This window comes from Coenobita brevimanus, chromosome 45 (assembly GCF_032717465.1).
Source record: "Coenobita brevimanus isolate Jiangsu-jjx chromosome 45, ASM3271746v2, whole genome shotgun sequence".
In the NCBI taxonomy this organism is placed as follows: domain Eukaryota; kingdom Metazoa; phylum Arthropoda; class Malacostraca; order Decapoda; family Coenobitidae; genus Coenobita; species Coenobita brevimanus.
The window spans coordinates 5,304,736-5,376,824 of record NC_136998.1 but is presented as its reverse complement, the minus strand read 5'-3'; positions in this window follow the sequence as shown (position 1 = coordinate 5,376,824).

Here is a 72,089-nt window from a genome sequence, read left to right as displayed (position 1 = left end):
AGAAAATAAACACAAACATGACTGAATATCTGTGCACACTTATACTGCAAGACATTGAGAACTTAAATTTTCCTCCTGGCTTTGAATCATGCAAAGTTATCAATTACTTCTCGTGTTCTGACTCTTTGGAATAGATCGTGTTCAGCACTCAGTATGGCCAGCGATCTCAAGCGATTTTCGTCGATGGGACAGTGTAGAGAGCCCTTGATCCTTTTGAGGATCGAGAATGATCTTTTGTCAGTGCAATTCGTCACAGACACTGACCGGTAACTTCGTAGAGCTATCTCTAACTTGGTGAATGCTGCCTCCAGAGCTCAGGACCTGGTGTGTGTTTTAGAAAACATACTCGTTTCTGTCCATTTTTCAGTCTTGTGTTTGTATCACCTTAAGAAATGCCTGGAAATGTACAATTTCCAAAACCAGTCAAGGTTTCAGGTCATTCGTATAACTGCTGACCAGGTCGGCAGCAGAGACCCGAATCTTGTCTGTTTGTATGGACATTCTCTCAGGTAAGAAAGCAAATCATTGCTGGAATGTTTCATAAGCCCTGAGGTGATCTCCCAGTAATGTTTAGTTGATTAATGACGGGTATGTAGGATGTGGTCCTGAATCCCTCTCTGGGTGGTAGCTGAGTGTCATCTGCATTGTCAACCCCATCGTGATGTTGCTTCCTCTTTTGAGTATGTCGCCGATCATTGTCATACTTGCACTAACCTCATTTTTCAATAGCAATTTGTTCATAGTGGTCAAACTGTTCCCACAGTTCCAGTACGAACTCTTTCAGTGACTCAAGTAGTTTCACTGTTGTGTTTAGATCGAGGCTCGAATTCTGTAACTTCTGACTTGTTGCGTTGAACCTCTTTAGAATATCCTGCCAAGTTAGAAGTGGAATCACTGACTCAAGTCTCTCCAGTTCCTTCAAAATAGCAGATGCCCAACATCTAGACTCAGCATTTAGATGTACGTCCATTGCTAAATAGTAAAATGCCATGACATTCTGCTGGTAGCCATTGGCCAGTGCTTCTGCAGCATCTGCTCAGACCGACCACCATGTATCTGAAAAGCACTTGAAAACTGGCACGTATTTCAGCACATCTCCATGTTTTTGCAAGCAACAGGTTGACTTTACGAGATAAACATACAGCCATTGAATCATACCAAATATAGTCACAGCAGCCATGCAGCACGCAGCAGTACACATCCCAACAAGGTTCAGGGAATGAGTCATGCAAGGAATAAACTTGGCAAATTCACAATGACTTTTTATTTGCACCCAGGTGCCGCAGTATTTTCTAGATATATTGCTGGTGTACAACTGACCACGACATTCAGAGATTCGAATTTTGCTCGTTTGCAGAAAATCCAACACTACATCTGGGATCTCCTTTCTGGAATGATTAAGTAAGGGAATGAATGCCAAGAAAAGCTCTACTGGCCCTTCTGGAAACATGTTACGAAAAATTAGACATACCTGGTTCATAGTTGGCCCTGAGTAGAGTCCGCTGATATAGAGTAATATTTGGCCCTCCGAACTTCTGCTACAATAGCACACATAGCTTTTCCACCCAGCACATGGATTAGTTCGTTACATACTGTCGATGAGAGGTAGTTTATGTGACCACTCCCTTAGTTGGCATGTTTGTAGAGATATGCCACAAGGAAAGACTCCACTTGCTAAAAAGCTCCATCACTTCCTGGTAAGTTCTGTTATGCAAAGAATCTATCAGCTCATCGTCACTTCGGATGGGCAGACCACATTCACATAGAAACATGAGGACACCCACACACTGTCGTAGCACTTCGTACCAGTAGTGCCTTTGTGACTCGTATTGACGAACTACCATAGCATTAATGCACCCTCGCAGTGATTTTCTACTGGCCAAGCTAGATGCTGTTTGTTTGTGCTGATCTTAATTGTTGTGCCCTTCTGTTGACTCCCTAGCATGTTTCCAGTCTTTGAGTTTGGAAGTTAACCGTCTTTTAATGTGTGACATCAGGCGGCATGTAAAACAGAACAGACGGCTGGCCTCTTCAGAAAGGCAAAGCCAACTGCGATCGATTTCTTCTCCACATACGTGTGATTTGTGCTAAACATTTTTTTTTTTTTAAACAATGAGGTTTATTTCCGTTACGGACAGCAAAATTCTTGTAGTCACATTCTACATTACGACATTCATTAATATATATATATATATATATATATATATATATATTAATGATATCACATTATTAGTCTACACATTTTAACATTCCACTCCAGAATGAGGAAATTTAGTATTTAATTCCAACAGACGCCAGACAAAATTATTCAGTCCACAGGAACATGCCGTAGTCATTGCCTAGCCCGTGGGTAAAATACTCAGATACTTTATGCTTATCCCTCCCTTTTTTACTTTCATTCACCTCTCTCATTGCCTGACAGTCGTATCGCAATTTCTGTCACAATAAAAACTGACTAAACTTAGAATGCACTGGATAGCTGGATAATGTGGAGTGGAGGTAAACGACTCTAGGAGCAGAGGCGTATAAGCACAGAGTAATTCAAGATATATACGGATATAAATGTTACATCTGATAACTGTCTCTGTCAGAGCGTTGTCAGCTGACAACTTCTATTTTTTGCTACTTTACTTCTTGACACTCGCATATTGTATAATTTTGAGCGGATGTTTACATTATACAGTGTTTGTGCTTGACTGCTATTGCACGTGACTGTGTTTGTGAATGTGAATGCTAGAGTGCCACGAATGTGCAGTTATGCTGCGTTCACTGGTTTGACAAAATTAACTTTTTTTTTTTTTTATGCGAGGAAGAAGGAACCAAAGGCCATGAGCCCGCAGTAACAGTTCCCTACAAGAGAAAAACAAAATACAATATAGAGCCAAATTCAAGATCCGATCATTTTGAGATGCCTGGACACACTGCGTTTGAAAGACTGGAGATCATAGGCAGCAGGAAATACAGACAGAGGGAGACAGTTCCAGAGCTGACCTGTTGCATAAATGAAAGACTGGGAGTAACGGTTAACTCTTGCATTAGAGTTGGACAGAAAAAGGATGAGAGTTTGCTGCCAGACGGGTGCTTCGCGCCCGTCGTAGAGGTGGAGGAATGCAAGCAGACAGTTCAGAGGAGCAGAGACCATTAAAGTAGCGATAGAAAAGAGATAAAGATGCAACAGTGCGGCGAAGAGACAGAGGTTGAAGGGAGTCAGTAAGAGGAGGAGAGTTAATGAGACGAAAAGCCTTTGACTCCACCCTATTGAGAAGAGCTGTATGTGGGGAGCCTCCCCACATATGAGAGTTGTACTCCACACAGGGGCGGATAAAACCCGTGTATAGAGTCAACAATTGTGCAGGGGTAAAGAAAGAGCGGAGTCGGCTTAGCACACCCAATCTCTTGGAAGCAGATTTTACAAGAGATGTAATATGATCTTTCCAAGATGAGTCCCGAGTAAATGAAACCCCAAGCATGTTCAAGGATGATGCAGGATTAAGCTGAATATTATTAAACATTAGTGGGTCTACCTGTGGAAGATTTTGTCGGGTTGATAGGTGTAAGAACTGAGTCTTAGATGCATTAAAGACAACCATATTATTTTTACCCCAGTCAGAGATACGAGCCAAGTCAGACATTAGGTGTGCCATAGCCTCATCACTTGTTTGTTGAAGTAACTGTTGAGATGGGCGTTGCGGGAACCGAATGGAAAGGTGAAGGGTGGAGTCATCAGCGTATGAGTGGATAGGGTTAGATGTACAGCTTAGAAGATCATTGATGAATAAAAGGAAGAGAGTTGGTGATAGGACAGAGCCCTGAGGAACACCACTGTTGATAGATCTAGGAGAAGAACGATGGCCGTCTACAACAGCGGCTATAGAACGACCAGAAAGGAAGCTAGCGATGAAGGCACAGATAGAAGGATAGAAACCGTAGGAGGGCAGTTTGGAAATTAAAGATTTATGCCAGACTCGATCGAAAGCCTTTGAGATGTCAAGTGCAATGGCAAAGCTTTCGCCAAAGTCCCGAAAGGAGGATGACCAGGAGTCTGAAAGGTAGGTGAGAAGATCGCCAGTGGAGCGTCCCTGACGGAACCCATACTAACGATCGGAAAGAAGGTTGTGATAGGAAAGATGCCTTAAAATTTTCCTATTAAGAATTGACTCGAAAACTTTTGAAATACAGGACGTTAAAGCAATTGGACGATAGTTGGAGGGTTGGGAGTGGTCACCCTTCTTTGTGACTGGCTGAATGAGAGCAAACTTCCAGCAAGAAGGAAAGGTACAAGTTGACAGACAAAGACGAAAGAGTTTGCCTAGGCAGGGTGTAAGCACAGAAGCACAGTTCTTGAGAACAACAGGAGGGACCCCATCAGGCCCATATGCCTTGTTAGTACTGAGGCCAGTGATGGCAGAAAATACATCAACTGAAGAAATTTTAATGTCAGCCATGAGGAAGTCAGAGGGGGGAAGAGATGGAGGAACAGCACTGGAATCGTCTAAGGTAGAATTGGAGGAGAAAGTCTGTGCAAAGAGATCTGCTTTATCAGTAGAAGAAATAGCTACAGAACCATCAGAGTACAAAAGAGGAGGGAAGGATGATGAGGTAAAGTTGATAGAAAGATTTTTGGCAAGATGCTAGAAGGAGCGGAAAGAATTCGAGTTGGAGAGTTGAGAGCATTTAGTATGGATGAAATTATTTTTAGCAGAGCGAAGAACAGACTTAGCACGATTCCGGGCAGAAACGTAAAGATGATGTGCTTCAGGGGTGGGTTGGCTCCGGTACCTTTTGTAGGCCCTCTCCTTGTTGCGGACAGCATTAGAACAAGCGTGATTAAACCAGGGAAGAAACTGACACGAAGGAAGAAACTGACGAGTGAAAGTGGGAGTGTCAGGACAGCCAAAGGGCAGGAAGGAAGGAATTAGTGTAATATTCCTTGCCTGAGGGACGGCATGAGAGATGGGAGTGGGGGATCAGAGATGGTGAGTGAAAAGTTGTCTTGAGTGGGAATGACGTACTGGTATCAGCTGAAAGCCCTATGTTAAGAGTGAATGACCATGATATTACAGATAATTCATATATGAATAGTAAGTAATTTAGTATTGTAATTAAATTTGTAATATGCCGGTGGGTCATGCGTGCGACAGTGACAATGTACAGTAACTGGCAGTTGCCGAACATGGGAAACGTCATTATGTGAGATACGTTGCAGTGTACAGTGAAGCACCACCGATTTCCAACCGAAGCACTTCATCCGATTATTCTAACACTGCAGTATTTCAGGTGTTGTAAGTACTATCAGGGTACAGAAAAATTCCTTTTCGATTATGACAAGTCGAATTTGAGTTGATATGTCTTATTGTGTTCCACGTATTTAATTCCATTTTGAGTCTTAGATGTGATCAGCCGATAAGACAGATTCTTATACTCATCAAATAAACTAATATATGCAAATATATATCAGCACATTTTTGATGCAAAGCGAAGCCTGTCCTCAGAGAGAGAGAGAGAGAGAGAGAGAGAGAGATTGTTTCTCTCTCTCTCTCTGTAAGTGTGTGTGTGTGTGTGTGTGTGTGTGTGTAAAGAGGAGAGCGAAGAGTGAACATAAACAGTGATCTAGACCGTCACGTCCCGAGCACTTTCGCACCTCCGACACCCCCCAGTCCCGAGCATTTTTGGAAAATTTTTTTTTTTGCTCAAACCTCTGCTTTTGGTGAGAAACATCGAAAATTCATAGAGAAATCGCTCACCTGAGGTTTAAAATACTCGATACAGGTAGCAGTACCTCCTTACCTGACTGGGTTTTCTATCAGGCTGGCTGCAAAGAAAACGAGTTCTATGGGAGGGTAACTATTCCACACCACTCATAAACGGTATTTATCTATTTATATGGTACGAATTTATATGTAGTACGAGAGTATATTGGTTTTCAAACAGTAATACAGGCATTATAAGGATTGTTTCACTCACTAACTCATCACCATTCTTGAACTTCTATTGCCACATTACCTGATCATCATTTCTGACTGTTTCTTCCTCTAATGCTATGTAAACTTTGTCCTCCACATTGTCATCGATTGGGGAATCACTCTGGCCCTGAATGTCTTTATTGGCCAGGTCACTCACTGGTAACAGGTGAATTGCCGAAACAATGTGGGGGGGGGAGGTTATGCGGTGTAAGGCATTGTCCCTGCATGGCATCTTGTAGAGGAATAGAGGAAGGTGTCCCGTGTATACGTATGAAAAATCACGCGCGAAAACTGAAAATTGTGCAAATTAGGGACCTTGCAATTTCATGACTTACCAGTCCGTCGATGGGACTGGCAAATGCCAAATGTTGCAACGTACCCATATGTCGACAGGACGTCTCGGGCTAGATCATGGGAAAAGGAGTTGAGATGAAGGCTACGGTGGTGGAGTAAATGGGTGGAGCAGAGATGAAATAGGAAGGAAGTGGAGGTGGAGGGGAAGGAATAGAAATGATGATGGGATGAAGATCACAAAACAGATAGCAGTGTAGAATGGAATCGAAGCAATTGTGGAAATGAAGACGGAAGAAGGAGTGAAGAGTGGGGCAGAAAGTAGGGTGGAATTGTGGGAGTGGATAAAGTGAAGAAGACTGGGAGTGGAGGTGAATAGCGGTGTTGGGTGTCGGGCTGAGGAATCGTGGTGGAGATGATGGAAGAATGAGAAAACAGAGATGGCTTGAATGGAAGTGAAGGTAAGGTTGGGTGGAGAGAGGTGAGATGTTGAAAATGGCTGGGAGTAGAGATGCATGTGGAGGGATAGTGGAGTGAATGCGAAGGTAATGGAGACAATTATTAATGAAATTGGTGGAAGAGAAGTGAAGTAGCAAGCCGGAAGGGTTGCAGTGGGTGGAGAAGATGATAGTGATTGGCAGTCGGTAGGGCTGCACAGGGGGATTCTTGGAGTTGATTTAATTCTGCTTAATCCCTGTGAACTCAGACCAGGTGATTTTCACCGGATATTATGTGTATCATGTGACCCGTGCATGCGTAGTGGGCCGAGCAGCGTGGCAGTCTCAGCAGCTTCACTGTGTGCCTGTGGAGAGAGGTTGTGGTGAGTGGCTCAACTCCTTGTTTTTTTTTGTTTTTTTTTTTCATACGGTGCCATTCGGGTGTTTTCCACCCAGCCTTTGTTGTACTTGGTGTAAGTTTTAGTGGGTGGAGATCTATCTTGTTTTGTTATTGTGTATGTATTTCCGTGTCAAATTTACATGTTTTTATGCAGGATTTGAGATATACAGGTTAAACTGAAGTAAAATTGAAGTTAAATATTATTATCTATGACCTCCAGTCTTTCAAACATTATGTCCAGGCATCTAGAAATGAACATATCTTTATATGGCTCTCTGTGTATAGTACTAGGTAAATTATAATGTTCTCTGAAGTTGTATATACGTATATACAGTAGTCTGTAGGTATATGCATAATTTTCAGTATATTTTGAAGTTGTCTGCATAATTTATTTATAGTTAAAATGTGCCTCTATTTTGTCTCTCTCTCCTACAGTTTGTAGTGATGCCTGGAGGTTGTGGCTCCACCAGCTGTGGCTTCACTGACCTGGGGGTACATAGGCCAACACTCAAGCATGCAGCTGCAACATTAACCCTAGCTTAGATTTTAATGTTCAGTACTAGAGCCAAGTTACTTTTTTTTCTTTTTTTAAAAATTCACCCCTAAAGTACAAGTTTTTAGTTTTCAAGACATATTCTTAGGGGGAAAGTAAAGTAGAGGAGTTATATATTTTTTTTGTATTTTTTGATATTCAATAAATCTTTATTACAACATACATTTTATAATTTTCCAAAACTTGGGTAAATATCACTCAGGCTTTGTTACAACGTACATCAGCCATAGGGTTTGTTCACAAGGGTTAAGAAAGGCCTCTGATAGTTGTGAGATTAATTAAAGCTATATAATTGGTCTCTACAGTATGGTGTGGAGACCTACTGTACTTGATAATTTTTCTTTACTTCTTTCTTTGTTTCTTTCGTACGTTTTTGTATCTGGTTCCATTCCTTTAACACTTAACCATTTCAAAAAAAAAAAAAAAAAAAAGTATAATTATTCCTTGGGCAAACATCCACCAATTTTTTTTCTGATGTATTTTTTAACCAAAATCTGTAAGGCTGAATATCAGCCCACAATAATACACAACTCTGGGAATCCTTTGTTATTGGACTTTCATCAATCATCATGGCAAATTGCACAAGTGTTTGCAGTATACCGCATCTCTCTAAAGACTATTCTGCAGTGCCTTGGGAATGTTTAGTGTTCAATTACAAAAAGTTCCTCCTAACCTAAACACAATTATCTAGAAGTATCTAAAGTAAAATAAAGCTGATGACACCAGACTGAAGGTGTTTACCCCTGACCGCCAGGTGTTGGTCGGAACTGTAAAAAAATCGGTGGCGTGGCGGCACCGGGTGTCGGTAGGAACTGCACTTGTTTCCCCTGCACAGTTTGAAGTGACAGCCACTTTATCTCATCACCAGAAGCCCGGGGGAGGCTCCCACCATTCCGCCCATACATACCTCAATCGTGTCTGTGACTCTGCTAGGTGCAGGACGATCTTTTCTTTACCTTTCTCGTCCAATTTCATTCCTTCCTCACAAGTACGTTTGCCTCATCCACCTCTGCCAAGCCTCTTTCCAAGTATACTAGGAATGGACTCAGTGATTGTGCCATAGGGCGTGTCTTGGACACCACTGTGTCTAGTTTATCAAGTAATGGAGAAGTTATCACGTTGACGACAAGCCATAGTTGGGGTCGTGGGTGGACACATGAACACACCCTGTTTTCACTTCAAAAATTAGTCCTTTTCCTCTCGTCATTACTCAACACAGCAACCTGCAGACCTGCGAATACTTTCATTTGCAAGAAGAAGTATTGATGGGTAACATGATCTTTAATTCATTTCCCTAACTGCTGTGGTTTTTGATATATTAAGGTAAGAACTAAAGCTATTTTTTATTTTTATTTTTTTGTGCTGAGATGAGGCCCGAGCAGATTTTAGCCTAGCGACCATGGGTTAATGAACATAAGGATTATTACCATGACTTAGAACATATACCCATTAGATTTATTTTATCCGTCCCTGCCTCGGAGGGGCTCGGGGACGTGTATTGTTTTCACTAGGTTTGTCTTTCTGTCTGCTTGTTTGTTTGTTTGTCTATCTGTCTGATAACAACTTTACGCAAAAACTACAGGTGCGATTTTGACTAAAATTGCAGGGATGATGGGCTATGGCCTCCTGATCACTTGATTTAATTTTATGTCAAATTGGGCCAAAGCCCAGACTATAGGCCCCCAAAATGTAAAATGTAAAAATCGTTTTTTTTTTGCCATAACTCCATTCAAATTCGTCACATCGACATGAAACCAAAACCTAAGGGTGCATCTTTCAAATCTGCATCCTATAGCATGCATCATTACATCAGAGGGTCACTCCCCAGTTAGCGGTAGGGAGGTCAATGTCAGGTGGGTCGAGCCTAATATTTATAACGGGCGTAAAATTTTCAATTTTCACCCGATTTACTCCAAAATTGATATGTGGCATCTTTGACTAGATATCCTGTTGTGTTTATATGTCAGCACTGAAATGACTGCCGGGAGCGGGTATGCTTTGCCCGACGCCGATTATTGTTTTATATATATTTACACTCGGTACTCTGTGTGAGCGGTTTTTATGATTTGATCGGTGAGAATGTGTGTGTGTGTGTGTGTGTGTGTGTGTGTGTGTGTGTTTTAGTTAAACAAAAATTGGTGGAAATGTTGCTGTTTTTGTCAACAACAGTTCAAACGTCAAGGATTTTGGGCAATGTCACTAGAAAATAGTTTTTATTTGAATAAGACCAAACACCTTGGGAGTGTCTGGCAACACACTGGCATTGTCAATGACACACACACACACACACACACACACACACACACACACACACACATATAGTCCAAGCAATATAAACGAAATGGTTCATATACTTTCGGCCTCTACATGCCACTAAATTCATTGGTTATCATTACATTATTTTTTTTTTTCTTGTTCTCATCTAACGACATTGTTTTCATTAACCCCTTCGCTGCATAATGCTTTTCTGAAAAAAAAAATCATAAGGTAGCAACAGTGTAATATAAAAGACAATCGAAATTAACCGGAAAACCTTTTAAAAAGTAGTATTATAATGATGAATTGATTTTATTTTTTTTTTATGGAGAGACAGATGTGGATGAAATGGCATTTGGAGAGTATTTGTTACAGTGTTTATCTGGTGTACATTATCACATAATAATGGGAACACTGGCTGGCATTATAGTCTGTTGTAAAATATGCTTCATTTATGCTTTTGTTGTGACTGCACGCGCACACACACACACACACACACACACACACACAGGCAACCCCCCCCTCTCTCTCTCTCTCCACATATAATTGTCTTGATAACTGATGTCACATAATTTTCTTGCAATTCCTTCTTGCTCACCCTTTTCACGTTGCCTTTTCAGTTGTGAGGTTAACTCACCATTGGCTCAGCATCCACCAACAAAGGGAGCTGTAAACCCATTAAACACGAGTACATGTATTCAGCTGTTTACTCGCATCTCAATATCTGACAATCATATTCCGTTTAGGAGAGTCTGCTAATTAAGGAAGGTGAAGGAAGGCGATATTTAACTCTCTCACTTCGACACCTCATAGGGTGAGTAAGACCATTGCAATGGAAGTAATATTTTAGTATCATGGCTGTGAAAAGGTCGGCACTGGACCAGATGGTTTGGGAAGCTGTAATAAGAACAATCCTGGGTGTCAGTTCGGTAAAAAAAAAAAAAATAGATAAATAAAAATAAAGAAAGAAAACTTGATAAGTTTCTGCTTCGCACACATACTCCTGCGTACGAGTTATCTCTAGCTCAAAAGAGTTTTCCTTCATCTCATAAGAGCAACTCCTATTTGAGGGCTGAACTCCCTTGGAGGGTGGGGGGGGGTGTTTATTATACATTATTTTCGTTGTCATACCAAAAATATTTCATTTCATAAAGAAAAGTTAAGATATTAAGTCTGAAAACCAATTTCTGCATAAAATTGTATGCTATGGATTTGCCTCCTAAATTAACAGTGCGAAAACACTACCAGGTGAGGGAAAGTTAAGCTTGGAACTCTCAAACGACTAAATACATTTATGTAAAACGTTAAGATGAAAATTTAATGTCTCTCAGCACATATAAGTTTCGACGGTGTTTTATGTGTTTTTTATAAAGAAATTTTTATTTCAGATGTGAATGAAATTCCAGTTGTTCAGTATGGTATTAACACAATTGTTTTGTTCCAAAAAACGCTTTAAATGAGGGAGAAACTAAGAATGTGAAGGATGGCATCCACAACTTTAAACGTGTAAGCCAAATCCGAAAAGACGGTAATTATAAGATGTTATAGGAAATGTATTAAGGTTTCAGACTTTAGTGCAAATACTGGTAGAGAGTTTTAAATGAGAAGAACTTGAAAAACAATGTGTTTTATTAAATTAATTAAAAAAAATAGATTTTACATAAAGAAGAATGTACTTTTTTCTGTTGTAAAAATATATGATACTGCTAGAGAAAAAGCAAGCAAACGCAAAGTTATGTGGGAATTAAATTCGTACTCTAAATAAATATTGGAGGCTGGTGAACAGAGACAGGCCGAGTGAGGTTGTCAGGTATAGAGACAAATTAAGTGTCTTGTGCCTTGTAGCAGAAGCTACAAGGAAATCATGGGAAAAGCTACACCAAATTTACATGTAACCGACCATCATCTCTAAAATGAGGACGCCCAAACTATGACCACAATACCTTTGCATTTGAAAAAAAAAAAAAGTACTAATTATAATACTGATGATTTTGAAGCATGCCAGTTTTCTTTACACGAACTGATAAAGAAGCTTAAACAAAATACACCAGAAAGTTCACCAGTAATCGAAAAAAAAAAAAAAAATGAAACTATATACACTGAGCATATACAGAGATGGACTGATATTTGCACAAATGAAGAAAGATCAACAGTTGCATTGTTTCCACTGAATCTGAAAACTATCTTGTTCTCAAAGTTAGAAAATGACAGATGTGAGTGGTTAAGAGCCGTAAAAACTACAAATGCTATAACTCAGGAAGACATTAGAAAAGCCGCTTATAATTTCACAGAGTACTCAGACTGTATGAGGACTGTAGATGTGGTTCCTGAGACAATGAAAACCTTTTTAGATGAAATTACAAGAAAAAACAAAAGACATAAAGACAAAAAAACACAAAGTACAAAGCCAGTACCGGAATGTACACCTGTCACTGAGTTAGTAATTCCTGCAACCCAAGCACAGTCGTTTCTGTCATCTACCCTGTTGGAATTGTTAGTTTCCTTATTATGGCAAGTTGCCTCTAGAAGAATTGCCAACACAGTATGAAAGTTAGGGTTTTGTTATACTTATAAAAGTGTCACTCTTAATCACTGGCTGCAACTTCATGGAAACCAGATTTGAAGATTTTTTTTTTTTTGTCAGTACGTTTGTCAGTTCGTTATGTGTGCCTAACTTGCACAACAATGGTGACTCCAACAGACCAGATCATTGTATTAGATGATGAAGACACTACTTTCCTGTTATAAAACATCTAAAGCAGAAGATGGCAGATTTAGGCCTAATATGGTCACCTCCCTCCCCCCCAAAAAAACACCAAAAACGATACCTCATGGGCGGTGTGGAAATGAGTCTACATTATGTAATGATCAATAAAAAAACATTTAACCCAACATCAAAGCGTTTTTATCACCTTCCCCAAATGGAGAATGTCTCACTATAATCTCATTATATGCAGTTTTACAATGGAACTAATGGTGTGGGAATCATTGATGGAAAAAAGAGCGATAGACAAAACTATCTTAACCCGCGGCGTCCCGTCGACGTGAATTAACGTCCACACATTTTGTCACTGCCAATCCCGTCGACGTACATAAACGCGAATCAATTGCAAGGTCCCTAATTTGCACAATTTTCAATTTTCACGAGTGATTTTTGGTACGTATACACGGGACACCCTCCTCTACACGATGCCAGGCAGGGACAATGCCTTACCCAGCATGACCTCCTCCCCCCCCCTGCATCCCATTGTCTCAGCAATTCACCTGTTATCAGTGACCTAGCCAGTAAAGCCATGTCATGCCACGGTACAAAATTCAGGGCCAGAGTGATTCCCCAATCAATGACAATGTGGAAGACAAACTTTACATAGCATTAGAGGAAGAAACAGTCAGGAATGATGATCAGGTAATGTGGCAAAAATAGGTCAGGTATGGTGATGAGTTAGTGAGTGAAACAATGCTTATAATGCCTATATTACTGTTTGAAAACCAATATACTCTCGTACTACATATAAATTCGTACCAAGTAAATAAATAAATACCGTTTATGAGTTGTATGAAATAGTTACCCTCCCATAGAACTCTTTTTCTTTGGTGCCAGCCTGTTAGAAAACCCAATCAGGTAAGGAGGTACTGTTACCTGGATCGAGTATTTTAAACCTCAGGTGAGCGATTTCTCTATGAATTTGCGATGTTTCTCACCAAAAGCGGAGGTTTGAGCAAAAAAAAAAATTTTTCCAAAAATGGTCAGGATTGAGGGGGGGGAGTCAGTGGTGGAAAAGTGGTCGGGATGAGGTGGGTTAATACTGTATACAGGCAACCTACCTCCTACTGCAGGTGTTGTTTATGCAATCTGCAAAATATTTTGGAGAATTTTGCATATGAATAATACTGTGCTATTTGTTTTTTTTGCAATATTTTGATCTGTATCTATTTTCTCTGCTTGAATTACGGAAAAAAAAAATGGGCAGTAAGTGAGGGGTTGAGCGAAGGAAGGTGTTCTCATGCCAAATCGTAAAACGCCAGAAAACGTGTTCAAAGTTCAGCGATATTCTCGTAACCTTAACTTTTTAAATTTTGATGGTAGAACGTTAAATTTTACCATAGGAAAGGTTTTTGAGTGTTGACTGTGATTCTAATAATATTTTGGCCATATCTATGAAATTAATATTAATAGTATCTTTAATATTTTTACTTTTTATTTTTTGCTGAACTTTCAACCCGTTTTCTGGCCAAACTTGATTGCTTATGCAAAAAACAGTGATTTGAACGAAGATCAGTACCACTAAACATTATGAATGTGCTATGTTCCTCCCCCCCAAAAAAAAAGGTCATATGTATAGGCCTTATAAAAAAAGGTAGCTACAATCAACCCAATTCCCAACTTTCCACTCCTCTTCTCATATCTGTCTTTGTCAGTCTGTCAGACTCCCTATGCCAGTTTCTTCTTCTCAGTGTATGTACTTCTCTTGTTATCAGTGAAAGCGAATAATTTAATAGCGCAAAAGCAGTAAAAAAAAAAAAAAAAAAAAATTAATCACAGTAATGGTAGGAAAACAATCTTAGTACAGTACTCACCAAACACGAGAGATTAGTATCTTAAGGTCTCAGTAGAGGTCTTTTGCAACATTTTAGCCATCTTTTGCCACTTATATGGAGCAAAAGTTGCAAAAGATGCTCCTTTAAGGGCATTTCTTGGGAAGTGCGAGTATGCAAAATGAGAATTTTTAAGGAATTCAAGTGTGTTTAGTTAATATACAATATTACCAATACCATGCCTTTTAATCAAAATATTGCCTGAAACACAAAAAGCACATTCAGCTGTTTTCTTGCAGCATATCAAAAGTTTTTATTGAAAAGTGAAGTTTGCCAATTAGAACTCACGACCAACCACAGTTGGACTGCTGTGCACAGCTGGGCTCCGGTTTGTTTACAAACTTCAGAAGCAGAGTCCACACAGTATGTTCATGAGTTTTCTTTTCTTAAGTGTATTTTTACAGACTTGACTCCATGTCAATCATACGTGTGATTGAAAGAAAGGTATATGCTTCGAATAATGGTCATAAAAATTTACGACATAATGAATCCTAATAACAAATCTAACTCAGGGATGATCCGGGGGTCCAGAAAGATTGCATTTTTGTGTATATGTATTTAAAGTATCTAGCTTCAAATGTCATGTAACTAAAACATTGATCATCATTAATAATGATTTGATACTGTAATCCAATAACGAAATTAAATAATTATTTACTGCTATTGTTGTGATAGTTCCATCTCGTCAGTCAAACTATCTCAAAACCCTCGGGTAGCATAATTATGGCAAAAGAGGTGGACATAATGATTTACTATTATGAGAATAAGACTTTGCTATATACTTAGATATGCACTGGACATTACACTGTAACTTCGACAATCTTACTTCTAAGATGGAAGACATCCTATCATTTTCTCTTTTCTCTGAAATCTCCATTCAAGGAAATATCAATGTTCACCACCACCTTAGACTCTCATCTCATTTCACTGATTCACCTGGTGAGCAAACCTACGTCTTTTCTATCGTTAATGACCTAGAGCAGCTTGTACAGCATCCTACACATATCCCTGACTGCCTTTGAGAGAGTTCTAACGTATTTGACCTCTTCCTTACAAATAATCTTTCTGCTTATGCTGTTAATCTTTCCTCTCCATTGGGCTCCTCTGATCACAACCTTATCACCTTAACCCCTCCTATCGCTCCTGTATGGCCTGTGGATTCTCCCAAGAAGTGTCGATTGTGGCATTTTGGAGCTGTTGAGTTAGTGGCCCTCAGGCAGTACTCCTTTGATTTTTCCCCGGAGTGATTTTTGCTTCCATGGCAAAAAGCCATCTGAGTGTGCCTTGCAAATTACGGAGGTTATTGTCTCGGGCATGGAAGCATACATTCCTTTCTAATATCCTTTGACTAATGCAAAAGAATCCATGGTTTAATCATGCTTGTTTTAATACTGTCCACAACAAAGAGAAGGCCTACACAAGGCACCTCAGCCAACCCACTCCTAAATCTCATCTCTTTTATGTTTCCGCCCGAAATCGTGTCTGTTCTTCACTCTGCTTAAAATAATTTCATCCGTACTAAATGCTCTGAACTCTCCAACTAGAATTCTTCCCACTCCGTCTGGCACCTTACCAAAACCTTTCTAACTACTTTACATCATCATCCTTCCCTCATCTTCTCCACTCTGTTGGCTCTGTAGCTATTTTTATTCTACTGGTAAAGCAGTACTCTTTGCTCAGACATTCTCCTCCAGTTCTACCTTAGACAATTCTGGTTTTGTTTCTCCATCACTTACCCCCTCTGACTTCCTCATGACTGACATTAAAATTTCATCAATAATATTGATGAATTTTCCGCCATCGCTGGCCTCAGACAACGCATATGGGCCTGGTGGAGTCCCTCCTGTTGTCCTCAAGAACTGTGCTTCTATGCTTATACCCTGCCTAGGTAAACTCTCGCTTTTGTCTGTCAACTTGTACCTTTCCTTCTTGCTGGATGTTTGCTCTCATTCAGCTTTTTTTTTTTTTTATGCGAGGAAGAAGGAACCAAAGGCCATGAGCCAGCAGTAACAGTTCCCTCCAAGAGAAAAACAAAATACAATATAGAGCCAAATTCAAGATCCGAACATTTTGAGATGCCTGGACACACTGCGTTTGAAAGACTGGAGATCATAGGCAGCAGGAAATACAGACAGAGGGAGACAGTTCCAGAGCTGACCTGTTGCATAAATGAAAGACTGGGAGTAACGGTTAACTCTTGCATTAGAGAGTTGGACAGAAAAAGGATGAGAGTTTGCTGCCAGACGGGTGCTACGCGCCCGTCGTAGAGGTGGAGGAATGCAAGCAGACAGTTCAGAGGAGCAGTGACCATTAAAGTACCGATAGAAAAGAGATAAAGATGCAACAGTGCGGCGAAGAGACAGAGATTGAAGGGAGTCAGTAAGAGGAGGAGAGTTAATGAGACGAAAAGCCTTTGACTCCACCCTATTGAGAAGAGCTGTATGTGGGGAGCCAAAGAAAGGTGACCATTCCCAATCCTCTAACTATCGCCTAATTGCGTTAACATCCTGTGTTTTTTAAACATTTTGAGTCCATTCTTCAAAAAAAAAAAAAAAAAAAAATATATTTTCTATCACAACTTTCATTCTGACCATCAGTATGGTCAGAATGGCCAGTGGACCACCAGGAATGCTCCACTGGCGATCTTCTCACCTACTTTTCAGACTGCTAGTCACCCTCCTTTCGGAACTTTGGTGAAAGCTTCGCCATTGCACTTGACATCTCAAGGGAGTATATATATATATATATATATATATATATATATATATATATATATATATATATGTATAGATAGATATGATAGATAGATATATAGATACACACACACACACACACACATATATATATATATATATATATATATATATATATATATATATATATATACAGATAGATAGATAGATACACACACACACACACACACATATATATATATATATATATATATATATATATATATATATATATATATATATATATATATATATATATATATATATATATATATACAGATAGATAGATACACACACACACACACACACACACACACACACACACATATATATATATATATATATATATATATATATATATATATGATAGATAGATAGATAGATAAGATATTGCCATTTTGATTGTGATAAATTATTAAGAGTAATTGTAAAACCATTTCCTCAAGACATTCTTTGTATAATCCTAGTATGGTTATGCGACAAGTTCAGCCGAGGTGAGGTTAGATGCTGCTGCTTATGATATGGATTGTGGCCTGAGGACAAGAAGAAGGATGAAGATAACTGAGTAATCAATTAAGATTAGAAATGTGCATACAGCCTTATCTACCATCCTTATCTTAGTTAAGAGGCCTCAACGCGAAATCCACCATTTGTTCTGAGTGCCACTTCCTGCTGCAGGTACTTATTTTTATAAGACCTTCACCTTTATGTCTCTTTGTCACTCTTACTGAATAGGTAAACTAGTAAAGTACCTACTGGCTCTATTTTCACTTCTCCCGTAATATATATATATATATATATATATATATATATATATATATATATATATATATATATATATATATATATATATATATATATATATATATATATATATATATATATACACGTCTGTGTGTGTGTTATATGCTCCTGGCCAGGAATCAAACCCGAAATTTCAAGATAAAAGTCAGGCACCGTTACCACTACACAATGGTGTGATAAAGCTGAGCCATCTGAATTCTATGACGAATCAGGTACATCGGTTATAGGAGGATATATTAAAGTTTCAACACATCAGGATTTTTGTTTAGCCCCACGCAACTCGAGAAGTGACAGTGCAGTTTTAACCTATACCAGCCAGAACACAAGCGTCTTGATATGTTGGAGAGACACACATTACACGCGTCTGTACAAACTTTTTTTACACTCCTGGTTGGGAATCGAACCAGAGACTTCCACACCGCGTAGGGCTAAGCAAAAATCCTGATGTGTTGAGATTGAAATACAACCTCTCATAGCGGATTTACCTGGTTCGTCATAGAATTCAGGGGGTTTAACTTCATCACGCCATGGTATAGCGGTAACAGTGCCTGACTTTTAACTAGAAGGCTTGGGTTCGATTCCCGGCCAGGAGCCTGAAAAACTTTTGTACACACGCGTGTAATGTGTGTTTCTCCAATATATATATATATATATATATACTGTATATATATATATATATTTGTGGATGTAGAGTAAGGAAGGTATAGAGTCCACATAACAAACCTAACCTCTTGGAAGCAGAATTTATAAGAGAGATATTACCATCTTTTCAAGATAAATCCCGGGAGAATGAGACCTCAACTATGATCAAAGATTATGCAGGGTTTAGTTGGCTCATGTTAAAACATACAGTAGAGGATACTCTTTCGGTAGATTCTTGCGGGTCGAAAAATGTAAGAACTGAGCTTTTGATGTGTTACAAACAACACGATGACACTCACCCCAATCAGAGATATGAGCCAGGTCAGACATTTAATGCGCTGTTGTCTTATCCTATCTTTGTTGAAGTAACTGTTGAGATGGACGTTGCGAGAAGCAAATGGCAATGTGAAGGGTGGTGTCATCAATGTATTAGTGGATAGGGTTAGATGTACAGCTTAGATGGCCATTAATTAATTGAAGGAAGAGAGCTGGTGATAGGACAGAGCCCTGAGGAACACCACTGTTGACAGTTACGAGAAGAACGGTTGCCATCTACAACGGACACTAAAACGACCAAAAGAAAGCTTGAGATGAAGGTACTGATAGAAACCGTAAGTGGTCAGTTTAGAGATTAAAGATTTATGCCAGACTCGATCGCAAACATTTGAGATGTCATATGCAGTGGCAAAGCTATCCCCAAAGCCCTGAAAGGAGGATGACCAGGAGTCGGAAAGGACGTTGAGAAGATCGCCAGTGGAGCGTTCCAGGCGGAACCTATGATACGGCTTCCACACGATGTGATAAGTTTGGGGGGAAGGGGGAGGGAGGTGCCAGGAGGTTCTCAGAGTGTTTCTGTCCATCTCCCCTTCTTTCATCCTCTCTCTCTCTCTCTCTCTCTCTCTCTCTCTCTCTCTTTCTCGATATGGCGACGTTACACGCACTAATTTCATATCCCAGACCAGGCAGTTGGTGTGCGGAAGCGGTTAGCGGTGATGAAGAGCGACCCGTCATGTATACTAACTGCCTGCAATTTAGATAGGGCGTGACGGACTACTAACTTATGGAGGTTGGGTTGGGGTCTGGGGACGGGGCTGGTCGGGTAAGAGGTATAGAGTGAGGTGGTATGTGGTGGTGATCTTTCAAAGTGATACTCTATAAACTTCAACATATCCATTACAAACTGCAATTAGGTTTTGATGTAGTATCCTCTCCCAGTTCATATTTAAGCCATGGTCATGGTCTGTCTACAGGTATGTCTACAGTTGATGTCTCTCTTTATCTCTGTCTCCCCCACTCAGTTAGTCACATTCATCACACACACACACACACACACATTACATTCAGGCCAATATCACCTACATTTATCCCAGTCTCCTCTCTCTCTCTCTCTCTCTCTCTCTCTCTTTGTGGAAGTCAATACCCCAAGTTTTACCTAAATCGTTACTCATGGGCATGTGTGTAAATCAGAACAACAGTAAAGGGCATGGTTTCGGAGGTGGGGCATCTACAAAGCCTTAAATGTGGGTGTGTGCAAGGGACCGGGGAATATCTGGATCTTTGAATTACAGTGGAGTTGACTGAGTGTCCTCTGGTGCAAGCATTAAAGCTGCCAGGTTTCCTATTCGTCTATACAGCCTCCACAGTCGATGATGTGTTGGGGTGGTGGTGGTGGTGGTGGTGATACAGTATTTACTGGAGAACCTTGGAATTCAATAGAACTGGCCAGAACCATAGCTGTCTTACATGTACAATAATACAACCAGAGGTGGGCAGATTTCCTATGCAGCATCCACAAAGTCACATGCACAGCTGAATGGGTTAGAGTTGAGGGGACGACTGTTCATACACATAAGGCTTCCTGCAGTAATGTAATAAAACCCGTTTGCAACATGAGGATGTTAGTAAAGCTGGAGATGACTTTCACCTGCAGTCTTTTGATGCACAGTTTTCGTTGGCGATCATAGCTGCTTTTAATATGTACTCACTGTTCTTATGAAGCTACACAGCAGAACTTAACCTGGATATTGAGGAATGACATCAAAGAGTTTTGATACATTCCGGAGAGAGTTGGAGTGGGATGGTAAGGTAGGGACTGGACCTACACCCTTGAGAGCCAATGTGTCTTGTTTCTTGCTATATACATATATTTGGGTACTGAGACAGAGAATCCATAAACTATTTGTTGGAAATGTAGGTAAAGACAGAGAGGGGTTGGTGAGCAGGAGATCTAGACCTATTAATATTCGACTGCAGACTATGATGGCCTGGACGGGGGTAGGCGAGCACCTAGGCACGTGAGCTGTTAACACACAGGAAATTTTATGTATGTAATTGATATGTACCGACTTGGGACAACTGTTTGCTCATGTTTACTCTGGCGCACGGTTTTGGAAAGTATGGCCATCTGTTAGACTTTTCCCACAAACCTATTGTACTTCTACGATTACACAACAAACGTAGCTTGATTGCCGAACAACATCAGTAACCTCTGATATACTCGGTGCTGAGTGAGAGCCTTAGGGATCGATAGGGTTGACATTTGCCGTACGTCTGTTATGTGTTATCGGTAACACCGCGCCGCAGTAAGTTGCCTTGTCAATGATCAACTGATCATAGCTAATGCAAAACAGTGCAGTTGGGAAGAAAGACAGTAGGATTGTTCAAATTCATTCTTGTTATATATGGTTGTTATAGATGGTATTCTGAGACTAGGATGTGTTAATATTTATATGGATAGTGTTGTTAGGAGGTGAATGTGAGAGTGTTAGGTAGAGGTATGAGTCTGGCGAATGCTGATGGTAGAGAGTGGATTCTGAGTAGCTGCTGTTTGCAGATGATACTGCACTAGTGGCTAATTCGGAGGAGAGATTGATGCAACTGGTAGAGGAGTCTGAAAGGGTGGGTGAAAGGAGGAAATTGAGAGTGAATGAGAATAAGGGTAAATCGATGTCGTGTACGAGGTTGGTAGATGGTAGGAGGATGAATGTAGTTTTGAATGATGAGTTGCTTGAGGAGGCAGTGTGTTTTAAGTATTTAGTGTCACGTGTTGCTGTGGATGGAAGAATAGATGCAGAGGTGAAGTTTGCGATGACTGAAATAGGAAAGGTGCTGGGAGGAATGAAAAAAAAAAAAAAGTGTAAATGTCGTTCGCTTAGACTGGATGTAAAGAGAAGGCTGTATAAGGGTGTAGTGATACCGACTGCATTATATGGGGCTGATACGTGAAATATGTGTGTACCAGAGAGGAAGTGATTGAATGTAATGGAGATGAGGTGCCTGAGGAGTATGTGTGGTGTGACTCGTATAGATCGAGTGAGAAATTATGAAATGCTAAGGAGAACTGGAGTTATGCAGGAAATGGTTGATCGGGTTGAGCAGAGAGTGTTGTGGTGGTTTGGGCATATGGAGAGAATGAATGAAGAGTGATTGGTGAAAAAGATAACTGTATCTGATGTGAAAGGCGTAAGACTGAGAGAAAGACCACGAATAGGGTGGATGGACAGTGTGAAGAGAGTAACAGATGTGACAGGGATGTCTGTAAAGCAAGGACGAGTGGCTGTGTGTGATGGGGATGAGTGAAGAGAAATTGTGAATGCATAAATGGTGACGCAGCCCCGACGGGATGTTCTCCTGCATCCGGTCTGATCAGCTGATTGGGTCAGGTGCGGGGAAGAGGATAGGTCCATTATGATGTGGCAGGGGTAAACCAGCTCTGCTGTCGCACCCTGCTCCGGATGTTGTTGGATTGCACTGCACAATTGACTTTCTTGCGGTGTGGTGCGGTGAGGAGCGGTCCTTTCTGCCCTCAGAGGCTAAGATACGAGTAAATTGAGTGTGTGTGTGTGTGTGTGTGTGTGTGTGTGTGTGTGTGTGTGACTAATTTGGTGAATGTGTCGTCCTGTTTCGGGTACCCCTATTGGGGTGAAAAAGCTTAGGTAAATAGATAGGAAGTGTTACTGAAGGTAAGAGCGTTTTGAGTCATTCTCTTCTTTGATGCACCATTTTCAAATAGCATTCCTAAGTTTTGTATTATCGAAGCAAAATTTTCCCTCATTCCCTAATAAACATTACCCTGTCTTTCACATCTCTCATACCTCGCTGAACCTCAAGGAGTATCCCTCATTTTCACATCTCTTTATTGTATGCTTCACACTGCCATCACACCAAATACTGTACTTCTTGAAATACATTCCATCATATCAGCGGGTATTGACGTGTTATCGGAAGTTATATTGGGGTTGTAGCCCAGGCGTGTTGTAAGATTATGGTTACACTACAAAAAAATTATTGTGGTACAACATTGAAAAACTGCAACACCATGGGGATGTGGGGTGGAGGTGGGTTGAAATCCTTGGAAGTCAATTTGCTTGAACTTCACCACAGCCCTATTACTTCTGTGAAGTAGAATAACCAGTGTTAGCCTGCATACCGAAATACGAGTATAGCTGTAACAAACGGCTAAACGTCAGAAGTATGTGGACTGAGTGGGTGAAGGGGAAGGGAATAGATGTTCACATAGAGTTTTGAATATCGATAGGATACATCTTAAATACTAGCCATGTTTCTTGTGAAAACTGCACAACAAAAGATGAATGTTCTTTACAAATTGTAATGTGATTAGTTGGAAAGCTGGAAGGACAAACTAAATAATGTTGAGATTCGGTAGACTTTTGCTTTTATTATAGACCTACTGTATGTGTGTGAAGATGGAGAAGAAGAGATAAATTCGTTAAACCTATTGTAGGTGCGCAAAGATGAAACACAAGGTGAATTGGGTATTGAGACAATGTTAAAAACAGTGTGTGGGTGGGAGATGAAAAACATTGATCATGTGAAGGTTTTTCTGTACTTAGGTCCATTTTGTCTTTACAATTCCACACACACACACACACACACACACAAAAGGTAGGTTAGTTGCTGAGATGGGGACGACAAAAATTCCATGGATTAGGTGAAAAAGCCTGAGAACTGATAGACTTTGTTTTTACAAAGGACATGTTTGTGTAAAGTTGCAAAATCAGCGTGCCCCAGTCACTGATATGCAGCATCGACAAAGGTTATGGAGGTGTGGTGTGTGGGAATGAAGTGGAATCGTAGAGCCCTGAGACTCAACAGTCTTCGTTTTTACCACAGGCTAGAGCTATATATGATGTTGCAAATCTAACGGTGACTCGGTTACCAAAACACAGCGTGCACAAACTGTTGTGTAGTAGGGGAGTAGTAGCGGGGCCAACGTAACCTTTGAAATCGATTGGCATTATCACAACTCTTATGCAGACTGTGTAGTCAAAGTATCTCTCGCAAAGGAGACCATGTGACAGGTATAACATCCACAAGCTCAGATGCGTGGCTGTGAAACTGGCTCAGCCTATGGAGCCGACGACATGTCATCAACAAATACATCTATCCTCCACCAGGTATACAGTTACAGTACATCCATTCCTACACCAGGGGATACAATTGTATCAGCATTACAAGAAACATTAATAATGCTGAGTTTTGCGTTAACCAGTAATCAATCTGAATTAATTTTCATTGTACGAGTATTACCGTTGTTACCAAAGTACCATAATATTGTAGCTCAATGCAAGTCATTTTCTGTTCACTGCCTATCCTCTGTTCAGAGCCATAGAGTAGCTGTTTATCCTCCCCCCCCCCAGCCTCTGTCTGCCCGTCTGTCTGTCCAAGTCTGTCTGTCTGTCTGTCTGTATGTCTCTGTCTCTCTGTCTCTCTCTCTCTCTCTCTCTCTCTCTCTCTCTCTTAATGAGTAGTGTATATTTTGAAATTATAAATTCTGTGGTAAGCTGGGGCGCCCACCGTCAACTCACTTGATGTATGGCTTCTCTCAGCCTGACACAAAACTGAGTGGAGTGACAGTTCAAATGAGTTCCTCTATTCCATAAAAAAGTTTAATGTGCTGGATGATCAGCACAGACCTAAACAGACGCCTGGTGGGCTAGTGCGTTAAGGTGCTCGAACCGGATGTGTCCGAAAAGGGTTTACACCCTAGGAATGGTTGAGGTTTACCGCTCACAGAATGACAGAAGCAAAGGCGAACAACTGGATACTCATGCACTCATGCCTCAGATGTCGGGACAGTAGCCTGGCTCGTGCACGACAATTCTTAACGGAAAAATAAAGGATGTGCTGGCGTTTGGGACGGCTAATTAACGCACCACGATAGACAGCAGGCTCACCGAAACATTCTCCGAGGTTTATCGAACTTTTCTCCTATTAATAGCCGATCTAATAAAATTTTCATATAACCGACTTTTATATACATTGTGTGATATCCCCATGATTGTTCAATATATATATATGGATGGGGTGATGAGAGAAACAAAAGTACGAGTAATGGAGAGAGGGATGGCGTTGGTAATGAATGGTGATGGATGGAATATCTCAAAATTGTTGTATGCTGATGATGCAGTACTGCCGGACAAGAACTTGGTAGACTAGTGCAGAGTTTTGCTGATGTCTGGGTAGGCATCGTGCCTTGAGAGTAAATGCAGAAAAGAGTAAAGTGATGATAACTGAGAGAGCAGGTGAATCCTAGCGTAATGTTACCGTGAATGGAGAGAGACTGGAATTGGTGAGAAAGTTCAAATACCTGGGTACAGCGACAGAAAAAAGAGGAGAATGTGCAAAAGGAGTGGAAAGTAGAGTGACACAAGGAAGGAAGGTAGCTGTTGCTATGAAGGCCTTGATAAGAGACAGAGGCTTGAGTGTTGCAGCTGCGCAAGGCTTTTATGAAGGAGTGTTAGTGCCAACTTTAATATATGGATATGAGACTATGGTGTGACATGCAAACGAAAAGTCAGGGGTGACAGCAGTGGAGATGGGACTGCTGAGGAATGTATGTGGAGTACAGAGAGTGGATAGGATACGAAATATTGTGATTCGTGAAAGATGAGGAGTGAAGAAGTCTATGGACATCAGAATCGAAGAGAGTGTACTGAGATGGTATGGTCATGTGGACAGAATGGATAACAATTGAGTGGTGAAAAAGGTATATCTGAGCGAATTTGAAGGAGGGAGGAGGCGAGATAGGCCAAGCAGAAGGTGGGGGGATGTGGCGGATGAGTATGTGAGGAAGAGAGGTAAGGAAGTCGGTGGGGATAAGAGACTGACAAGAGATCGAGCTGGCTTGCTGAAAGCTGTGTGAAGTGGATGATCGGGGATTTGACACTCTTTTGAACGTGACAGCCTTCGGATTGACTCCTTTGGATACGTTTACGTGAAGCTACAGAATATAGTGCAAGTTTTGGCGTATGAGACAGAGCCAGGATTCCGGAGGGTTGAGTGATGAGCGAATGGAAGTGTGGCCCATTGGAGTGGGCAAACTTGGGCTATCGGGACGTTGCTACTTCTCACCCTGTCCTAGGGTGGGAAAGGAGGTCCGGATGATAATGATGATGATAGTGATTAACAGTTACAGATGGAAAGTTGACATGAGCATTTCACATATTCTAACATTATGTAACAGATGAATAAAGACTGTACGGGAATGGCAATACAGAGATGACGTGAGAGGAGATTTAAACAGATACCCAGAAGAGATAACTTAGAAAAACATAATCTTGGAAAAATTAGGAACTCATTATTTTAAACACAGATATATAGGAAGACAGATAGACTGGTAAATAGAACGTGTGTGTATGTAATAATAATAATAATAATAATAAAAATAATAATAATAATAAAAATAGTAATAATAATAATAATAATAATAATAATAGTAATAATAATTCTCGATTTATTAAGGCAAAGCAGCCCAAAGGCTGAAAATATGTATGAAACAGTTAAAATTTACATTAGTAAAAGGCAAGCACTGCCTTAAAAATATATGCAACAGCCATATTTACAGGTCAGTTGATAATAACTGCTTTTACTGGAGGGTAAAAAATGGTGGAGACGTTGTTAGCTACTGTTAGCTGATCATCCGGACAATAGTTGGAATAAGGCTATTCTTACAAGGATCAGTTCATACTCTAATTGGCAGTAACTTGTTGCTGGTACGGATGGCGTGAAGTGGTGCTGGGGAGGGGGGAGAGAGCAAGTTCCGGTGACGAGTATTGTTCAGAAGTTTGAGTTCCAACTGACGGAGGTGTGCTTGATGGGTGACAGAGATAGTTGGTAAGCTGCAAGTCTGAAATGCGGTGGCATAGTTGACATATACTGAGCCTAGAATTATGTAAGCAGCACGGTTTTGGACAGACTCTGATCTTAGCTTCTGTGTTAAAGACTTGGTAACCATGCTGGTGGGGCATATGTCACTTTTGGAAGTACGAAGGAGCGGTAGATGTTGCAGAGTTCCACCGTGGAAAGACCAAAAGACTTGAGTTTTGCAACATGTAGAGCCTGAAAGAGGCGGACTGAAGGACGGAAGCTGTGTGTTAGTCCCAGCGTTGTTTGCTGTCCAAAGTGATGCCGAGAAGCATGATAGTCTGGGCTAGCTCATTGGTGTGCTCATCCAGATTAAGGGAGCGGCATGGGATGAGAGTAGTGGCCAGGTCAAACTGCATAATGACAGTCTTGTGGTAGTTGATGGTGACATCATTTTGTTGTGTCCATTCCAGGAGATTGTTAAGATTTTGCTGCAAAGTGAGGTGGACGGGGTTGGTGTTATTGGTTGCTATGGTGATGGTAGAGTCGTCATTCTATTTCCATCGAAGTTTGGTGTCAGTGATGGCGTCATTGATTAGGATAAGAAAACAGAGCAGTCTCGTCCTGGTCCCCTGCGGCAGACCTCAGGTGAGGGAATGCAAGCTGGAGATAACCCCCCTTTGACGAACAGCTTGTTCTCTGTCACTCAAAAAGTCGGCAAGCCAGTGAATGAGACTCTCTCTGACACCAATTTTCATTGCGTTGGTGGCTACGGTGGTGTGGTTAACGAGATGGCTGCAACGGAAGTTTTCCTCTTTTCTAAGCTGGTGTAAATAAAGTCTAGCACACTGATTAGGCAGTTGGTGGTGGTAGATGTCTTCACGCCGCCAAATTATTGTGCATCTATGTTTGGGGCTGTGTCTTCATATATCCACTCAACAACAAAGCTCTCACAAAATAGACTGAGTATAAGGGTGATGGTGGTGGGGAGGAGGTCGTTGAAAGTGGGTGGGTTAGTAACTTTGTGTATGGCTGTGACAGAATTTCTTTCAAGTGGATGGTAATTTGGATTGCTGAATGGAAGCATTAATAATGCAACACAGTGGTTTAGAGAGTTCTAGTGCAAACTCTTTTGATAGCTTCATTGGTTGATCCAGAGGTGTGACTGATCTCTTGTCCTGGTAGTTCAGCAACTTTCAGTAAACATCGAGTTCATCGACGCGTGGGGAAGGTGCAGGAGCTGGATGGCAGGCGGGGAGAAATGTGGGGTTCAGTCTGGGGAAGCGCTGGCAGGTAGAAGCAAAATAGGTGTTAATGGCTTGAGCTGCTTCTGGGATGGTTAGATTGTTTTGTACCGAGGAACGAGCATGAATGGTTGTTAACCCGTCACGTCCCGAGGTTTTCCGCACCTATGACATCCCCCAGACCCGAGCCTTTTTGGAAAAAATTTTTTTTGGCTAAAACTTCCGCTTAGGTCGAGAAACGAAGGAAAATCACAAAGAAAGTGGTTCCCGCAGTCTAGAAGTGGTCCGTTCAGGTGAGGTCCCCCGAGCCAGGTGTGGTGTTCTGTAATGGACATGATATGCGCTTACGTTTTCTATGGTAAGGAATAATGGGAGAAACAACACACAACACCTCTATATTTATTGAATTTGAACTAATAAACAATAACAGTAACAATATAATGGATTTCAGACACATATATATGAAAAATAAGCATTGTACCATCGCGCGAGCATAGCGAGTTTGGTCCGAGTCGTAACATGCTATATGCTAAGTGTCTTGTATGAGTCAACCTATCATTTTTTCTACTTGTATACTTCTGTTTCAATGACATTTTACCAATTACAACTGTTTGTAAGTGTTTTCAGATGTTTTCATTCATTATGATGACATGCAGCATAAGTCTAGTTCACATCAGCTTAGTAACCTCACTCGCTATGACTCGTTTTTCAACATACCAAATTGTTTTATCACTTTCCAATTATTTTCCCCTTTACATAGAACCTTTCCTCCATCACTGTAAAGGTTTTCAATTATTTTCATTCATTACGAGGGCATTTAGCGATATGCTAGCGCATATTCACGTAGCAACCACGATCTCAAACACTCGTGTTTCATCATCTACTTTATTTATTCACTCCAATTATAATTTCCCACTTACATTACACACGTTTACACCCCTATAATGCACTGTACATACTTACAGGCATTATTTATTCAAGTGAGCGTGAGAATATCGCATGAAAATACCCTCGCAATGAATGTTTCGACCAACATAATACTCACACACTTATATACTAATTCTTCACATATATTACACACTTTACCACTTGCTGACTTTTATTTTCACTAATACGTGCCTTATTCATTCAACTGAGCGTCAGGAAATCGCATCTCTATACTGTACACACGCTGTGAATATTTGACTTAGAATATATTTCAGCACTTACAATAATTTAAACTTATATTATACCCGTAAGCATTTCCAATAATAATAATTATATAATTACGGGCCGTATTTATTGCACTGAGCGAAAGAATATCGCATCATAAAACCCTCGCTATGTAAGTTTCCACTTAGGGCATATTTATATACTTACATACAATTTTTGCACTTATGTTCTACCCGTATGCACTTTATACTAATATTTGGAGATCAACATGACTGATAATTTCACTGAGCGTCTGTCTGTCGCATTTACCTCATAATTTCTGCGTCCTTTCGCATTCACACCATATTAGAATTGCATCAACATGTGATATTCACTGAAACATGGGTGAATACAGAGACCCACGTCACACTGCACGCACTCATAGCGGGTGTCCTTCCTCTGTGTCGTGAGTCTCACCTGGGAATTACTGCACACGTGACACCTGCGTTGGGGCCTAGGTCTGTTTGGCTGGGGAGGGATAGGAGTGGGGAAATGGCGGCCGGATATTCTCAGGGGAGTTTGTGCAATAGGGGCAGTGCGGGTGCGATGTTGGGGTCTTTCAGCAGCATACCTTGCAAAGATTTCTCTTGTGAGCTCCCTCACAAACCCTTCAAATGTTTCCTGAACTCATGTTGTCATGGCGTGAAGGTGGTGGCAATTCAGAGCAGTGATATCTAGCAAGTGAAAGAACAGTTTCTTATACCACTTCATCGTGGTCCTGGCACACTCTACCGTCGATATCATGGAGTCTGACTGGTCCACGAGGCGCATGTTTATATTATAATCCATGACACACTCAGGTTTCCAAATACGACGCTTGTTCTCGCTACGGTAATCTACGGAATCAGTACAGTGCATCAAGGGGCGGTGAACCGTGGACAAGAGGCTTACTTCTCTGTTGTGGTTCCACACAGTTGCAAGGATGTTGTTGGCTTTGAAGAAGACAACCTCATTCCTTGCAAGTTTCCGCCCTACCTTCGCCATGTGACGCCGGTTCACCTTTACGGTTCCACAGACTCCCGTTTCATGCGTGTGAAGATAACGAGCGAGAAGAGGGCTAGTGTACCAATTGTCCAGGTAGCGAACGTGACCACGATGAAGGTAGTCTTCTATCATCGTCTTTACCACTGCTCCCGACAGTCCAATACTTCGATCTTCTATTATGTCTGTCTGTGCACCGGTGTACAAGACTATGTCTTGCACATATCCAGTCCTACAGTCGCACATAACAAAGATCTTGAACCCAAAACGGTGCCTTTTGCTGGGTATATTCTGTCTAAATGAAATATTGCCTCTCCACAACACGAGACTCTCGTCTATGACGAGGTCTCTATAGGGATAGAATAAGGAACGAAAGGTTTGCCTGAGGTGATCAAAGATCAACCTAATTCGCCTCATTTTATCAGTGTTGTTTGCATTTGCAGGATCATGAGCATCATAGAAATGGAGGCGAATTAGAATTTGTTGAAACCGATTACAGCTCATCACTTGACCAAATATTGGGGTAAACATAACAGGGTCCCTAGTCCAGTAAGCAGGAATTCTATTCTTTCGTATAATACCCATCAAAAGGACCAGGGCAAAAAATAAGAACATTTCTGGAAGGGAGACAGGGTAATCATAGATGATAGAATGCCTACTCCTTGTTCCCAATCTTTCACTCTCTAGGTGCTGGGCGCTTGCAAACGGGTTGGTTTGGTATACAATCTGCTCAACAAATGCCTCACTGAAAAACAGGTGGAAAAAATCCAACCTGGTGGAATTACGGTGAATTCCTGGAGCAATGCAGCCAGATCGCCCCTGCTTAGTGAAGGGGTGAATGAGGGGAGAAAAATCACTCCCATCCTCCCAATTCCACGACACAAATCCCTCGTCCCCATCACCGCCTTCGTCTGGGTGGGGAGGAGATCCTGGTTGGGGAGGTGGGGGAGGAGTGTGGAGGGCTTCCCCACTGTCACTCCTCTTCCCTCTGCCTTTACCCTTTCCCTTTCCCTTACCCTTACGGCCTTGAGGAACATTAGGGGGCTGTGGGGATGAAATAGGGGAATACTGGGGAGCAGAAGATGTGCTGGGGAGTGGTTCCTCCCCACCTTCCCCCCTCTATGACAACACCACGTGCTTTCTCACACACCCTAGCTCGACCACGTGTTAGGAGATATTGGGGAGCATAAGACGTGCTTGGGAGTGGTTCCTCCCCACCTTCCCCCTCCCTCACAACCCCACATGATAAGGAACGCACCTGCACTGGCCCACATGATCCACTACGCCACCTCACACTACGTAGGGAGAGCAATGACTCACTCACGTCACTCTCACTTTCCCTAATCCTCCCTGGACTTTCCCTTTCACTCCCCACTCCCTCCACTTGACTTCCTAACTCCCCAAACAAAATGCTAGGCCCATACCTGCTCATACGACGTGGTGTGTGCTCTGGGCCACGATGAGTTATCACCTCACGTCCATACCACGTGGCAGCACGTCCCACGGCTCCGTCCTCATCCTCGTCCTCGTCCTTGAATTCTGGTTCCAAATCACGTTGGGGATAGGGATAGGATGTTGCACGTGCCTTCTTTGCCTGCTGCCCCTCTCTAGCAGCACGGTAAGGCACATACTGCCGCTTCCTGGGAGACGGAACTTCCTCGTCACTGCTGGTGGTTTCTTCCTCCTCTGGCTGCACATAATCCTTGTCCATATCCTCGTCGTCCAGTGGGGAATCACTGTCGCCTGTAAAGGTGTCCAGGGCAACTTGAATTTCGCTGTCTGAGAGACCTCTCTTAGCCATGTCTGAGCAGGACCGTTGCTACCAGGTGAGTGGACGAGTGGTGGGCTAGCGCGGGTCGCGCGGGGTCGCCGAGTGTCCCCGCCTGGTGGCAGGTAGAGGAAGGTCATGCGAGGGTACGTACCGCAAATCAAGCGTGAATTTTGAAAATTGTCGAAATTATGCACATTGCAATTGCACGACGTACCAGTACGTCACCGGGACTGGCAAATGCAAATCGTTGCAATGTACCCATACGTCGACGGGACGGGGCGGGTTAAGGCCACAGATCTTGATTCGTCCCTACCACTGGCTAACATTGGTGTTTTTAAGTGCTTCTGTCTTGCTGAGATACAATCTTTTCTTTGTCAGTCTAATTTCGCGGATCACTGCATTGCACAAAGACCGATTGGGTACTAGATTATTGTTTTGATATGCTTGGTTTCGTTGGTGCATGAGTCGTTTGATGTGTGGCGTAATCCAGGGAACATCATTGGTGTGGATCGTAAGGGTCTTCTCCAGGAAGATGTGGTGTCAGGTGGTGGTAAGGAATGAATGGTAATTTTGCCACTTCAGCCCAGCATCGTTAACTGTCGCATCTTCTGCCCAGCGATAATGAGTAATTCATTCTCCAAATATCTGGATGGATGACTGGCGTTGTGCTTTGTAGGTTCGAGTTATGGCTTTTTTGTCCTTGGGATGCTGTGGATCGTGGAGCCCAGAGTATGGATGCATGCCTGCTGCGTCCAAATGGTGACGTGGGCTGTTGTGGGAGGTACCAGTCTGCAAGGTCGGTAAGAATTAGGTCAAATATGTTATCCTCAAAGGTGGAAAAATGAACGACCCGTTTAAGATGAAGCTGAGCCTGAAGATCTGAGGTGTCTAATAAATTGAAGTCTTCACAAGTGATGAGCTTTGAGGAGGGTTACCTAACTCTGTGTTAGTCTGTAGTGTCAGTCAGGTTGTGTATCAACAGATCCTTGGTGAAAATGATTTACCACGCAGCATATAATTAAGGTGGTATGACAAGGGTGGTGTGGCAAGATAGCACGTACCCACAAAACCTCCAGTTCAGCTGGTACTCTAATATTCAGAGGGAATGGGAGCAGTGAGGTGTTGCAAAACAGCATCACTCCTCCACCTCTCCGTGTCGTGTGCGGATTATGAAATAATTCGTACTTTTGGATGTGTATGGTGTCGGGCACAATTTGCCACCTCTCCGTGATGGCAACCATGCCAGGTCGTGTGGTTGCAATCATTGTGGTCAGTTCACGTTGTTTATTGTTCACTGATGTTACACGTGTGTGTGTGTGTGTGTGTGTGTGTGTGTGTAATTACAGCTGTAGACTCCATCAGAAACCAAGAACCACAACTGAAGCCAAATGAAATAGAAGCATAAGGAAAAAAATATAATCAGAATGAATGATGATAAATGAAAGCTGAGACTGACGATGGAGCATAGATTTTAAAAACAATGAGAAGGAAATGACAGATGGTGTTTATACTACACTATGTGTGTGTGTGTGTGTGTGTGTGTGTGTGTGAAACCTAAAAATAGGCTAATGAGTCCATGGATAATAAATGAGTAGGCATGTTACATAACCTAGTACAATCTCAAAACGCAAGCAACACAGATGTCAGCAGGCCAGAGGGGAAACTGGAAGGACGGTTGACACGATACCAACACAAAGACTAACTTGACGGACTCCCTAAATTTTTGGCTTGATATTCCGGATAATTTTACTTCCACTGCGAATTTGCAAAGTGCTGGCAATTGACACCATACAGCACATATTAAGGGTGAATAAACGTGAGGTAAATAACCAGTAATTACCGAGAAATTCAGGAAGGAACGAAAACTGTCTGAATGTCTCAATTACCAACACTCCCGTACAATTGCTGTAGTATCACGCCAGGGTGGCATTCAGTGAAATGACTACGGTCATAATGGCGGTTAATATGAAAATTTAATGGGGAAACTGAGTTCACAATTACAGTTTATGTTCGGGTGAAATGGTTATTATTTAATGTTATAATTACTGTTATGTGATAACTTTTTCACATATAATTACAACTAAAATTCTTATATTCTTGTTGTAATTAAATTTCACTCAGTTACATATACAGTTCTTCCAACACTGCACCGGAATCAGCAACTTGAAATTATAATTGAAACTGAGCAGAATTGGTGGAGGCGTCCATCATCCACTCACTCAGTGTAGTGATACTCTACTCCAGGGTGGCTCTATATCCAATGACAAGCCAAATGATTTCCTGTAAGCGAAAAAATCATTTAATACCCTGGGTGATAACATAAAACCAACCAATACGCGATCCTTACGTGTCAACACGTGTGTTGGCGGAGGGTCAGTGCTCCATCCCGGAATACTAATGTAAAAGACAAGCAAAATGGCTCGGACCAGGACTGACCAAATTGTGACAAAGGATCGAACAAAGGACGATGTGCGGATTTCATCATGGAATGTTAAGAGTGCGAATGATGAGGTGAAAGAGAGATATTGTCCGGGTACTTGAGGGTGCAAATGTGGACATATGTGGATTGACTGAGACTAAATGGAGAGGTGAGAGTGTGAGAGAGTGGGAGCATGGATTGGGTATATGTCCAGGAGTAGATGAGAATGAGACGGCAAAGGAGGGTGTATGTATTGTTATTTGCAAGAGATGGAAGGAATGTATAAGAGAGTATGCATCAGTTGGTTCAAGGATTGTGTGCGTAAGGTTGAAAGTTGGAACAGAAGCATCGGCGACTCTGTGTGTATATGCGCCATGGAGGACTGCAAGCAGAATGAAATCACAGTCCTGAGGAAATGTGGAAGAGTGCATGGAAAAGTTTGACAGGAGTAGAAGAATGTTTTTGACTGGACATATGGATCGAAAAGTAGGAAATGTGAGGGTGGATAGAGAAATTGGTGAGTGGGGTGTGCCTGCAGAAGTGGATGGGAATGGTAGTGCTCTAGTGGGCATTAGTATGGGGAAGGGTGGTGGTGGTAGACAATACCCTCTTTAGGCAGAAAATGATCCACTGGTATACGTGGCGGGTGATGAGAAGGATGGGTAGTGAACTGAATGAATGGAAGGCGGTGATTGATTAGGTGTGTGTGGATGAGAGAATGAGAAGGTATGAGCTGGATGCAAGAACATACAGCAGCTGGGGGTTCTTTCTGACCACCACCTGGGGGTGGTGAAAGTCAAGGTACAAATCCGATGGATGAGCAGAAGGAAAGTAGGGCAGGAAAAAGTATTCCATACAAGGAGGATAGATAGGTTGCAAGAGGATTAAAAAAAAAGCAGAATATATGAGGGAAATGGAGGAGAGATTGGGTACCTATGATTTGGAGCAGATGTGGGACGTGGAAGGTGTGCAATATATGCAAAAAAAAAAAAAAAAAAAAAAAATTGTGCAGCATGTGAGGTGATGTGTGAGGTGAAGAGAAGACGAAAGAGGGTGCAAGGAATAGCATGGTGAAATGAAGAGGTGAGACAAGCTGTGGTGCAAAGAAGTAAGCAAAGCATATAGTGAGTGGATGGGAAGCAGAGGCATGGATAAAGCTGAGAGATGGAATAGAGAGGAAGAGAGAGATGAAAAGATTAGTGAGAGATTTAGCAGTGAGTGGATGAGGAATTAGGAAAGAATTAAGTGTAATGTGGATGGAATGTAAGAAAATGTTCTGGAAGGAGGTAAGAAGTGTTAGAGTCGGCGATAAAGAAGGTAGTAGGGGAGTGAAAAATGAAAATGGTAGCTTGACAGTGGAAGAGGGAGAAAAAGTGAACAAGTGGAGTGAACACTATAAGTAATTGTTAAACATAGAAAATGAAAGTGATGCGAGAATAAACCGCTGGGGAATGGCTGAGAGAAGGAGGACGATGAGAAGGGAGGAAGAGATCAGTAGGATGGAAGTAGTGGAAGCAAGGAAGAAAGTCAAAATGGAGAAAGCCTTAGGAATTGATGAAGTGTTTGGTGAAATTCTGAAGCACAGGGGAGAGATAGCAGTAGAATTGTTATAGAAGATGTGTAGATTGCTTGAGGAGTGAGTCCCAGAGGCTTGTAAGTCAGGTATATTTATTCCTCTGCACAGTGGAAAAGGAAAAAAAGAAAGGTGTGGTAATAATAGGGGCATTTGTCTTCTTAGTGTAACAGGAAAGGTATAATTATGGAAGGATACTTACTGACAGAGTAAGGGAATTAGTTGGAGAATGACAGTGAGCTATTATGAAGGGAAGAGGTTGTATAATTTATTGATTGACTGATTGACTAAAGCATAACTGGCGGCGCAACTGCCAGGGTCATATGGCGCAGGACACAAATTGTAACTGAACAAAACATAGGCTAAAACAAAACACTAAACAGGAAGGAAAGCACACAAGAAATTAAGACGGAAAAATCGAAAAAAGAGAAGTAAGAAACACTGAATCTTGCAAAGCAGCCTGGCCTCCACCACCACGAACAAGAGGGTTCCATCCATCCATCATCCAATCCTACCGTTGCCCCATGAGAAGCGTAGAAGCCCGGGGCTAGGCAGTTGGTCCTGACATTTAAGACGAGAGTGACCAGCCTCACTCATCCCTGAGTGGCATTACATGAGCAATAAACCCCAATCACCCCTTGGATATAAACCTTCACCGGTTCAATCCGACTGGAGCACAATAATTACTGACTAAACCACCAGGCGCCAAAATTTGGTTATATGGTTATCACCCAGAGTAGTAAATGGTTTCCTGGTGTACAGGAAACCATTTGGCTTGTCACTCAGTGTAGAGTCACCCACAGGGAGAAGGGAGAGGAAAGAATGAAGGAATGAAAGACAAAAGAGGGAGTGTAAAGTCACCCATAGGCAGAAGGAAGAGAAAAGAATGAAGGAAAAAAAAAACAAGAAGATGGAAGGAAATAAGGATGGAGGAGAGGACAGGTCAGACACCCGAGAGCAGGACTACATTGAGTGAGTGGCCCCCTGCCATAAAAGAGGCATCCTCATCAAGCACAGACGCCACCTTTTGCCCGGTGGTCAGAAAGGTATTGGTGGCAAAAATGCCCAAGACTGGGGTACCCTACCAGCAAGTGCCGGGCTCATCACCTCATATGAGGCGATATGCACGCCACCTCTGGCTGCGCTGATCACCTCATATGGGGCGATGGGTCTTAGCGCCATTATTTCAAGCACGAGGATGCGTCAGTGGTTTCCATGGGAACATTGAGTCTTCCTCAATATCATCAGAGCTGTTGCCAGTCCCTGCCACCCAGTACCCTCTCGTCCAGTACGCGTTTGTTCAGTACTACTACCAACGCGCACGTGGGAAGATGGCCAACACCGAGAAACGTTTCCCTTGTACTGCTGTGCCAGTCCAGTACGCCTTCCTCGTGACTCGTGATGTGTACTAGTCCATCTATCTATCTATCTATCTATTGCCAGACGCCATAATCCCGTAAGGGATTATGGCGTCTGGCCATAGATATGGGGAGGGGCACTAACCCTCCACCAACCCACTTGCTGACTCGTAGGGAGCACGTATGGTTTGGTTATATGGTTACCACCCAGCATTGTAAATGGTCAAATTGCAGTATTGCACTTCCCCCTGATGACGAAGACGACGATGTATCAGTGTGTGACTATGAGGGATTTATGAGGGAGGTTGAGACAGAGAGGCCTCCTCAGGATCCTCAAGGCCCTCCTCCAGGGGGTCAGTAGGACCTCCTACAGCCTCGGAAACTCCTCCCCTTCCCCCCCAAGCCCATCACTTTAAAGGTTGGTAAAATCTTAGTTGTGTCAAAATGTAGTTAAGTTGAAATTTGATATTATTAATTTTTCCCATAAAGTCTGTTGTTTGTCCAGTATGAATTTAGTCCAGCAGAGTAGTACTGTCTGACAAAAATACCGTACTGGACGCGAGGGTACTGTTCCACATATTTAGTATTTCAGGTATGCAGACCACCCCTGGCCTTGCTGATTGCCTCATATGAGGTGATTAGTCTCTGCATCAAAATTTCAAGCATAAGAAAGCATCAGTGGTTTCCATGGAACGTTGAGTTTCTCTCTACACCATCAGAGCTGTTGCCAATCCCTGCCACACCACAGTTGTCAAGTACCATATATATAGTAATTCAGTTCTCATTTGTTGCTCAGCAACGGCGTATTTATGCCCGTCTACCTCCCAAGGTGCTGTTGATTTGTTGCCACCCTCACACCTACCCAAGAGGTGTATATTACAAAAAGACAAGGGTGATGAAGAGTTCAGACTCAGAAACACTTGATCTGATGACAAAAAATCAAATTAATATTAAAATAAAAAGTCCAAAAAAATGACTGAGGGAAGGTAATCAGGTTGATAAGAACTGGCACAGAGTGGGTTAAGAGGACAAGACAATTGCCACAGACAGGAGGGGGATCCCCCTCCAACAAGTAGGAATGAGAGAAATGGGTGTGGCCAATGCAGAGGCAGCATAAGGCTGTCTCCCACCGGCAAGACAAGCTTTTGTAATTGAAGGAGCTCACTTTTGCACAGATTGTATGCAGCTTGTTGGCCCCCACAGCATCCCAGCATTCCTGCAATGTCGAACCAGACCGTCACATTATGGGCGAAAATCAGGCGCAGGGGGAAGCTGAGGAGGCGGGGAACCCATTGCAGGAGCAAGCTGAACCGACGTTGCCTTAGCCAGCATATCAGCCCACTAATTCCCCGAGACTCACACATGAGCCAGGACCCATCTAAATCCCACCTGACAGCCACGACAACCGAGTAGGTGAAGCCACTCGAAAACAGATAAATCAATGGATGAGAGGAACTAAAAGATTCCAACACAGAAGGAGACTTACGAGGGTTGCTAAAAACAATAAAAGAGGATTGGGGGAGAGTAATAGTGATCTGAAGAGCACGAAAAATCACAGACAGTTCTGTCATAAAAACTGGAGTAATACCAGGAAGGCTACCCCGACCGAAGGAAGGGATGACGACACCTAAGCCTACTCCAGCATAAGACTTCGAGCCATCTGTATAGACAGGGATGGAGCCCTCATGGGTGGAGAAATGTTCTAAAAATAGAGAAAGTGACACATGAGAGGGAAGAGAGCTCATTTTATCAATAACAGACCTATAGATTGACACACGAGGGGGCAGCCAATAGCCTCCCCTAGGGACATGATGGGAACAAACTGACAATAAAGGGACAGACAAGGCTGACATAACAGACCCAACCCTATGACCAAAAGTCTTTGGGAAACTATGGCAAGCAACATAACGGGAAGAGCGGGACTCTTGGGAGACAATGACACAGGACACAGACTCCGGGAGGAGCTGAACCCAATACCATCACCTCAACATCAAAGACTGATGGTGCATCCACCAACAAACTCGAAATCAGGGACAACCTAAAAACTCCAGTCGCCAGACAAACAACATCATGGTGCACAGAATCCAACATGCAGAGATGAGCCTTGGTAGCAGAAGAGTAAACCTCACACCCATACTCAAGTTGAGAAAGAATAAGAGAGCTATGCAAGAGAAGGATGGTCTGATGGTCAGCACCCCAAGAGGTATGAGCCAGAACCCTCAGGAGACACATGGCCTTAATACAGGCTGACTTAATATATCAGAAATGAGGAACCCAGGTCAGTCATCTATCAAAGATAAGACCCAGAAACCAAGTCTCTTCCACACATGAGATCCTGCAACTATAAATATATAGGTATGTGTCCAGATGAATACCACGATGATAAGAATGAATAGTCAAAAGTCTTCGTAGAAGAAAAACGGAAACCATGAGTCTCAGCCCACTAGGGAAATTTATTATGTGCCAGTTGCAACTTTCAACCAAAGACATCCGAGATGCAGAGACGGAGACTGACAGATCATCAACACAGAGACAGCCACGGACCCCACTGGGGAGTATGCTGATAACACTGTTGATGGCCACAGCAAAGAGTGTGACACTAAAGATACTCCCCAGTGGCACCCCATCTTCGAGCTGACAGGCATCAGAAAGCACGTCCCTAATTCTCAACCTTAAAAAATGGTTAGATAAAAACTGCTTAATAAAAACAGGTAAATGGCCACGAAGACCAGACTCATTAACAGAAAGTAATATGCCTCGATGCCAAGCAGTATCGTATGCTTTCTCCAGATTGAAGAAGACCATGACATGGTGTTGGTTAGTGGAGAAAGCCCAACAGATGGAGGATTCCAAGTACAGTCGGGCATCAGAGGTAGATCGCATGTTATGAAAACCATACTGGACTTGTGTTAAGTAATTGCTCCTCTAAATACAGCATGAGCTTTCTGCTTACCATCTTCTCCAACACCTTGCAAATGCAAGAGGTCAAAGAGATAGGAAGATAGTTTGTTGCCTGCAGATGATTCTTTCCAGGCTTAGGGATGGGGATAACCACAGCAACACCCCAAGAAGACAGAAACTCACCAGTACACCAAATTCTGTTATATAGTGCCAGTAAAAAGGAAAGGGATTCGTCAGACATATGATGTAATAAGGAATATGGAATAATATCATAGCCTGGAGACGAATCATGACACTGCAGCAAAGCCACCCAATGCTGATCAGCAGAGAATGGGACATTATAGAATTCGCTCTCAGATGAGGTGAAACTGAAGCCACAAAATTCCAAGTGGCGATGGTGGTGGGCTGAAGGCAATGCAGTGTTCTTTTCAGACACACAAGCAAAATGCTTGACAAACACTTCAGCAACAGTGAAGGATCAGTGACAGTCTGACCTGCATCAGATAAAACAGGAGCAGGAAAGTTGCTAAATATCTTTCTGACCCGATTCCACACCTGGGGCAGAGAAGTCCTCGAGTGAAGGGAGGAAACATACTCCTGCGATGGCTCACATCTGGCCTCATTCAATACGTGACGTGCCTGAGCATGCGCCCTCCGAAAAACCACCAAATATTGAGTGTCTCCACAGTGGCAGCAAAGCCAAGAGAAGGTGACTTGTTTGGCTTTCACTGCGTAGATGCATTCAGGGGTCCACCAGGGAACTGGACATTTAGGAAATCGACCAGAAGTCCTGGAAATATATAAAAGAACTGCTGAGTGCATTACATCCATTATGTATGCCACCGCCTCATCAGCACTACCAAAATCATCCACAGTGTGATCAGTGGAACATGGCTCCCTGATGAGTTGCCAGTTCACCTTATCCAGGCTCCAGTGAGGAAAATGACATTGTGGCTCTCTGGCAGAAGTTAAAGTTATTTGGAAATGGTCACTGCCATGCAAATCTGGCAACACATCGCAGTTAAAATCTAAAATAGCAGTAGCTGAGCACAAAGACAAATCTTTGACCATGAAAACACCAGTCTGACTATGAAAATACATCATTTCACCTGATTTGAACACCCCAAACTCCTCGTCCTCCACCAAAGAGGCCAGCATAGCACCTCTAGGGTAGGTTATACTGTTGCCCCACAGTGGGTGATGACCATTCAGATCACACAGTAAAAGGAAGGGGGATGGAAGGTCACGAACTAGGCGAATAAGATCGACCCTCTCAACAGAAGTACTAGGAGAGAGATGAAGAGTAGACACTGTATATCGGCGGTGAAGGAAAATATAAAGAACAACACTCTGCATAGGAGTGGTATGACTCAGCTTAGTGAATGGGATATCACAGTGGAGGAGTATACAAGTACCCCCATGATGTCCTTGGCCTGGATCAAAATAAAACACATGGTAACCAGGAGGACGAGGAGGAGCAGATTCACCAACCATAATCTCTTGGATGCACATGCATTCTGCCGAATACTGTGCAAGAAGATGACGCAATTCCACCCAACTAGTAAGTAAACCATGACATTTCCATAGTCCCCATATTAGACGGAGAATCAGGATAAGGGGTGAGACAGCCCTGCCCCCTGCAAGCGACAAGATTTTCGTTGATGCTTAGAACGGTCCCTAATATAGTACAGCCTGGCACTGTTATGGTGTAAAATGTGCTGACCGGCTGAAGGTACCCTGGAGGAAGAAGAGGGCCAGACAATGGTATTCGTTTGTGGTGGAGCAAGAGATGGCCTGGTAGGGGGACTGCAAGCTGCCTTAGCTGGAGCAGAGCAGGCAGTGCCATCACGAGGAGTACGATCAGTAGCTTACCCAACAAGACTAGGATCCTGAGAGGGAAAGATCTGATGCAGCTAAGGAGGTGCATCAAAGACCCTGGCAATCAGCAACCAGGGAATCAGAACTGTTTGGTGTGGGCTGGACCATCAAAGAAACACCATCCTCAACCTGCAATGGCCTGGAACCCTGACATTCCTGAGGAGAATGAGTAGTGGGCTCCACAGTGGAACCCTTTGGTAGTAGGGCCTCAGTCTCTGAGCACTCTGAGGAGTCATGATGACGCTTGCCTTGCACAAGAGGGATGTCAGTTTTTTTTTATATGTTAGGACAAGGGGAAGCATCAACATGAGAGTTTGCCTCTACCATGGAAGCGAGTAAACCCTCAGCCACCGAAGTGGGGGCAGAAACAGTTGGAGTAGAGGGCGGGCAACCACGACTCTCACATGCATTACTTATTCTGGGGACAGCACCCGGCAAACTACTAGATTAGGAAGTGGTCACTGTGATGGGTTGAGGCAACTTCTGGGACACAGAATGAAGCACAGGTGCTCCAGAAAGGACAGAAGCATAAGTAGCCCCAGGCTGGAAGAAGCATGTCTGGGCTCTCCTTTTTGTCTCAGGAAGTGAAATGCTCTCAAGTGTATGAATGGACAAAATCTCCTTCTCCAAGCAGTATCGTGGATAGTTTTTAGAAGATACAACGTTAGGACCCCCAAAGAGATAGCATTTAAGTGGTCCTGGACAGTCACTGGTATGATTTGGTCCACCACAGGAGAAACAGACACCAGGAAGGTCAGCCTGTGCACAGTAGCAAATCGGGTAACACATCCATACTCCTGACAGCAGAAACATCGCTTCAGATTCGGCACGTATGGCTTTGCAGGAAGTGACAGCCAAGCCAACTTCGCAGAAGTAGGTAAGGTCAACTTGTCAAAAGTCAGGAACAAGGTCGGAGTCGAGGTCAGGACACCATCAATTTTCCTCTTCAGGAGCTCAACATTCACCACATCAGATGACTGCAGATCCTCAAACAGTCGTGCCTCAGTATTGGAGTAGGCCGCAGTAAAGAATGAGTCCCTTACATTGGTTAAAAGTTGCAAGAGGAACACAGGTAACATCAGTGCTAGAAATAGAAGTCAGAGCCATTAGACTGGAGCTCTCTTCTGGGGGGGACTCCTTAACCAGGAAGCTTCCATCCCCCTGTGTTGAGATTTTAGGCTTCCTTCCACATGCATACATTATGGCACGGTGCAAAGGAGAAATATTAATATCCAGCACTGACCTCCCCACAGAGGATTTTAGTGCTAGATATTTTGCGTAAGTTGTGGGCACTGTCCCTGCTGGACCTAACCCCAGAGTCTCTCCAACCCGACGTGACCGCCTCTCAGTCCCAGATGAGTGCTGGGGCAGAGGAGGATAGTCACCAGGGGCATGGATAGGCTCCAAAGTGGCAATGAGTGAGGTAGAGACTGAAGAATTTCCAGGGACAGATGCAGCATCACCAACAACGTTAGTATATGAATAATCCCTATTTAGCCACTGAAGACCTTTACTCCCCCACCCCTCCACCCACCATGGAGCCAAACAAGGCGAGGTAATATGCCAGGGATAACAACACTGGCGACCCCAGAAGTAGTGAGAGAGTATATGCAGGTAAGCACTGGGGAAACTAGGTGGGTGACTCCAGGATAATAGGAACCACCAAGCTCCCCAGTGCCCACTTGACCCTAACCAAAATGTGTCCAGCTGATTGACCAGATCGCCTGTCTAGCCAGAATAGGGGACCAAAGAGGTGTGTTGCTAGTTGCAGGGTGCATTATGCAGCATCACTAATCCCCCAGGACTCCTGTTTTCCAGCAGAACGGGACACCATGCACGCCAAACACGTGGGTAGACAAAAAAACATCCAAGAAGGAAAATGGTCAGGGACAGGCAACATCACCAGCAGGTCTTCTCCACTGATAATGTAAGGGGGATGCTTGATCCACACAACAAATGCCGAACCCTACAAAGGTAAGCACGCCTCAAGAGTAGGTGGCACTTCCAGCCATACTTCAAGCCTCGCCACCACGTCAAGATGACTCCCCCCCCCACTGAGCGGGGAATAGGTTATGTAGATCAGATGTTCATTCCAATGTCTTTAGTGGAAAGATTCTATAGAACGGAAAGGAGTTGTATGCGGCCAATACGGATTTGGAGATGCACATTACTTAGTGGATAGACAAGGAATGTGGAAAGTATTGAGAATATCTGGAGTAAATGGGAAGCTGCTGAATCCTGTAAAGAGCATGTATGAAGGCGCTAAGGTTGCAATGCACATGGACGGCGTATTTATGTTAATTTACAATTGGAATATTGGATTGAAACAGATATGTCTTGCCTCCATGACTGTTACCTCCACTGATGAAGTTGGAGGAGGTTATGTATTTACCTATGTTTGTCTGTCTATCTGTCTGTCTGTCTGTGTGTCTGTCTAGACGATATCTCCAAAAGTTCTTAATAAATTTCAATGAAATTTTGTGGAAGGGTAGGTAATGGGCCAAGAATTTATTAAATTCTGGGGTGGATCCGGATCCTTTTTAATGGCAATGACACTTGCGGAGGTATGCTCTTTCTGGGTGCTTTCTGTATTCAGTCTGTATATGGATGGGGTTATAATCGAGATACAAGGTAGGGCAGTGAATGGTGGAGCGGCCCTAATGAAAGAGGGTAGCATTTGGAAACTTCCTGTTCTTGTTTGCAGATGATACTGTACTGTTACGTGAGGACGAAGGGGAACTACAAGGCTTGTTGAATGAATTTGGAAGAGTGTGTAAGAAACGGAAGCTAAAGGTGAATGTAGGGGAGAGTAAAGCTGTGATATGCGAGAGAAATGAAGTCACTGAGTGCAAAGACAGGCTGGATGATGAAATAATGGAGATGTGAGAGTATTTAATTATTGTACCTGGTAGTGTGATTAAGGATGGAATTTTAGAGGATGAAGTGCTTGAAAAGTACAACAGGGAAGAATGGTTGCTGGTTCTTTGAAAGCAGTAATAAGAAATAGAGAATGAGCATGGCATTAAGGAAGTCACTGCACGATAATATTGTGATACCATCTCTAACATATGGAAACAAAGCTTGGGCCTTCTTGAAAGGACACAAGTCAACAGTGAGGGCAATGGAAATGAGTTATTTGAGAGGGACATGTGGAGTTACGTGTAGAGACAGATTGACAAATGAGGAAATGAAAGAGCATTGTGGTGTGGAAGCTGATGTGGTAGATAGATTTAGGAGAAATATACTGAGGTGGTTTGCCCATGTGGAGAGGATGGAGAGCGAGAGACTAACGAGTGTATGTGAGTGAGGAGGAGGGGTAGGGGGAGAAGGGGGAGGCCGAGGATGAGATGGAGGGATGGAGTGGAGAGGTATATGAGATTGGGGGTGTGGGCTGGGGAGAGGGCAGCTAAATGGCAGGGGACAGGGAAACATGTAGGCAATTTGTTTGTGGTCACTCCTTATGGGATTATGGCGTCTAGCTATGAATAGGTAGGGGGAAGATTTTATTTTAAACTTGAACTGTAATGTAACTGAGCGTTATAATTATGTAAATAAATCTAATTTTTATGAGCGAGCGATCTAAGCGAGCGAATTGTGTTTACTCTCAGTTAAGTTTGGAACTGAGCAGCCCGGCCCGAACAGGCCCGGTCCGACCTGACCGGCACGCCAAGCAAAAGCTAATAACTTTACTGCTGTGTGAAGTATAGTTGAAATTCTTGCCTGTGGGTCATTCATTCAATAAACGTTTTGATCAACTAAAAGCTCACCCATACAGGCGGAGGAACCCCTTGGAGTCTCGAGTTTTTGAAGGGAGTGTTTGTGTATAATCTGTGAATGCTTCAGTTACGAAATCAAATTTACAAAGATTTTCAGTTGTAACACTGTGTTTTTTGGTATCAACTCTAGCAATTAAATACCGGAGAATCAACCTATAATTTTATATTGGAAGAGAATCGTGATAGCAAGTTGTTCTCTCGCTCGTCACGTGCTCACAAAGCGCACTTTACTGGCAACTAAGAAATTCAGGCAAGTATCTGCATTTGTAATTGTAATAGATGTTAATTAATAACTGTAATTCCTCCAGTGCTGGTTATACTGGAGAATCATACAGTTGTCTGGGAGAAAGGAGAAAATGGAGAGCAGTATGCAAATTCCTCTGGCAAATAGAGACTGGATGCAATTTGCATGAAATGATGAGGAAATTAAAATTGAAATGAGACGGAACTCCGTGAGATGATAAGAAATCATGGAAATGAGGAGAAAAAAAGCCTTGCCGTTGAGGAAAAGGAGAGTATACTAAGAAGAAAGGAATGTAAAAGGTGAAAGACAGGGAAAGAAGAAGGACACCGGAGACAGGGAAGGAAAAGAAGAATATGAAAGTGAGGCCATGAATAAGTAACTAATGAGGTGGACAAGAGAAAATCGCGTCACGCGATTTGTGCACATGCTAATAATCTCCCGGAAGTGTAGCCTTCATTCAAAGGCATTCCATAACCTGACTCATTTTCTAAGCAGACATTCACTGTAATAATAGGGTAAAGAGCTTAGTGTAATGATATCCCAGCGTGTTGCTCATGACAACAATAGCAGTTATAACAGCACGGGTGAACAGTTAATGAAGAGATTATACTACGAACTGGAATGTAAGCGGGACAACAGTATTTACGGGAGCGAGTCGAGTGAACACTTGACGTCGCATATACACTGGGTAAATCATTAAAAGAATTGCACTTGACAGGGCCACTAGCTCTCAGTTTTCCCCATTTCACCATCAGGCCGCCAGCTGTCCCCTCATCGCTAATGGCATCACTGGGACTTTCTCTTGAAGGACAATTATTAAAATTCGTTCTGGAAAGTGATGTCAGGAGGGAGTGCATTTTAAGTCTTCAGGTTCCGGCGAATATTTTACTAAAGTTCTCTGCGTTTTTCTTTCATCAACTTTCTTACCTGCTCTTTTCCCCTCAGCTTAACTTCTCATAATTTCTTATCTTTGTCTGCATTTACTACTTACTTTTACCCATTTTCTAAATACACATACTTTCCTAGCGAAGTCCACTTTTGACCTTCGCCCTCTTTCCTATTTAACTTTTCATATTTTCCAGCTTTCTCCCGTACCTTTGTCTGCGTTCCTACTTTACCCAACTTCCTCCTCCTTGCCTACTTTCGTAACCTATTTTCAGCAGCTCTCAGCTCTCATACCCACATTCATCTTCTTTCCAACCTTCACCTACTTGCCTACCTTCATCTAGATTCTTCTCCTTGCCTACATACCTGTCGTTGTCTATTTTCTCATCTTCATCTACTGTTCTACGTCCTCCTACTTTAAGGTCTTCACCTGCTTTCATAGCTTCTCATATTTTCTCATGTTTGCCTACTTACCTACCTTCACCTATCTACCTACGTCTGCCTACCTTCTTAATTTCACCTTCTTTCTTACCTTTGCCCATTTTCCGGCCTTCACTTACTCTCCCGCTTATAACCATGGTAATTATTCTGTGCTGCATGCTGGTCCTTTTTTAACTTTTTCCTCCTGGCTCCGGATGAGGTAGGGGGCTTCTTGCATAGCTAACCTTATATTCATATCGTAGAATAAGATATCATACTCATGGTCTCCTGTGTAACAAACAGCCTCAAAAAGATCAATAGGACTGGAGGCGTCCGGTACCAAGGGGCCTAACCTAAAAACTATGGTTTTTCACTATAGCGGTTTAAAGTAGGTGAACCGTTTTCATCACGATTTTGATACAATTATTATGTTATTATGATACCTATAAGGTCGTCTCGGTTAGTGCTTTCCAGCACAATGTATTTCTTTTCTTTTCTTTTTTTCTCTTTTATGGCAATTATTTAGCACCCCTACATAACTTGCTCTCATAAACTATTACTGGTTGTACCAAATAATGCGACCAACACATTATTAATAAGAGTATAGAAAATGCTGAAAATTTCAACCTGCCAAGAGGTTTATTTTTTTTTAAATTAATTTTTAAATTATGATTTCTACCAATTATCTTATTTACAGTTCGTACAGGTGACCTGTAATAACAGTTATACCGAAAATAATATAATATGAACATTTACCAATCCCTAGCGCTTAGATGGCTTAGTTGGTAAGCTGCTGTATTCACGTAGTTACAAGTGCTGGTTCGAATCCTCGCAGTATCTATAGTGGTAGGTGGTGGCGACCATCATCCACTCACTTGGTACAGTCCTGCCTACTTCTTCCTTAACCTTTATCATTCTTTTTCTGTGCCTGCCCTCCCCTCTTCCTATTTCTCCCATCTTTCCTGTCACTTCTTATTACTTTTCTTTCTTTTGCAGTGGTTTTGCATTGAGTGACAGGCCAAATGGTTTCCTGTAAGCCAAGAAACCATTTACAACGCTGGGTGGTAACCATATAACCAAAACCATACGTGCTCCCTACGTGTCAACAAGTGGGTTGGTAGAAGGTTAGTGCCCCTCCCCGTAATACATATAACTCAAAGTCAAATGGCCACCCTCTACGGGAATATGGCGTCTGGCAATAGATAGGCCAATCCCTTGTCGCCAGTGCTGCTACTGTAGGTTGATGGGGTGGGGGTGGGGGTGGGTTAATACTCCAGGAAATCGTCATCTAGGTCAGACTCCTCTATCTGCCGGCCGACGCCCCCTTCCTCCGCCTCTTCACTGTGACTACTGAAGATCTCTTCAAAGAAGCCATGGTAGTTGTGGTTCACATACTACAGCAGGGCTTTCAGATCACGAAGTTTTTCTTGTTTAAGCTTAACTCCATTTGGGTACTTAGAAGGCAATGGAATACTGTGCAGGTAGAACTTTGAGGGATCATACTCCCGTCGGCAGCCTTTCTGGAGCTTAATGCACACCGATTCTTCCACACCATAATCTGACCTCACCTTAATCCCCATCTTATAATCACTGCTGGCGATAAACATTTTGGCCTTCTTAAACCCACTGCCACTAAAGCCAGCCCTGGTTACCAAAACTTGGAGCACAGTAAAATCCAGAAAAGAGTCCTGAGTCATCTCCACTACACTGAGACGGTTTTTCTCTCTGCACTTAAGCATGAAGTCCACAAAATGGGGGGTTGAATACACATCCTGACCTTTAACCCGTCACGTCCCGAGCTCTTTCGCACCTCCGACATCCCCCAATCCTGAGCTATTTTGGAATTTTTTTTTTTTTGGCTAAAACTTCCCCTTTTGTTGAGAAACAAAGGAAAATCACCAAGAAAGGGCTTACCGTGGTCCATCAGTGGTCGGAACAGGTGAGGTCCTCCGCGCCAGGTATCGTATTCTGTCACTGATGTGTGAGGCGCTCACGTTTTCTATGGTAGGTAATTTTGGGAGAAACCACAAAGAACACCTCTATATTTATTGAACATGAACTAATAAACAATACCAATAACGATATAATGGTTTTCAATGACATATATATGAAAAATAAGCATTGTACCTTCACGCGAGCATAGCGAGTTTGGTCAGAGTTGTAACACGCTATGTGCTAAGTTTCTTGTTTCAGTCAACATATCATTTTTTCTACTTGTATACTACTGTTTCAGTGCCATTTTACCATTTTGTACCGTATGTAAATGTTTTCAGCTGTTTTCATTCATTATGATGACATGTAGCATAACTATAGCGCACATATGCATACTCAGCGCACTCGCTATGACTCGTATCTCAACATACCATATTGTTTTATCACTTTCATAGTATTGTTTTCTTTACATTGAACCTTTCCTCCACCATTGTAAATGTTTTCAATTATTTACATTCATTACGAAGGCATTTAGCAAAATGCTAGCGCATATTCACGTAGCAAACACACTCTCTACCACTCGTGTTTCAACTTCTACATTATTTCTTCACTTCCAATATACTTCCCCACTTACATTACACCCGTTTACACCCTATACTGCACTATACATATTTAAGGGCCTTATTTATTCAACTGAGCGTTAGAATATCGCACCAAAATACCCTCGCAATGAATGTTTCGACTAAAATAATTTTCATACACTTACATACTAATTTTCCACTTGTATACTCTTATTTACATATTTACGGGGCCTTATTTATTCCACTGAGCGTCAGGAAATCGCATCTATATACACTTGCTAGGAATATTTTGACAGAATAAATTTCAGCACTTACAAAACTTTCAACTTATATTACACCCGTTTGCATTTTTCATACTAATATTTACATATTTACGGGCTTTATTAATTCCACTGAGTGTCAGAAAAGCGCATCTACATACACTTGCTGGGAAGGTTTCCACTTAGAAAATATTTATGCCCTTACAGATTTTTCCACTTATATTACACCCGTTTCCACTTCCATACTACTATTTACAGATCTACGGGCCTTATAATTACACTGAGTGTCTGTTTGTCGCATTTATTTCTGAGTATCAGCGTCATATTGCATTTACACCATATCAGAAGTGCATCAAGGTGTGATGCTCATTGAAACAAGGGTGAATGCAGAGACCCACGTCACACTCAACGCACTGGTAGCGGGTGTCTTTTCTCTGAGTGGTGGGTCTCACCAGGGAATTGCTACACACATGACACCTGTGTTGGGGCCTAGGTCTATTTGGCTGGGGAGGTATAGGAGTGGGGAAATGGCAGGCGGATATTCTCAGGGGAGTTTGGGCGGTAGGGGCAGTGGGTGTGCGGTGCTGGGGCCTTTCAACCACATACCGGGCATAAATCTCACGTGTAAGCTCCCTCACAAACCCTTCAAAGGTTTCCTGAACTCCTGTTGTCATGGCTTGCAGGTGGTGGCAATTCAGGGCAGTTATATCTAGCAAGTGAAAGAAGAGCTTCTTGTACCACTTCATCATGGTCCTGGTACATTCGACCGTGGATATCATGGAGTCTGACTGGTCCACCAGGCGCATGTTGATGTTGTAATCGAGGACACACTCAGGTTTCCATATGTGGCGCCTGTTCTCGCTCCGGTAATCCACGGTGCATCAAGGGGCAGTGAACCGTGGACAAGAGGCTGACTTCTCGATTGTGGTTCCACACTGTTGCTAGTATATTGTTTTCCTGGAAGAAGACAACCTCATTTCTGTCAAGTTTCTGCCCTACCTTGACCATGTGATGCCAGTTCACCTTGACGGTACCACAAATTCCCGTGTCATGCCTGTGCAGATAACAAGCGAGACGAGGGCTAGTGTCCCAGTTGTCCAGGTAAAGGACGTGACCACGATGAAGGTAGTCTTCTATCATTGTCTTTACCACTGCTCCAGACAGTCCAATACTCCAATCTTCTATTATGTCTGTCTGTGCACCGGTGTACAAGACTATGTCTTGCACATAACCAGTCCTACAGGCACACATAACAAAGATCTTGAACCCAAAACGGTGCCTTTTGCTGGGTATGTACTGCCGAAATGAAATATTGCCTCTCCACAACACGAGACTCTCATCTATGACAAGGTCTCTATAGGGATAAAATGAGGAACGGAATGTCTGCCTCAGGTGATTAAAAACCAACCTAATTCGCCTCACCTTATCTGTGTCATTTGCATTTGCAGGATCATCAGCATCGTAAAAGTGGAGGCCACTTAGACTTTGCTGAAAGCGATTACGGCTCACGATTTGGCCAAATATTGGTGACAGCATAATAGGGTCCCTTGTCCAGTATGCCAGAATTCTGTTCTTTCGTACAATACCCATCAAAAGTACAAGGGCAAAAAATTAAAATATTTCTGAAAAGGAGACTGGGTAATCATATTTTATAGAATGCCTGCTCCTTGTGCCCAGGCTTTCACTCTCACGGTGCTGACTGCTAGCGAAACGGTTTGTTTGGCCCACTATTTCCTCCACAAAACCCTCACTGCAAAAACGGTGGAAAATATCCAGCCTGGTGGAATTAGGGTGAATTCCTGGAGCAGTGCAGCCAGCGCACCCCTGCTCAGTGAAGGGGTGAATGATGGGAGAAAAATCACTCCCATCCTCCCAATTCCATGACACAAATCCCTCGTCCCCATCGTCGCCTTCGTCTGGGTGGGGAGGAGATGCTGGTGGGGGAGCTTGGGGAGGAGGAGTGCAGAGGCCTTCCCCACTCGCACTCCTCTTCCCTCGGCCTTTACCTTTTCCCTTTCCCTTACCCTTACAGCCTTGTGGAACATTAGGGGGCTGTGGGGATGAAGTCTGGGAATATTGGGGAGCATAAGACGTGCTGGGGAGTGGTTCCTCCCCACCTTCTCTCTCCATCACAACACCACGTGATTCATCACGCACCCTTACTCGCCCATGTGTCTGGGAATATTGGGGAGCATAAGACGTGCTGGGGGGTGGTTCCTCCCCACCTTCCCCCTCCATCACAACCCCACGTGATTCATCACGCACTCTCAATGCCCCACGTGATACGCCCCACCGCCTCACACCACCACGGGAGAGCGATGACTCGCTCCCGCCACTCTCACTTTCTATACTCGCCCCTGCACTTTCCCTTTCACTCCCCACTCCCTCCACGTCAATTCCGCCCTCCCCAAACAAAAGACTAGGCCCATACTTGCTTGTATGACGTGGTGTGCGCTCGGGGCTGCGATGGGTGATAATCTCGCGGCTGTACCACGTGGCAGCACGTCCCACAGCTCCGTCCTCGTCCTCGTCCTCGAAATCGGGCTTCACATCATGTAGGGGCTGCCGAGAGGATGTTGCACCTTGTTTTTGTGCAGGCTGGCCCTCTCTAGCAGCACGATAAGTCAAGTAGCGCCGCTTCCTGGGGGATGGGACCTCTGGTTGGACATAATCTTTGTCCACAACTTCGTCGTCCAGTGTGGAATCACTGTCGCCTGTGAAGGCATCCAGGGCATCTTGGATTTCCTCCTCCGAAAGACCTCTATGCGCCATGTCTGACCAGGGCCACTGCTAACAGGTGAGTGACCGAGCTGAGGGTGAGCGCGGGTCGTGCGGGGTCGCCTAGTGTCCCCACCTGATGGCAGGTAGGGGAAGGTCGAGCGACCCTATGTAACAAAAATCAAGTGCAAATTTTGAAAATTGTGCAAATTATGCACCTTGCAAATGCGCGACGTACCAGTATGTCGACTGGACTGGCAATTACATAATGTTGCAATGTAGTCATATGTCGATGGGATGCCTCGGGTTAAGTCTGAGTTCTAAGTTACCGAAATCTATGTCACATGGCTATTAACTATGGCCTGGCACATTGAAATAGTGCTGAATGCAATCAAATCTACCACTCTGTATCAAACGCAAATAAAAAAAAGCACCACATTGAGATTTTTGTTTTGGCAAGCGCAGTTATCACTGAAGATGACTAACTGTCGAATGTTATCACTAACATAATTATTTACATAATGCAATACACAACTGGCAATTTCACAGGGCCCCCGCTTAGCCTGAGTCTCATTCCAGACATAAAAATATGCTTGGTTATATGAATATCAATAATATATGTCCAGAGTTTCCTTTTGTAATACTGTGCCCCAGAACTTAATCTAGGCAGTGCTTGTTGTAAATTCATAGCAGTTGCAGCAAGATTAGGATCACGATCACTTGCGTACACTTTCATGATTTCATGGGTGGCCTTGGCATTGGCAACATGGTACCTCTTCTTGATGTTAAGTTCTCTTACTGCTTCAACATCTCTGTCCTCTTGAAGCTGTTGCAACTTCACCTCAGTTTCATCACACAAGTTGCAGCTATCTGACCAAGGAGGTTCAACCCCAATGTTAAACTCAGTGTTGAAAATGTGAGTATACATGTGTGTGTTGAGTTGCCGTCAGCATTACCCGATTTTCACGTTCAGGAAACTGGACGTAATCTTTGTCGAGGCTTACCATACTAGAACCAGGTGGTAGATACACACGATTCGGGCTTATGGCCTGAGAATAATGCCAGGTGCATGTGGCTAGACTCTTAATGTGGGTTCGTACTGTCTCCTTAACATCCTCTAGAGTCACATTGTGAGGCCGGTGCCTCCCTCATTGATCCTTGATCACCACCCTTGTTGCTGTACCCTTTTTAATGGCATTGTGCACACGTTTCTCAGACATGCCATGAATATTAAGGAAAGCAATGAGGCATACATCTATAGGTATGTTGTTCACCATGACAGTGTAAACACGAGAGTCTTTCCTCCTACTTTCCCGTCCCTTCACTTCCGAGCGTTTCACCGGTACAACCGACACATGGCCATGAAGGTAACGAGTCTAGGCATTATGGTCCTGCATTGCCCAGTAATTACTAAAGATAACCTTAGCATTCTCCATTCTAGCCTTATCAAAACACCTGTTAGAACAGGTGCAGGGAGAACCAATCTCACGTGCAGCAACAGGTTTCTTTGTGGCACGACTAATGTATGCCTGACCACTGTCTCGTTTCTTCTAAACAATGTGTTTTCCCCATGTGTCAAGATTTCTTACACTCTTCCTAGTATGCACTGAACGTTGATCCTCACTCTCACTCTCAGAAGAACTCATTTTCAGGTGGAAATCCACATAAAATAACCAAAATATGTAGAGGACACAAAAGTGCATGGTCACAGCGTGAGTATTAAAGGGCTGACAGCCGAGCTGCAACTGTAAGAGGCACGTGATAGGCTAAGCCCGGTGATGACAACAGTAACAGCTGTGTAAAGCATGCTCATAGGCTGGCTGGCTCAGATTCGGTGGTGCTGGATACGCCCATCTGGGATCTGTAATATGTTTCTCATCCTAGGTTTGTGCACCTGAAACCACCTGGCTTCCAACCCTATTGTCCTCCATATTAAGGCTGCATTTCATTTGAAATTTTCCACCACGTGGTGTAGCTGGCACTGACGAACACTTTCCTGCTTCTAACACAAAATGGCGGATTTGAGGGTTACACCCCCCTGGAACCGGACACCTCTGTTGCTCTTCTCTTTTTCTTTGAACACCTTTGGAGCAACTTTCAGATTCTGTTATATACCATTAATATGGGTATATGGAGAGCATGGATGAAGAGTGATTGGTGAAAAAGATAACTGGATTTAATGTGAGAGGTGTAAGGCTGAGAGGAAGACCACAAGTTCAATGGATGGACAGTGTGAAGAGTGTTAGATGTGGGAGGGATATTTGTAGAGCAGGGAAGACTGGCTGTGTGTGATGGAGATGAGTGGAGAGAAATTGTGAATGCATAAATGGTGACACAGCCCCGACGGGATGTACACCCGCATCTGGTCTGATCAGTTGATCGGGTCAGGTGCGGGGAAGGGGATGGGTCCACTATGATGTGGCAGGGGTAAACCAGCTCTGCTGTCGGGCTGTGCTGCAGATGTCGCTTGATTGCACTGCGCAGTTGACAAACGTGCAGTGTGGTGTGGTGAGGAGCCTTCCCTTCTCCCCTTAGGAGGTAAGATATGAGTAAATGTGTGCGTGTGGATGAGTATTTTGGTGAGTGTGTCGTCCTGTCTTGGCTACCCCCCGTTAGAGGGGAAACAGCCTAGGTATATAGATAGATAGATAGATAGATAGATAGATAGACCTTCAATTTACTATTACATATTTGCTCTCCCCTTCACCTTCCTTCACACACCAATGCTGTCCCAATACCCCATACACAATGTCATTTATATTTATCCAGTAAATAAAGTTTCATTCCCACAGACTTAATAGTTTTCACAACTAACTTATTTTTGCAGTCATGTTCTTGTGTGCGTGTCTTTAATGCAAAATTGTTTCGATATTATGATCAAAAGTCTATTTTCCACTAATAGATGAAATGCTCTAGTGAGAGGGAGGAAAACGAGCTAAGAGAAAGTTTTAGTGGTGAATATCTGGAGGACGTGAGAAGTGTTTTGGATTTCTGTGACTGGATAGAGCAGCAGATGGGTCTGTGGAACCCGAGGTACAGTCTCAGGCTCAAGTTTTCAAATTCACCTTCAGTATGATTTTCGGCCATAGATGACACTTTAATCGTTCTCTTGGGAGAGGGTCGGAGTCAGGAAGGACATTACATGAGAATGAGGAGGGGAGGGGGTTAGTGGGTGCAGCGGTGGAGCTCAGGTTCAATGTTTCGGGAAAATGAATGAATGTGTGTGTGTGTGTGTGTGTGTGTGTGTGTGTGTGTGTGTGTAATTAATTTACCGGGTCGGTCAGGTTCACTTGATGGTCGTGATCGTCAGCTTTTACCCTCCCGGAAGGGAGCTGAGAGCTCATATAGTCCAATCTAAGGGCAAGGCTGTGACTTTCACACAGGCACACACCCATCCCCTTGCTCAAGGGGGACAGTAACCACCCACTTCGTCAGTGAAACTTTTCACAACCTGAGTGAGGCGCGAACTCCCGTCTACCAGATGGCAAGCAAGAACGTTACCACTGCGCCAGCTAGCGGTGTGTGTGTGTGTGTGTGTGTGTGTGTGAGGTGAGATGCGGCGGCGAGCGGACGTGTGTTTCCTGAGCTCCGTACTTGTTGACCTATGGCTTGTGACCTGCCAGCCCAGTCATGGCTAAATCGCTAAGCAAACTGAAGAGGATGCAGCGCAGTCAGCTAACCAGACTCACAAAGGAAGATTTAACCGAAAGTATACTTGGATCTCCAGAGTCCAACGAAGGATTATTGAAGGATTTAGCAGAAAAGTTTGGAGACCTTGTTTCGGAAGTGACTGAGTTATGATGAGCCGTTACTTCACCTGAGAGCAACATAAACAGAAAAATTGAAGAGTTACAAGACCAGGTAAAAAAGCAGGCAGATGTGATCGCTAGACAACAACGGTTCTTAGAGGCGGTAGACTGAAAAGAATGAGAAAGAATCTAGTTGTGACAGGAGTTCCAGATGAGAATGAGGCGTTGCTTAGTGAAACAACTGATAACAGCAAGTTGGATAAGATCTGGGCAAGAGTAGAAGCTGACGACGAGGTGAAGGCACGTCGTAGCTTGGGTGTTGGAGGAGACAACAGGCGGCGCGCTATCTTGGTGACAGTGGGCAGCAAGGAAGCGAGGGACAGAATCTTGAGCAAGGCAAACAAATTGAAACAAGCCGGTGGTGAATTCAGCAGGATTTATATTAAGAAGGACGTTGACTCAAGTATCAGGGAAGAGTGGAGGAGGTTACGTGAAGCAGAGAAGAGGGAGAAGGAACTCCCCAATAATTCTGGTTGCTTGATTCGCATAGATACGCGAGAAAGGAAGCTATACAGAGATTACGTCGTGATTGATGAGTGGAACCTGCAGGGTTTTTAAGTCGACAACAGTGTGTAAGAACTCTTAAAATTTTGGCTTGGAATATTAATGGTGTTAAAATCAAGGTAGAGATAAAGGATGTGCAAAGTATGTTTCAGAATTATGACCTAGTTGGTTTAAATGAAGTTAAGACTTCATTACCAGTTTCCTTTCCCGGTTATGTTTCATTTAAGAGTAAAGTAGGAGATTCACCTGAACGTGGTGGAATAGTGATATTTGTAAAGAATTATTTGGCTAAGCATGTGGGAGATATAGACATTAGTGTAGATGATCAAATATGGGTGAAGTTTAAGTGTGTATCAAAATGCCTGTTTGGTTTTTGTTATATACCACCACATGATTCGCAGTATTATTCCCATGATTCATTTGCGTCGATACAAGAGAAGCTGAAAACAAGCAGGTGTCAAGAATTTTGTATCATTGGTGATATGAACATTAGATTTGGACTTTCTTTTCGAGAATTGGTGAGACACGATGCGACAACGAGTCAGGAAAATTTGTCTTACCCATATATACCAGAAGATGTACGAGGGCCAAATGAGAATGCTTCAATTTTGTCCAGCGTAGGTGAGGAGGCAAAGATGGTTGTGTTAAATAATGTAAAGATAGGAGCTATGCATTTTATCAGTAGCAAAATCTACAGAAGGGGCAGTGAGTGGATCTCTGAATTAGACACTTGTGTTTTGAGTCCTTCAGTGCTATTCAGGATGACGGAGTTTTTGATGCTTCAGAGAGAGTCGTTACCCTCGGACCATGTGCCTATTGCCGTGACGATGACCTTACCCGGAGTGGATATGGAGAGTCTGTGTATGCGTGCTCATGTCTTGGATGACTATGCTACACTGTGCAGTACAATGAGGCTAGTTGGAGTCAGCATGTTAGGAAACCTATACGTTGGAGGGCTATTGATGATTTGTTTTCTTTGAATAATGAACAGGTAGTAGATTTACCCTGTGAGACAGAGCAAGTCGAGGGTGTGATCAAAGCTGTATCGAACAATTTGTATGAGTGTGCGTACGCGAGCAGGCGAGAGACTCGGGCGATGTGTACAGATGCTAATGCAGACAATTGGGAAAGACTGCTTGAGAATAAAGATGACTTGAAATTATGGAGAGCCATAAATTGGAAAGGTGAATATGGTGGATATGAATGCTGGTTGTTGCCCGTCGGACAAAGAATTCACGCACTTTTATTAAAGTAATTTCAGTTCTCCTGACACTGAAAGACTTGGTTGGATAAAGCTTTTGAAATAGGACAAGACATCAGGGCCTGATGGTGTACCCCTCGGGATATTCAAAGTTTTGTCTGCCCAATGGATTATTATCTTATCAAATATCTTTAATGCTGTCTTCATGTCAGGTACAGTCACTCATAAAAGAAAAGACCCCCCCTGCCTTAGAGGCAATATAACTCGGGGTATTCAGTGTTGGTAACAGTGTATTTGACGTCAGCCATATGGGGGGATGAGGAGGGGTGTTTGAGAGGAGGGCGGAGTTAATCTGCACGAAACACTGCTTCAATCGACATTTCGAGTCAAACATACTTTATATCTGACTTGTTATGTTGTCCTTCACACAAAATTAACTTTATGCTACAAGAACAAAGAACTTTCAGGTGAAACACAATCCCATACCCGAACATTTATGCATTAATGCCGCACCAGTAATGATGCAAATGAAACCCCCGGCCTCAAGGGTTAAATGAATGGGCTCGACACACTTAGAATGAACTTTGAATGAACTTCCCCCAAACGCAGCTTCACACCCAGACACCTGACGTCATTTACAGTGTTACCAGGACCGATATCATATTGGTTGAAAGGTGTCTTGGCCGGGGGGGGGGGGTCGTTGCTTTTATGAGTGACTACCTATCCACTTATATGGTCAAGAGCTAAGTTGGTACCCATTGTTGAGAAAGGTGATAGAAAGAATGTTAGGAATTATAGAGGGATAAGTATAATAAACAACATAGCAAAGATATACCACATGATTCTGTGCTCAAGGCTGAAGTACTGGTTCAAACCTTATCGGGAACAGGCGGGCAGTCAGGAGAAAAGAGGATGTATAGAACACATTGTTTCATTACGGTTATAATGTGACGTGGGCAAGAAGGAAGAAGTTAAAGCTGTTTGTGATATTCGTGGATTTTTCGCAGGCATACGACAAGGTCCCAAGACATATATTGTTTAGAGTGTTGCAGCGCATAGGATGCGGATCAGTAACGTTGTGTGCCTTGATTGCTATCTATACCCTGACAGAGAGTTTGGTTGGGACAGCTGTGGTATTAATAACTATGGGGGTAAGACAGGGATCCCCACTTCATGCTTGTTGTTTATTATGTATGCTGATGAACTGATAAGGATTATGAAAGAAGGTTGTGAGGTGGATGGATTTATAAAATGGTTACATATTCTGCCGCTAATGGATGATATTGTTTTATTATTGGCATCAAGATGTAGCATGTTGAAAAAGATGGATTTGCTCCAGCATTACTGTACCCAGTATGGCATGATGATTAACTGATCTAAAACTAAGTTTTTCGTGATAAATGGTGGCGAGGGTGATTCGGAAGTGTTATGGTGGTACCAATCTTAAGTGGCGGTTTAGGTGGGGCACGAACCGCTGTACAGTGTTGCCACGTGTTCCATACCCGCTATGTGAACGGCTCTGATATATGTAATAGGCATCACAATAAGATAAACACATAAGAATATAATGGTAACGTGTGTATTATAATATATGAAAGAACAGTAAACTGATTATGCGTAAAATTTTTATACGGCAATACAGAAACGTGGCATAATTATTTTACAGTCTTGCTTTAAAAAAAAAGTAGTCACTTTTATTGGCTGTTACCGTATTTCTGGGGTTGGTAATAATGTCACAATTATGATTATAAGATAATGTGCAGGAATATAAGCAAAAATATGCCAGTTTCTTAGTAAAAAAAAATATATACATTAAACCCTCGTGAGTGGCAACACTCACACACACCCAGTCCGACCTGGTCATCTGTGAGGGATAGAGGAATAGGCCTGTTTGGGGACACCTCTTAAAAAAAACACGCCAAGACTTTAACCTCCTGGGTGGTGTGGAAATAAAGTCAAATTTACAATATGTACATTATAACGTAAAAGAAAATAACCAAAATGTATCCTAAAATACCACAGACGAGAGAGAGAGAGAGAGGGGGGGGGAAGGCAGACCAGGGTCAGTGTTGAGTGCAGCTTAGTGAGAGATGAAGGAAGGGAGGGAAGGAAGGAGGGAGAGAGTGATTGAATGAAAACAAATCATGTCGCCACAATAGTGAGGTCATCTGGCGCCATATGTAAAACAATAATATTTTTAAACATAATTAGATATAATAAGAATAAAATAAAGAAATGAAAGCACAAGTTTATAAGTCACTCATAAAAGAAACAAAATTCCCAAGGGTGAAGCACATCTCCCTCAGGAGAGAGAGAGAGAGAGAGAGAGAGAGAGAGAGAGAGAAGGCAGGCAAGGGGCAGTGTTGAGTGCATTATCAAGCTGAGGGAAAGATGAAGGGAGGGGAGGAAGGAGGGCGAGAATGATTGAATGAAAAGGCGCCGTAACACCGAGGTCATCTGGCGTCATATGTAAAACAATAATATAATAAAAAACAAAATAAAGAAATGAAAGCACAAGTTTATAAGACATAAAAGAAACAAAATTTCCTAGGGTGATGCACATCCCCCCAGGAGAGAGAGAGAGAGAGAGAGAGAGAGAGAGAGAGAGAGAGAGAGGGGCATCGCGAGTATGGAAAACGTGGCAACACTGTACAGATGTTCGGGCCCCACCCAAACCGCCACTTTAGAATGGTACGACCATAGTAGTGGGCGGGTTGAGGGTGGGGCACTGCCAGATGTGTGTGTACCTGGGCTCACCTTTCACGAGTGATGGTTGCACGTCGTCTGCCGTAAAGGCTCACGCGAACATCAAGATGTCTCATGTCTTAAAATGTGTGTTTTTTGTAAACAAAACTACTGATGTGCTTTTCATGGCGAAAAAACGAGTTTTTGAGGCTGTGTTGATGTCACCATTTGTGTATGGATGTGAGTCTTTGATAGGGGGTGACTTAAACCTATGATAAAGTTGTACAATTGGTGTCTGAATAAAAAAACTATTAGGAGTGCGGAAACCTACCTGTAACTATATTTGTTATGTGGAATCTGGATAACTACCTTTGGAAGATCTAGTTAGATACAGACAACACAAATTTTTTCACACTATGCTGCAGGAGAGATCAATGTCTGCCCATGATCCACTGGCTTTTGTGATGAACTTGGTGCAAAAGTCCGCGACGTGTACGGGTAGACAGTGAGGGATTTTGTGAATAAAGATGTAACACCGATGAATGATGTAATGCAGAGGGTTATCGACAGGATAAGACAAAGCCATTCTTCCAGAAAAGTAACTTACATGTATATTAATCCGGGAATGTCTGCCCTTTATGTGTATAGATAGAGGCATGTAATCAATGAAAAGCATAGAATGTCTTGTACACAGTTTCTTATCAGTGGACATTCGTTAGCATGTGAAACAGGTAGATGGAACAGGCGGGGTAGAGGACTCCTGCCGTTTGATGAACGGTTTCGCAGAAGTGGAAGCGTGCAGACTGAGCAGCATGTCATACTAGACTGTCCTTTAACACAATGTAGTAGAGACTGTTTCCAGTTTGTTACGATGGAGGAAATGTTTTCTGATAAATTCGCACCTGACGCTCTATGTAAAATCATTCATGAGGTCCTGATTACCTACAAAGAAAGGGGTTACTAATGCCGGAACTATGGTTTTCCTTTTCATTTTGATACATTGTGGACTACAGCAATAATATTTACTTTTCGGGAAGCTTAAACAATTTAATACTCATGCTGTGGCCAATAAACTATCTATCTGTCTATCTATCTATTTATCTATCTATCTGTGTGTGTGTGTGTGTGTGTGTGTGTGTGTGTGTGTGTGTGGACTGCAACGCAACGAATGACCCGAAGAAAGAGTTAAAAGAAAAATCAAATCTGGGTAAGGTGATTTAACAACGCTTGGTAAGTTATAGTCAGATCTTGTCACCAGACCTGTATATCTTATATTCTGCTTTAAAAAAAAAAATCATCACTTCTTATTTTAAACTGCTTCACTATGAATATTTTAGATGAGATCAAAGACTTCATTCGAACCCTATTAACCCTCCCCCCCTCTCTCTCTCTCTCTCTCTCTCACACACACACACACACACACACACACACACACACACACACACACACACACACACACACACACACACACACGCACGCACGCACGCACGCACTCACCACATCCTTTTCTACTGCCTTGCGAGGTGAACACAGCAGTCACCTACCGTCTATCTGTCTATCTTACTTGACCATCAATTCATAGCTAGACGCCTCTATCCCGTAAATGGTGGCCATAAACAAATCTTCTCCATGTCGTCCTTCTGCCACTTGGCTGCCCTCTCTCCAACTTACCTCTCTCTCCCTCATGTATCTCCATTAATTTTAGTGTCTCCATCTCATCCTTAGTTTTCTCCTTCCCCTGTCCCCCTCAGTGACACTCGTCTAGATATGCATTCATTCTCCGTCCTTTCAGTATGACCTCCACGCCTCAAAGATTATATTTTGCCGCTTTCAGTGACACCCACTTCACCATCACAAAGCTCCTTCACTTTTTCATTCGTTTCTTTGTGGTTCTCCACGTATTGTCACAGGCTCCTCTCAAACTACTCATCTGCCGTGCAGGCGTTTAATCAGCTGTTTCAAACCATCGGTAACTAGGAATCCCCTTCATTCTATGGGTAATTATAAATCCCAGTTTACATTATTCAGCCACCCATACATGAAGGAAAACATGTGTTCAAGCATTATTAAATTTTTCAACAGTGGCTATGGTTCAGACGAGTCTGAAATTAATGTTGCAGTCTTCTTCTATCGAATCACAAATATTATTGGTAGCCTTGTCTGAGGATGGATCGCACAAATCCGGCTATTCTTATGATGTCTCAAAAAACCATAACCTGTGTTTAACAATAACTATTAGATTATATTTACAGTTCTAATATGAAATATTATGGCATTTCGTTTCTCTGTAAATCTGTTCTGATTAAAATCAAGTGAGCAAAGCGAGCGAGAGATGTCTACTCTCCGATAAGCTTTTAATGAGCGGCCCGACTCGACTCGGCAGACCCTGCCTGGCCCGATGGCCGTCACGCTTAGCAGACGCTGATAACTTTACTCCTGTGTGAATTAGAGTTGAAATTCTCCTGTGTTAACACATTCATTATCAAAATTTTGTTATCAACTGAACATTCACACATAAACGAGTAGGAAACCCTTGGAATCTCCAGTTTTCCAAGGGAGTGTTCGGCTCTAATCGGTGAATGCCTCAGGTACGAAATCAAAAGATTATTTGTTGAGACACTGTTTTTGGCATCAACTCTTGCAATTAAATATAAGATTCTGCCTATAAATTTTACAATAAATATTTGCTGTGTTTTGATGGTGAAATCACCAACGGAAAACATCCCTTTTCTGGCTGAAATCATCTCATCAATAACCAAGTCTCAATCTTTTCAGTTTCGTCGACACACAGCAGGTTAGCAGTGACGTGTGTGTGTGTGTGTGTAATTCACCGGGTCGGTCAGGTTCACTTGATGGTCGTGATCATCAGCTTTTACCCTCCCGGAAGGGAGCTGAGAGCTCATATAGTCCGATCTAAGGGCAAGGCTGTGACCTTCACACACCCACACACCCGTCCCCTTGCTCAAGGGGGACAGAAACCACCCACTTCGTCAGTGAAACTTTTCGCAACCTGAGCGAGGCGCGAACTCCCGTCTACCAGATGGCAAGCGAGAACATTACCACTGAGCCAGCGAGTGTGTGTGTGTGTGTGTGTGTGTGTGTGTGTGTGTGTGTGTGTGTACATGACAAATGCCTTTCATATCAGTACATTTTTCATTATTCAGCAGCCATCATGAAGAAATAATATATCAAACGGAAATTGTGATTACATGGCACTTACTCGCTAGTCACGTGCTCACAAAGTGCATTTATGGGTTGTAGTTCGTCCACCGCTAAAATATAATCGACATGAATTCTGATTTCTCCATATTTCCCCTCTTTCTTAGGCCCCTCTGTCCCTAAAATGGAAAAACCGATTACATTATTCTTTTCCCACGTACGGGTTACATTCTCCACTGGTAGATATTGCCCGAAAAAGGCCAAAGGAAATAGGCTGGGAACAGGTCAACTATTACGGCTTTCATCCAATTTAGACAAAACTCGATTGAAGGTAAAGGGTGAAGAATGGATGAGGTGTTTTAATTAAAAAAAATATATGGTCACAGGACAGTGCTACACTTTCAGCCATTTAATCCAAAATGTTTTTAATTATTTTCGATAAACTTCATGGACTGATTGAGGATCAAACATAAATTAAATTGTTTTATTTTGAGAATAATATACAAGGGTCACTGTCTCAAGTAAGGTCAACTTAAACATTTCTTATCCAGTCTGAACCAAACTTTGTGAAGCAGTTCAAGTTCACGCAGTGATGAAATACTGGAAGATTGAAAACAATACGTCAAAAGTCAAGATCACAATGCAAGATCCAAAATTCGGTCGTAGTTAGTTTCCAAGCTTTGGTGATGATCTCTCAATATTTTCTCCAGAGAATTTTATGGAATTCAAGTGATACTTTCGAAAGAGAGTGAGTTAGTCAAAGTCTTCATTAATCCCATCTTTGCTATGATGTTCTTAAGGTGACTGCCTTACAACAAAATTCCGCAATATCTTACGGAGAAAAAAAAAAATAAATAAAAAAAATAAACCAAATATTTGAAACAGTCATTTATTTAAATGTATGAAGATTAGGCAGGGCGGTGTGCTAGAAACCACTGGAATAGGTAAAGGCAGTGCAACCACATGAAATCGCATTGCTACATTTTTTTTCATGGCATATTTTCCCGTATATGTGTGGGAATAGGTGAGAATGAGAGGACAAAAGAAGGAGTTTGCATTGCTGCGTGCAAAAGGTGGAAGGAGAATATAAGAGAGTATGAGTCCGTCGGTTCAAGGATTGTGTGGGTAAGATTAAAAGTTGGACTACAAATGTGGGCGATTGTGTGTGTCTATGAACCAATGCAAGATCGTGCAAGTTGAGCGAAAGATGAGTTCTGGAGAAATGTGGAAGCGTGCATGGAAAAGTCTGAAAGGAATGAGAGAGTGTTTTTGACTGGAGTTATGAATGGAAAAGTAGAGAATGTGGAGGTGGATTGAGTAGCTGGAGAGTGCGGTGTGTCTGCAGAAGGGGTGAGAATGGCAATTCTCTGGTGGACGTTTGTGCAGGGAGGGGTTGGTGATAGCCATTACCCTCTTTAGATATAAAATGATCCAAAGGTATATATATACATGGCGAGTGATGAGAAGGGTGGGCGGTAAACTGAATGAACGAAAGGCAATGACTGATTAATTATGTGTGTGTGGATAACAGAATGAGAAGGTGTGTAATGAATGCAAGAGCATACAGAGGTTGGAGGAGTGGACTTTCTGACCACCACATGGTGGTGGTGAAAGTCAAGGTTCAAATGAAATGGAGGGGTAGAAGGAGGGAAGGACTGGAGGAAGTAGTCCATGCAAGGAGGATAGAAAGGTTGCAAGAGGATAAAAAAGAAAGAAAAATACAAGAGACAAGTGGAGGAGCGGTTGGGTAAATATGATTTGGAGCAGATGGGGGACATGGAAGGTGTGTGCAAGATAATCATGGAAGAAATCTGTGCAGCATCTGAGGTGGTGTGTGGGGTGAAGAGTAGACAAAAGGTGATGCAAGAGACAGCATGGTGGACTGAAGAGATGAGACAAGCTGTGGCGCAAAAGAAGAAAGCATATAGTGAGTGGATGAGAAACAGTGGCGTGGAGGAAATTAAGAACGGAAAAGAGAGTTATATGTAGAGAGGAAGAGGTAGGTGGAAAGATTAGTATGAGAGATTAAGAAGTGAGTGGGTGAGGAATTTGAAAGGAATTTGTGTGTAAAGTGGAGGGAATGTAAGAAAATGTTCTGGAAAGAGGTAAAGAGGGTTAGACAGGGAAATAAAGGAGTAGATTGCTAGTGGAGAATGAAGAAAAAGTGAACAGATGGAGAGAGCATTTTAAGGAATTGTTGAACACAGAGAATGAAAGTAATGGGATTATAAGTAGCTGAGGAATGGCTGGGAGGAGGAGGGAGATGAGAAGAGAGGAAGAACTCAATGGAATGTAAGTAGTGGAAGTAATGAAGAAAGTCAAAATGGAGTGTGTATTAAAATGCTGAAGCATGGGAGAGAGATAATAGTAGAATGGATACAGAAGATGTGCAGATAGGTCTGTGAGGAAGGTAGAGTACCAGAGGATTGAAAATTAGGCATAATTATTCCCCTGTACAAAGGAAAAGAGAAAAGAGTTTTGTGGTAATCATAGGGGCATTTGTCTTCTTAGTGTAACAGGAAAAATATATGGTAGGATGCTTATTGGTAGAGCTAGGGAAATAACAGAGGAATTAGTTGGAGAATAACAGGGAGATGTTAAGAAGGGAAGAGGTTGTGTAGATCAGACACTCATTCTTAGGTCTTTTGTGGAAAAGTTTCTAGAGAAGGGAAAGAAGTTGAATGAGCCTTCATGGATTTGGAGAATGCATATGCCAGGGTGGATAGACAAAGAACGTGGAAATATTAAGAATATTTGGCGTTAATGAGAAGTTGTTGAAATCCACGAAGAATATGTATGAGGGAGCTAAGGTTGCAGTGCGAGTGGATAGTGAACCGAGTTAATATTTCTGTTTGAATGTTGGATTGAAACAGGGATGTGTCACGTCCCCATGGCTGTTCAATCTGTATATGGATTGGGTTATAAAAGTGATACGAAGTAGGGCAGTGGATGTTGGAGCGACCCTAATGAGAGAGGGCACTGTTTGGAAATTCCCTGTACTGTTGTTTGCAGATAATACTGTATTAAGTGATGACAAGGGGGAACTGCAAGAGTAATTTGCAATACTTTGGTGATAGAAACTCCGTGTACAAGCAGCTGGATAAGGAGTTTATTACGAGCTCACAACAAAATAGTCTGCCCTACTTGAGTGTCTGCTATGAACTGACGCAATAGTGCCTTCGCCCAGGCTTGGGCTCTGGGAAAGCGTGCTAGGTCAGCATGTTTAGTGGGGGCATGTATGCACTGGGGGGGGGACATATATACATCGGGGGTAGACATATTGTGGAGGGGGTACACTACTCCCCCGGGTAGCTGAGATGGTGTCTCCTGACACCAGGAGTTATATGGTGTTTGATTATATTACTTAGGCAGGGTCGGGGAGGTTTGTACAAGGGATAAGTATGATACAGGGGCAGTAGGGGAGACATAGCCATGTTGAGGGGAGGGAAGTAGAAGGATATATACAGATAAGATATACAAGGATTAATAGGGATGCGTCCAGTAAGGGTCGAAGGTATACATAGATATGATGGGGATTATACAATAATAGTGATACATGATAAACAAGGGGTAGATATGAGGGTTCTATTGGTGTTCTTCATTCATTTTTTTTTTATGTATTTTCTGTAGGATACACTGTCACGCAGTAATGCACTAAAGAAATACCATCATTTTCTAGTAGGCAGAGTTCTGTGCACAGTTTGGTTAATTGTCAGATGGCATTGGTAGGCAATGAATGTGAGGGCACTAAGTACGGGGAGTTTCTACGTCGTGTGTAGGGCGTACTATGCCTGTAGCGACTCTGATTTCCTGGAGTCGACGTTCCATTTTTCTGACACAACAATGCACTGCACATATGATGAGTAGAAAACCTATGAAAGCGATAACCACAGGGGGAAACACAACTGTTGGATGAACCCATGAACGGCTGAAGGCCAGAGAAAATTGATCACTGCTGCCACCAAATGTAACTTGCAATACTTTGGTGATAGAAACTCCGTGTACAAACAGCTAGATAAGGAGTTTATTACGAGCTCACAACAAAATAGTCTGCCCTACTTGAGTGTCTGCCATGAACTGACGCAATAACGCCTTCGCCCAGGCTTGGGCTCTGGGAAAGCGTGCTAGGTCAGCAAGTTTAGTGGGGGCATGTATGCATTGGGACACAAGGTTTGGTGAATGAATTTGGGAGAGTGTGTGAGAAACGGAATCTACATGTGATTATAGGGAAGACTAAAGTAATGAGCTTCGAGAGATATGAAGCCAATGAATGTACAGTGAAGCTGGATGAGGAGGATATGGAAAATGTGAGTGCGTTTAAATCCAGTACTTGGGTAGTGTGATGAGTAAGGATGGAAGTTTAGAGGGTAAAGTGCTTGAAAGGGCACAACAGTGAAGAAAGGCTGCTGATTCTTTGAAAGCAGTGAGAGGGAATAGGGAAGTGAGCTTGTAAGTAAAAAAAGTCGCTGCATGACAGTATTGTGATACCAACCCTAACGTATGGAAGCGAAGCTTGGACCTTGTTGAAATGACGCAAGTCAAAAGCGAGAACAGTGGAAAAGGGTTATTGAGAGTCACAAGGAGAGACAGATTGACAAATGAGGAAGTGAAGGAGCGTTGTGGTGTGGATGTAGATGTGATAGGAAGTGGTAGGAGGAATACACTGAGGTAGTTTGGCCATGTGGAGAGGATGGAGAGTGAGAGACTAACGAAGAGAGTGTATGTTAGTTAGCGGGGGAGAGGGAGGGGGACGTCGTGGATGAGATGGAGGGATCGAGTGGAGAGGTATATGAGAAAGTGGGGTGTGAGCTGGGAGCAAGGCAGTGAATGGCGTTGGACAGGGCGACATGGAGACGATTTGTCTGTGGCCACCCCTTACGAGATTGAGGTGTCTGGCAATTGATAGATAGATATACTTTCCCGTATTGCGTAGTTGGTAAATAAGTAGCATTATCTACATAACTTTCGAGTGCGCCTATGCAACAACAAAATGGCACACACTGGAGGAAAGAAAAATGCTGTGATGGAATTACATTTGATTTTAATGCCTCGACTTTATTCCGATGGTTTTCAGCGCACTTCCATCCCCACAGCTTCGTGTGTGTATGTGTGTGTGTGTGTGTGTGTGTGTGTGTGTGTGTGTGTGTGTGTGTGTGTGTCTGTTGGTCTGTCTGTCTGTTCTTGCGTGTTTTTTTTTTTATATTTTTGTATGACTGTCCAATTTTGTGGGTCTGTGGCTGTGTCGATGTGTTGATGCCTGTTTGTTTGTGTGTGTGTGTGTGTGTGTGTGTGTGTGTGTGTGTGTGTGTGTGTGTGTGTGTGTGTGTGTGTGTGTGCTCTTTCTCACGTATGTACCGGGTATGTATCTGTCTGAGTGTGTGCCTGTATTTATCTGTGTGTCTGTCTGTATGCCTACCTGTGCTTGTTTGTATGAGTGTCTATGTATGTCTGTGTGTGCGAATGTGTGTGAGTGTCTGTGCATCTGTCTGTGTGTATATCTGTCTCTGTGTGTATATCTCTCTGTGTATATGTCTCTGGGTGTTTATCTGTCTGCGTGTGTGCATGTGTGGCTGTCTTTGTGTACGTCTTTGTGTCTGATAATGAGTGTTTCTGAGTTTTTTTGTTTTAATCAGTGTGTGTGTGTGTGTGTGTGTGTGTGTGTGTGTGTGTGTGTGTGTGTGTGTGTGTGTGTGTGTGTGTGTGTGTGTGTGTGTGCGTGTGTGTGTGTGTGTGTGTGTGTCCAAAGGAGGTTATGATAGGAAAGGTGTTTTAATTTTTTTCTTAAGAAAAAAATTCAAAAACTTCAGAAAAACAGGACGTTAAAGCTATTGAGCGATAGTTTCAGGGCTGGGAATGGTCAGTCATCTTTGGAACAGGTTGAATGAGAACAAACTTCAAGCAAAAACGAAAGGTACAAGTTGACGGAAAGAGGCAAAAGAGTATACTTCGACAGGGTGTAAGTGCAGCAGTACAGTTTTTGAGGACAACATAAGGATCTCATCAGGCCCTTATGCCTTGTTAGTACTGAGGCCAGTAATGGCAGAAAGTGCATCAACTGAAGAAATTTTAGTGTTAGCCATGAGGAAGTCAGATGGAGGAAGTGATGGAGGATTAGCATTGGAATCGTCTAGGGTGGAACTAGAGGAGAACGTCTGAGTGAAGAGTCCTGCCTAATCAGCAGAAGAAAAAGCTACAGAGCCATCAGAGCAGAAGAGAAGAAAGAAGGATGATGAAGTAAAGTTATTAGATTTTTTTTTTTTGCAAGGTGCCAGAATGAGCATAATTTGAGTTGGGGATTCCAGAGCATTTAGTACGAATGAAATTATTTTCAGCAAAACGAAGGACAGACTTAGGACGATTCCGGGAAGAAACAAAGGATATGGAATTTAGGACTGGGCTGACTGCTGCTTCTCTTCAAGGCCCTCTCCTTGTGGACAACATGAGAACAAGCACGATTAACCAAGTCTTTTTTTTCCCCTTAGGTACAGGATAAGAGAAAGAAATGTATGCTTCCATGCCCGAGAGAATAACTTCTGTAATGCACAAGGCTCACTCAGATGGCTGTTGGCCATGAAAGCAATAATCACTCCCTGGAGAATCAAAGAAGTACTGTTTGAGGGCCTCCCAGTCAACAGGTCCACACTGCCAAAGCCACTGCTTCTTGTGAGGGTTCACAGGCCTTACTGAAGTGACAGGACAGGTTAAGGTGACAAGGTTGTGACTGGATAAGCCTAAAGGAGAGAAAAGATTAACAGCGTAATATAAGGATCAATTGAAAGAAAAAAGGTCAAGTATGTTGGAAGTCTCTCCAAGTTGGTCAGGGACATGGGTAGGGTGTTGTACAATCTGTTCTAGGTCATTAAGTATAGAATAGATCTAGACTTGGTCACTTGGTGGATTAGTGGATGGAGAAGAGAGCCAAGAGTGGTGGTGAACATTGAAGTCACCTAAAATGAAGATTTTAGAGAAAGTAGAAATTGATAGGATGTGTTCCATCTTAATCCTAAGATAGTCAAAGAATTTTGCTTAGTAGAATTACGGGACTATTAAACATCGCATATATATTTAATCATAGAATGGCAGGTTAGCCGAAGCCAGAGAGTAGATAAGCCAGAACATTCAAGTTCAAGAACATAAGAGCAAGATATGTGGTTGGATAAGAATTTTTAACATCCATCTTTGGCTGTGAAGTGAGTAGAGAGAAAATAGGAGAGTATAGAGAAGGGTTTGCTATCAGGAGCCCCAGAAAGGCGAGTCTCAGTCAGGAATAGTATCTATCTATCTATCTATTGCCAGACGCCTCAATCCCGTTTGGGGTGGCCACAAACAAATCGCCTCCAAGTCGCCCTGTCCCCCGCCATTTCACTCCCCTGCTCCCAACTCACACCCCCCTCTCTCATATACCTCTCCACCCCATCTCTCCATCTCATCCTCGGCCTCCCCCTCCCTCTTTCCCCCTCCACCTCACTCACATACACTCTCTTCGTCAGTCTTTGACCCTCCATCCTCTCCACATGGCCAAACCACCTCAGTGTGTTCCTCATAACACTTCCTATCACATCCACATCAACACCACAACGCTCCTTTATATCCTCATTCGTCAGCCTGTCTCACCATGTGACTCCACAGGCTCCTCTTAAATAACTCATTTCCACGGCTCTCACTCTTGACATGTGTCCTTCCAACAACGTCCAAGCTTCACTTCCGTACGTTAGAGTTGGTATCACAATACTGTCATGTAGTAACTTTTTCACTTCCATGCTCACTTCCCTGTTTCTTATCACTGCTTTCAAAGAACCAGCAACCTTTATTAAAGGAA